Source organism: Cinclus cinclus, chromosome 2 (assembly GCF_963662255.1).
Source record: "Cinclus cinclus chromosome 2, bCinCin1.1, whole genome shotgun sequence".
NCBI classification, from domain to species: Eukaryota; Metazoa; Chordata; class Aves; order Passeriformes; family Cinclidae; genus Cinclus; species Cinclus cinclus.
The window spans coordinates 21,834,220-21,905,420 of NC_085047.1; the positions used below are offsets into that span (position 1 = coordinate 21,834,220).

The window sequence follows — 71,201 nt, forward strand, 5'->3', positions numbered from 1 at the left end:
TCCTTTGTTACCAGAAAGCCCAAAACATCTTTGAAATTAGTCTCATAGGCAAATTCCTATGGCATGACTCAGTGGATGTGGTTAAGTTTTTAACAGGTTTCAGCCAGCATTACTCCTCACTTACATAGACATTGCTTAAGATACTGTCCAAAAAAAGAGGAAGTGAAGACACATATCAAGAGGAAAGTAATTTTTAGCATAGAACACAGAACCTAATTACATGTTCCCATGTAAGTAAGAGCATGATACACAGGACAGACAAAACAGGGATCAGCTCTGCCAGGACTGGGACCAATCTTCCTACCCAACAGTAAATTCAGTCCATTGCAGACACCCAACTACTGATTACCTTGCAGAATGCAAGATGGAAATTTGGGAGACAAAAGTGCTTTCCTGAAAGCCAGTTTAAGTGAACCTAATGACTACAAATATATGCACAACTATACATACAGAGAGAGGTATGATGGTCCTTTACTCCAACCTTCATTAATAAAATCCTTACATTTTACAGGGCAGAAAGTGGCTGCTGAAGCCTGGATACCTCAGCAATATCTTAACACACAAACAACTCTATGTGTGTTCATCCCAAGGAGGAAACCATGCTATTAGACTGGCAATTAGTGTAGCTGAGTCAGACAAATAATCAAGATTGAACCTTGCTCTGCCACAGCAATCTTTTCCCTTTACCCTCAAGCTGCATTTTTGTCAATAAGACTGTTCTTTATTACAAGACAGACTACATCATCAATATTCCTCCTTTGTCTCCCCAGATATTCCATCTTTAGTCTTGCCCAAGTATAAATCACCTTTCAAAGACTGGTTAGTTACAGTTGCTTGTTTCAGCTGTAGTCATACTTTCCTAACAAGAAAATTGCTTATTTTTTTCATCTCTTAAAATCTTCCTCCAGCTACAGGAAATACAACCATTCATAGATGGAAAAAAACCCTCCACAAAGCTCTCAAGTGAATTTAAATGGGAGGGGAAAATAAAAAATGCACACTTTTAGGAATCAGCAATGAAGCCAAAACTATTAGGCTTCTACTACAAAAGTAGATTTCAGTTTCTTACATACATGAAAATATCATGGAAGGAAATTAGAGGAATCATGGAGAAAAAAAATCCCACCTCTTAGTGCAGCCTCTGTACTGGAATGAAAGTGATTTATTTATATTACACAAAGAGATTTTTATTAAAAAGGCTGGCAATGGAGCATTTTATTTTAATACATCAAGTCAATAAAAGATAAGTTACAGAAACTGTGTATAATGTTGTATAAGTCACATGGATGGGTTATTTAAAAAAAGAATTGATTACTGGAGGAACACATCTCTTATTTTAGTTACATCGTAAAGTGCCTTGTGTAGTCATACTCTATTGTTGGAATGACCGCCTGTACAAATTTCAAGAAAATAAGGAGATACCTGAGTTTCTTATTAAGGAAAGTGTACAATAGCTAGAAATCCTGCAAAACAAAGTAGAAGTCACATTCAATGGTCTGCACAGCAGTATTTCTTGCTAACAGGAAAATAATACCTAGGTACTTCAGAGTTAAGAGACTGGGAGAATAGTATTGCAGAATTCCAGTAATGACATCCAATGCTTTAGCAAAAATAGACCTTCCTGGTTTGAGTTAATGCAGGAAACCAGGAGTTATTTTCAATATATCTTGCAGACACCACAGAAACATTACCAACTCCATTTACATTCCTAATATTTGTTATTAACAAATGTCAAGGTGAACTGTACCCAGTAAGGCTAAACCCTAGATAGCTTCCTGTAGTTGCAGGGAAAGCAGGCTCCTCTCCTCACTGTTTCAGTGGCTCAGAAGAAGAAATCAGCTCCTATTCTGAGCCCTCCTTTGAAAGAGCTCCTGCATGTTCATGAGGGAAAGTACAGAGATTAGCTGTACCAAGCTGAACAGTCTGCCTTTGCAGAGAAGAGTTCCCTTATATATATCACCCGCAAATGCATGTTGGCCCTCAATTTGCAGTCTGGAGTATATTGAATAATAACAATCTAAAGTTTCTGTCCATGTGGGAAAGAGCCAGACAGGCAACTGAAAAATTAATAGAAATCATTACTTTCAACTGACTATGAAGTTACACTGGTACTTAATGTAAGTAAACACAACTGTTTCAACATAACAGTCTCATGGGCCATTTCTTCATAAATGGAAGATAAATGAAAATAAGTAAAGAAATGTTAAAAATGTCCCAATTTGTTAAATGATTTTAGAAAAGAGAAAAAAAAAAGAAGAAAAAAAACTATTTGCAACTATTGAGGACTAGGAGGCTTGAAGAACCGCAACAGACAATTTATTTTCCAGTTCAGTTCCAGCTGTTTGTTGCACAAATTGAGCGAGTCTCAACTTACACATTACATGAGGATTTTACTGATTCAGGACCTTTAGCTGCTCAGTAATTCCTGCTTATTTGCCTTACAGCAGCAAAGAAAACTATTCTGAAAGGACTTGCTTTTATCATGGAGGTTGCTCTAGTCAGAAAGTATACTATTCATTACTAGACAGTGTAACAACAATCACTCAGCTTCCTGAAAGAAAATTATAACTGTGGGTATGTCAGAGTGGTTTAAGTGATTTTCATTGCCTTTTGTCAGCAATGTTGTTTTATCAAGATACTGCTCAAATGCAGAATCGAGAATAGTGGGACCTCTACACCTTTCAGAAATTAATTTCAGATTAAAATCTAATACAAAAGCTGCTCTGCTAAGCAGTGATTACACTCTGGATGGAGCCTGTGAAGCTCCAGTTTCACCCTCAGACACTGCCATCTCTGTTTCATGCTCACAGCTACCTCCTTCACACCATTACAAAGGCTTGATCCTGTCCTTTCAAACCTACCTGCTTTCCCCATTGCTCTTGCTGTACACCACCTCATGTTCTCCCAGAAGCTTAATGGAGTCTGTTTGCACAAAGGAGCTCATCCCAGAACTCCAACAAGTGCTACTCCAAGCAGCTGTTCACTGCTTTCACACACAGTTGTGTTTCAGCTTACGAATCTTGACGTAATAGACCTTACATTGCAAGAAGTCTCTAAGAATCTGTGTAGTAATGAAAAAGGATACATGTGAACTCCAAGTTCTCCTCCACCTTCTGCAACAGTCTCAATTATTTTCTTCATTACTTCTGCATGCCTGAAAAATAGATCAGAAATAAAATATTTTAAGGAAGAGGCAATTCCCTCTTCATCAGTAAGAAGAGGTTTTCTGCAAATTAACTAATTTTGGACCATTAGCTTCAGAAGCAGCAAGAGGAAATTTCAGTTTACTTCTCAGTTTACTGAGAAGTAAAAGCAACAGTAGCTGAAAATTAACCCTAAGTGATGAATGTAACATTATTTAATAGCTCCTTACATTCCCACTGAAAGCAAAAAATGTTGTGTGCTACAATATAGACTGAGTGCCATGAGACTGAATGCATACTGCTTGATACCAATATAACTTCCAATTGCTAAATGCCAAGAAAGCCCTCAGGTATGTCCCAAGAAGGCAATACCGTCCAGCACACCAGACACCAGCAGCTCCCAGATGCCCCCTGAAGATGATGTCTAGAAACTGCTGTAACATTTTTAGCTGCCTCTGACTTGTAAAGCTTGCAGAGGTTTAAAACACTAAAACAATTCACAGTTTCCCAGTAAAGGCAGATTAAATCAACCCCGCATAAATTCAGAACTATTGCTCCAGGACTGGTTTAGGGTATAGAAACTTTCTCTGTTGGTAACTTGGGTTCTATGGTAAATCAACTGTTTCTAAGCTAGTTTCTTCTTTCTTGTAACTCGGTTATTGTAAAGCACTACAGAGAAGGATAAACATTTCCTCAAGTCACTGAGTTTTTACATTCTCATCAGTGACATCCAGACTTACTATGAACCACACAACATTTGTGTACAAAGCTGGCCCTGGGAATGCAACACAAAATTACAGAATAGCCAGGGCTGGAGGAGACTGGTCATCATCTGGTCTAAAACCCTCCTCGCTCAATGAGCAGTCCAGCTAGAACAGATCAGTCAGGACATTGTCTGCTGTAGTCTGGAATAACCTTAATGATAAAGACTTCAAATCTTTTACTGACCACTAACAATTTGGAAGTAATGTTCTTGTGTTCAAAGCAGTTCTCTTGTCCCATAAACTAAGGTGTGAAGAACATATCAAATCAGAGGGGAGAACTACTGTATGTTAAATTATATTTTATTTATGTACCTTTAACACAAACTCCCAGGTTGTATAATTATCTTTTATTTATACTTCTATCTTGTTTTAAATAGATGATTCTGTAGGTAATTTTCACCAGAGACATAATACAGGGTTATGGGCATCTGTCTACACAGCACTGCAGATTAGAGAGCAGCAGTAGTTTAAAATACCCATCCCAAAACAACCAAAATGCCAACTGAGAACAAGGATGAGTGGAAAGCAGACTTTGCATAACTTTATGACCATGCCTTGATACCAGTACGTCAGTCTAAATAAGTGACTAACAACTGGCATTTAGTTGTTACCTCCCAAGTTAATCATGCTGCCAGCGACTGCAAATAAGGAAGGAAGCTGTTACAAAGTTACCAAGACACAATGTAAACACGAACATGCAAGTCCGGGGAAATATTAAAGGTCAGCAGTTGTCATTTACGGTTGGTCTTTGCAAGTCAACTAATCCTCAGAGCTGGTTCCAATTCTGGAACCCCCATGATGGCCTGCAAACACATGCCATTACAGGTGCCAAGGCCAGCTGCTTCTCTGTAGGAACCTGGCCACTGCCAAAACTTAAGTTTTGACCTTATGCATAACTGTGGACTACTTTTTTTACTGGTACAAAATACAGGTCACCATGCAGGCATTAGAAGTCCTTAATATCATACTGGCTCAACTTCACACATCTCAATGACATTTATTCTTTTCTGTATTCTAAGAACTACTCAGGTGCCTCAAATTCTATAATGGCCACAGGGTAATAAATGGTCATTCCTGCGGTTAGTCAGTTACTCATGAAAAGCTTTGCAGGTGCTTTATAAACTTTGCAAAGTTTGTTTCTCTATTTTCAGTCTCCTTCTGTAAGAAAACTTGGAGGAATGAATATAAAATATATAAATACACTACAATGGAAAGAAATAACTTTTGAAGAAATATAAGCTAAAATATCCTACTATCTAGAAATCTTTCCCTGCAGATATTTAGAGCACATTAGAAGCAAAAAGTGTTCGGAAGCCTATCACTATTTATTCTGAAATGGAGAAAACTAAGTCCTTGGAATCAGTGCAAATAATTGTAACTTAATTGTATATGTGTTTAGTAGTTAACTTGTTTGATAGTCCCTTCATAACACCCACAGAAAAAGCTGAGAATCATGATTAAAGTAGTTTACAGCAATTAATGAGGAAGTTGACTATGTTCCTTCCAGTACTATAAAAACGCTGACAAGAACTACAACTTACAGAAGAGCTGTAAGATGAACATTTTCACTAACTACTCAAAACAGAAGCCATCTCAAGCAGCTGACAATGGAATCTGACTGCCATTTCTTTCCTTTCTCTAATGCCTGACACAAGGATATGTTACAAGAAAAATGTTTGGAATCATACAAATATCCTACATTACACAATTTCTGTAACATGATGGGAAGCAACAGACATAACACTCCAAAGGACAAAAGGAACTCGTAGTTCCTAGGTGAATTAAAAACAAAGCAACAGTTTGGCTATTAGTTTTCACTCAGAAGTGCTTAGCTGTTAGCCTTACCAATTTGAAAACACAGAATAGCAGAGAGTAAGAAAATGTACTTAAAACCTCCATTTTAGATATGCTGTTAGCCTCCTTCTTCACAACCTCAACACTACCTTTTAAACTCTTTCCAGTGTTAAGCAGTTGCAGATCCATGACATCACTTTTTGAGAAGGGCTACAGTTTTCCCCACTTCTAAGACTAGCAACAAACCTGTCTCACTTCACTATTAATCATCTCTTTCATGCTTAAAGCTGAAATAAGTCTCATGGTGCAAACCATTCCTTCAAGCTTAAGTGTAGACTACATAACAAAGGAACAGGCACTTCACTGGCTTCAGAGAAAGAAGTGCAAACATGACCACAGGGCTCTCACCTGTGAAGAGACTCAACCCAAATTCACAGATTAGTAGTGCACTGCTAACACCTCTGCAAAGTAGTAACTAAAATTAGCCAGATACCATTGCAGCCACAGACTACAGTATATACCCCACAGTTCTACCTAGTCAGTGAGGCCTGTCATGCCCAAATATCTCTGCACCTTCATTTGTTCTGAGAGTACCCTCCAAATATTCATCAACAGGAGCTTTTTCCCAACTTACTAGCAAGGCTTCCAGCAAACACAAAATAAATTAAATTTTGGCTTCAGGATTTTTTTCCCTCCTTTTCTCCTATTAATCATATTTCCAGTCAGTCTGTTAAGACCTCCTACATTACTTCCACTTGACATTCCTTCAAAAACACTAGCTGCACAAAAAAGCTGAATCAATTTTTTTGTAAAAATCCTTCAGACAGCAAACAGTAGGACAGCCAAAGTCACTAACAGGTTGAGATTAAGACCAATACATTCACACAAAGTACAAGAACACCTTACTGGATCAAACCAAAGATCTACCTGGTTCTGCTTCCTATCTTATAGTACATGCTCAATAAAGAGGCTGGTAAAAGCACCTCATAAATGCTGTCCAAAACACTACTAATTTCCAGCAGTATGCTGGAAATTACACAGGGACTTTCTTATTGTGAACCCTTCCAGTAACTACGCTTTTAATAACCTTGATGAATTTTTATTTCATTAATGTACTATTGCATAAATAAATAATTTAGTCAGGTGGTGTGTGCAGAAATTAATATGACACTCAGCTAGTGACATGGATATCCAAAGTGTTTAAGTCAAAGGAAATTAAATGGGCAATCTGAACTCTGAATTTTTTCTATTAAACATATGCAGTCATACAAAGAGTATCTTTTCTCAAAAGATGAAAGACCAAACTTGTATGTCCAGGAACTTTCAAGCTTTTAAGAGGAATTACTCTGCTTCAGATACTATCTGTGTATCACTGAGACATCTAAAAGGATATTAGGGTGTACATGTAAGACATGATGAACCTTTCAAAGACCTAGAAAAAATAACTGTAGCAAGTCAAATTACTGGCTCCCTATATCTTGGGTGAGAAACGTGGAAAATGGAACAGAAAATACCAAAAAAAACCAAGTGTGCTTTTCAGTTGTGTTCAACAAATATTTTGGTGTGACAATCACAGGATCTCTATTTATCAGTGCAAAATTTAAAGGTGAGCAGGAGGCAGTTAACATAAAATAAGTAACTGCTATTTAATGTTCAAACAGCTTTTTCTGCTGTCAAAGTATACCCTGTACTTCTATACTGCCCAATAAAGTAGACAAAAGGATAAAATTTTATTTCATGGAATTCTGGTAGTCTGCCATCTTCTGGAGCAAAAACAGCACAAGAGAGAAGCTGAGTTTAAAAAGCAAGTTGATCAGAGAAGACAGTGCTAACTGCAGAACACACTGCAGTGAGCACTGGAATGAACTTAGAGAATTGTTGATTCCTTCCTTTCATACTGCCTCAGAAGCTAACAGACCACTACAGCAGTCAATTGTAGAAATACGTCCAGAAAACCTGAACAAAATTCTTAACAAGAGCAGTGAAGCATCTTGTATCTGCAGGCTGTATCAGACCAAAGACTTACCTGCACGGATGAACTGAGCACATGGGAGGTGGAGGAAGATGAGGATGGTTTTCAAGGGTTACTGTTTTCTTGACATGATCTTGACTAATATCTTCATACATATGCTCTACTGTTAAAGGCTGCCGCTGCTATAGAGGAACAAGGAACATGAGAACAAAAGTGTTACTAACGAAGACTCCTGCTTCTTTCTAACATCAGTGACAGATCATGCCCCAAGAATTACAGGCATCTAAAATAAAGAAGTTCTGAAGGTACAGTGAAAGAACTGAGTGTGTTAAAATCCATATGATATAGAAATAGTACTGCACAGATTTTCCTTTGAGTGGTGAAGTGAATATATTTCACAACCAACTAGGTTCCCACCTTGGTATTTGAGCAGTGGGCCCTACCCAACTTTAACTCAAGAAACCTAGTGATTAAAGAGAAGAACTATTTATACATTCCTTTCCTTCTGAAGGTGATGAAAACACATACCTGCTTACTTGACTGAGTTTACTGGGGTAATTACCTGTTCTACAGTGCTAACAAAAACACCAGTGACTTCCTTCAAAATGCACTCAGTTTTCATCTGCAGTTTTCAGTGAAATTGTTCCAACTTGCTCCAAGTACAGTAACAGTTCTGTCTACAAGCCTATTCTGCTTAAGCGTTTTCTCAGCATTTTTTCCTTTAAATTTCTAATGTGAATAAGCAACAAAATAGCCTTTCTATTTGACACAGTGAGTCTAATTTCACAGAAGTAGAAAAAAAACCCAACATAGATATACCTCATCATACCCAAATAACCAGAGCCTTGGAGTTTGGTAATATTTGTCGTAAGTGATGTAGAGGTCATAGGTTCTAGTCTGTAGAATAGCATCTTCCCCTCCAACATCAACTTTAGTTTTGTTAGCTTCTACAATCTGTCTTGTGTCAAGCGTTGCCTGATTCAAGGTAAAAATAACAAGTTTAGTATAGTATTTATTGGGTTTCCTCCTTTCCCATCCTAAGTAGTTATGCAAAACTGAAAAACTTCTAATAATGTTCTTAAATGGGCACAAAAAACTCCCAACATATGGTTTGTTTTTATTTCTAATATCAGTTTCTCCCCCAACTTTCTGGGGTTTTTTTGGTGGTTTTCTTTACTTTTCAAAAAAGGTCCGATTTATTAAGGAAGTAGGCAGCAATGTCATTACACCCCCTACCTTCTTTCACAAATAACAGACAATTCCAATGAAATTCAGAAGGGCTAAGGTCTCAGTTTGTGCAGGTTCATTAAGAGCTTGGCATAGTACGACATACTGAGGCCATCTGTTTTCGCTCATAAAATTAAGATGGATTGGTGTAATCTACTGAACCTACAGGCCACTCATCTGCCCTGTGTAAGGCCCAAGAACCACCACTGCATTTTTAAACTTTTCATAAATACAGTGCTGTGTGTACAAGCAGAGCAGAAAAGATTACCAAAACCAAGGAAAATTCCATGGGCAAAAACTTTGAGGACTCAGGGGTTCAAGTTAGTGCAGTAGATTGGTAGGAGACAAATCCATAGAAGCCCAAGCTCTGTAACCCTACTACTCATATGTTTGCTATTTCAGCCATTTGTTATCATTATTTTTACTTTGCTTGTGCTTATATTGTAACAGGCAAGATAGAGAACTGTTCACTCACATCATCTGTCTCCAATAGCCCACTTTCTTCATATTCTGAAAAGAAGACCCATAAAATTCTGTGTTCAGCTTGTGGCCAGTCATTAAATTTGTCATTCATAAACAACTACTTTAAAAAACCCTATATGTATCTAAAGAAGTTTTATTCAGGTAAACTTCCCAATCCCAAAAACAGACTATCCCTTTTTAAACATAAATTTGACCAAGACTACAGTTAGTAGGTGAGGAACAATATTTCAGTGATTTTATATAGGCAGACAGAGGTTAAGCGTAGGTACAAAGCTGGAAGGAAGCTGTGCTAATTCCCTAATTTATACTTTCTTAGATCTGTTCTGCTATACAATTTTCCAATTGCTAACATTCACTCAGGCTTTTGGCACACAAGTTAAACGTGCAACAATAAAACCATATAAAAGATGCTAAAGAGCACAGGCCTACTGAAAGATTTCAGCATGAATTCCTTGCAAAGAATAAGTGATGTTTTACAGTGTACTGCTTTAGCTGAAGACCTGAAATAAAATATGTCTCGCCCAATTTAAGGAAATACCTTCCATGTCTGCAGCTTCTCCTTCATCTTCCTCATCATCATCTTCACAAGATGCTGAACACTCTTGTACTTTTATATTATCCTTTGAAGTTAAAATTAAAATACTGCTTTAATGACTGTTACATCTACATAGCCTAACAGCCCCCCAAAAAATTAAGGTGTTAAATCCAGCCAACACATTCAGTGAGCCAGAAAAATAATTTCTGAAATATTAAGGACTATACTGGACACAAATATTTGCTTAACAACTCATCCTAGTTTCAATGCCCTAGTATGATATTAAAAATCCATTTAAAAAGTTTTCCTTTGACTTGGAAATCTGGAATGATTCAATTCCTAAACAAAGAAAAGCGACCATGTTAAACAATCAAAAGAACCACCTATCTCAAATGAAAGGCAATGACTAAACAGCTAAGACTAACCATGTAGGTTAACATTTTAATATTTTTAAGTTCTAACCCACAGCCAACTGTGCAGCAGTCATAAAATATCTCAAGGAAGGGACCCATAAGGATGATTGAGCCCAACACCCTCTTCTTTGTGGGACTACATAAAACTCCATCATATGACTAAAAGTGTCACCCAGTTTCACATGCTATGAGCCCTGCCCAGTTCCATTAATTGTTTTATAACACAAGAGAGTCACAAGAGATATCACATTTTGATGTAATTCTGCAAGAAAACATAGTCCAACAGAAACAAATACAGCACAAGCTGACAGTCTTGCAAAGCTTTCTAGCCTTGCGTAGCTTTAGAATCCAATGGACAACTGCAATGAAATTCCAAGAAAGTAAAGGTCTCAATTTGCAGAAATTTCATAAAAGATTTTAGGAGAGTAATCCAAATAACTACTACAGTTAGAAGCTCTTCTGAGCATCAGGTGGCTGATTTTTTCATTTAAAAACACCAAACCACTGAAACCAATAAGAAACTAAGTTACAAAGTGCATTGTCAAACAGAACATCAGCAGGAAAGCATTGTTCTCCTGGACTAGACCTGCAAGTTTTTATACATACAAATCCAATGCAAAACACACAACAGCAGTTACAAATCACAGTAACATTCTGCAAGTACTGCAGGAAAAGTGACCAACTTTAATTATTCCTTGAACATTTCTTCCATCCTCATGTTACTGACTTGTAAAAAAGCAGTATTTTTACTATATTTAGCAAAGTAATTTGAAATACCTGCACTTCACAGTTCATCAAATTGATAGCATTTTGAGCTGTTTATAATTATGCAATAGCATGGGACAGCCCATTTTCTTTCCCCCTAATTTTTAGAATCCAAAGCTTCTTGGATGGTTTAAACTCCCACAGCACACAGACAGAATTCCCCTTACAAACTCATATTTAAAAGAATTTTGTGTCTCTGACTTTCTCCACATTTCTTAAACATGTATACATTTAAACATATGAAGTTCTTCTAAACCAAAGGGCATAAACCTGATCTAAGTCTGCTTGCTGCTGTTAAAGATCACAATGAAATACTTCACATTCCCACATTACTTTTCCATATAAAAATTTCTTTATACTGAATTTCCAAACACTAATGTCTTGGAACACAAATGTGTGGCATCAGTGTAAACAGAACTTCATTTTCAGTTTGTAGAAGCCTAGCACAGGAGCACACTGGCTAAACACATTTCAAAAAGACAAATGCCTCAGTAAACACACCAAAAGGGAGATGCACATGCTTAGACTAATATCACGGGATCTGCAGGTCAATGTTTTACATCTGCAAAATAATTAGTGATGAAGTATAATTTAATCTTTCACAGGGAGTACTAGATTGCCACTGGTACAACTACTATTACCTTCAGGTCTGTAAAAAAAGTAACGGAAAAATTCAGAAGCAAGTACCTTACTGTCTAATGTGATCTCTTTAACTGCTTCTGTTGCACCCACTATACCTGTAAATTGAACAAGAAGTTTCTGTTAAAAAAGCTTGGTTCTTGGTAAGAAAATAGCATAGAAAGAGTTTGCAAGGATTTCAGAAAGCAGTGTCACATCTTCCCAAGTCACATATTACAACAACCTTGATATGTAAGAGGCTGTTCATTTGGTATTTGGTGACAAGATCAGTGCTGGACATCCCTAAACAAACCATATCAGTAACACAGAGCACCACAGCACACATATGCCGTATCTTAAAAAGTCCATGATGGACCTCTGCAAATTTGGACTTCTATTTTAAGGTATTTTTGCAAAAAAAGTGAGTTCAGAACAGGCACTCGCATCACAATAATGAAACCCAACTTCATGAAAAAGGCAAAAATTTTTGAGTATTTCTGAACTTCTTGAAAGCAATGATAAAGCAAAATGTATCAGAGCACTCAGTGCTTTTAGCAGAGGGGAAGTGGGGGTATATAAAACCACCCCAAATCATAGTAGTGTCCACTCTTGAGTTCCTCCCCATTAGCTTTCTAGTTTTATTTCAGTTCTCACACAGTACCTTTTGGGATATGTGCCAGGATTCTGCTTTGACAGAGTATATTTATCTGATTAATTCTTCAGCAGTGGACATAGATTTTATCTCATGTGACAGCATTTAGAAACCTGGCAAGGTTTAGTCAGGGTGTTACAGCTGTGCTGTACTGTATGGTGTCCAACTCAGTCAAATCTAACAGGAAAAACCTGGTAGAGGAGTCTATTCACAGCAGGGATTGATACTGCACACTTAATTCAAGGACATGACAAAGCTATTTCAAATTATTTCTTTGGTGCAGGGGCATTTGATTATGAACAATGATGCCTTTAAGAATTACCAATGATGAAAAATGTATCTCTACAGGAAAAAAAAAGGCATCATCTCCAACCCTTTTTCTTCCCACCGTGGCACACTATTCAGAGAACTTTCTCCACATTACAGAAAAAAAAAAAGTACACCAAAGAAAGTACAAACTGAAAAGAGTACTTTGTTGGAGAATACATCACTGAAGGACAGAACTGTATTAACACAATAGAACATCAAGAATCAGACGAAAACTAACATAATTGCCAAGGAGAAAAAAAAAGAAGTATTTATAAGACACTGTGCTAGAAAAGCCAGTGAGTTCACGTAAGCAGTATTTTTTAGATTTCTCTGTAAACACAAGCTCATTTAAGGGCTTATTGTAAAAAAAGGATCATCTCCTACACTCATCTCTGAACTTAACATCTTTCTTTTTAGTAGACCATCCATAATTTAAACTACAATCCTCTTCACAGGATTTCCTTACTAAGGAATGAGTCACTACACAGCTCATATTTTAAAACAACTTCCTAGAACTTTAGTAAGAGAATACTTAAATAATTGCCATCATCTCAGAAAAAGAGCCTGTTTCAAGCATATACAGCCATGAAGTTAAATATCATGTACCAATCAGGTGCGTAGCTGATAATGCAACTTATTTCCTCCAAACTACATGTTGGTACACTGACATGTATCTATGAGATTCTAAGAGTGGAAACTGAAAATCAGATTACCAAATGCAAAGCCTGAACCAAGACTTTGTATACCTGCATTGTGAAAAGTGTCTACCCATCCCCCATCACCATCATCTTCTTCTATAACTGCCTCCTGCTCATCTGAGTACTCCATCTGCTTACACCTTTTATAGCACGGCACTAAAAAAAATAGGAAAACAAAAAGAATACAGTCAGTCATTCTGATACAAAACCATGATACTGTCCTACAAGGCCTTCTAAAATGTGGCAGTCTTTCGTCTATCCCTATTTAAGGAATCCTAAGGCTGTATTTCAAATGTAAAAGTATGAACTTACAAAAATATATTGATGTGCTCTACCAGATATTTTACTTCATGCAAAATATGACTGCTGTAGCCTTAAAAATTCATCTTTCTGTTAAACATTAGAGCAGCTTCATCCAATCTCTTAAGGATCAGAAAAGAATTAATTTCTCATTTGCTAACAACTGGAGACAACCTATAAGTTTTTTCACATTGGTAAACAACTAAGAACAACTTTGCCTGGATTTTCATCAGTTTTTCAAACTCATTTGACTTCAGAATTCTGCTAGAAGTTTGCATCAGCTATTTATGCAATACATTAGGTATGTTTAATTAAAATTTAACATCTAGAAGTCTAGAAGGTCAGAATTCATGTGATATTAAGAATAACTTCTGTCATATGCATTACAGAGCCATTCAAATAGAGATTTAGATTATGTTTTCAGAAAATAGTCAAATAAAGACCACATATCTGATTAAGGCAAAGCAGGCATTTTTCAACAGCGTAAACAAGGACTCCATACAAAATGCTCCTTCCTTTTCTATTAACGTGGAGAAAAACAAATCTGCTGCATGAAGTAGAGCATTTGAAAACTGCTCTTTAACTTTTCAGAAAGCAACAAAAGAGGTGTGAAAGTCAAAGTGAAGTCATCCAAAGACTTCAAAATTGAGGTCTGAAGGATGGCTCCCAGTCTCAACTGCAGCCCACAACTTTTACTCAGGTGGGAGGCCAATGTGACACCAGGAGCAGGAAACATTTTGGAATGTGATCAGGAAGGATCAGAGCAACGAAGAACCTCAGTAGTGGCAGGAAAAGAAACAAAGCAGATCAGCTGGCCATCAAACCATGAGGCCCATCTCAGGAAAATGTCCAAGGCTACTGCAGTAATTTTCACATGCTAGTGCACTGCAAGACTCCAAAAGCTCGCAAGGAAAATCCAAGCATATAATACAACCCTCTGCAGGCAAAAATCTCCTCAGGTTTTCTTAGTGGTAATGCTTTGACATCTAATAGCATTGACACATTTTGATACAAGATCTTTTGGATTTCCCCACAGCTGTGCCAAAATGTTATCGTTCTTATCCATTAAAACGTAGTCACTACATGTTATATAAACACAACTGTGAAGCTGAAAAAAAGTTAATTCAATATTGTATTTATATGATTCTAATTGACCCAGATATTGACATTAGTTATATATTTGAATTAGAAGTATCAGTGTCACTATGAAAAACATTTGAGAAGTCTTCAATAGCCTAAGTTTCCAAATGAAAGAGGAAAATAAGTATGTTTTCATTTTAGACACTGAACATGAGTTGAAGCACAGACAGACAAAGAGGTTAATAATGTTTAAAGTTCATTTATACTTCATGAAGACAAGTTTTATATCTCATATACAGCTCTACTATAAAGTGGTCTAAGAAAAAGAATTTAGGAGTGCAGGAAAAACTTCTTTAATATTGCAAAGCCAGAGCATCCAAAGTATGAGGTATTTGCTTCCCCTATCAATACAGACCATCAGTAGAGTCGACAGCATAGTCAACCAGGCTGTCAATTCTAAGAACTTATATTTAAATTACAGCCTTACCATTTTTAGTCACCAAAAACTGTTTGTCTGTTGGCAGGTAAGCTTTGACTTTTAATTCTTCTCCTGAAGCCCTGTAAAATGAAGTGCAGCATTTGAAAATCTGATAATCTGCAAACAAAAGAAACCTTCTATTTTCACACTGTGTCAGGAACATTTTATAGAATCCTCTTGGCCTGTTCTCAGAACTGGCTTGCTATGACTTTACTCTTCCCTACATAGATTTGGTGTGGTGTTGGAAAGCTTGGCCACCACTAACTGTTTTGAGATCGAAACCATTTTATGCCTCAAAACCTACTTTCACCTTGAGATGGTCAAGCAAAGATGAAAGAATAATCTATTCTATAAAAAATTTTCTAGGATCAGCAACAACAAAGTAGCAAATGTCCAAAGAAAGCAACTTCAGAAAAGAAAGAAATAGACCTCTATAAACACAAAATCTGTCCATAGTCACTAGTGCTTAAGTACTCTTAATTTCACATTACTCAAGTATTTGCTTCAACTTTAGTGGTTTTTGGTTTAAAATAAGAGTAATATTCTAAATAGCCCATTCCAAACTGCTGCCAGACTCAACATCATGTCTCCTCTCAGGGAGGCAGCAAAGGGGCAGGGAAACTGATTCAAGCATAATAATTTTTCCTTTAGCAATTCAAGGCACAATACAGAGCCAAGACCCTGATGATACTAACTGTACAGATGATGCTCATTTAGGAGCAGATTAGTTTCATAATGCAAGACACCAGTAAAACATAAGGAAGCACCTTATTTGCACCCTTACTGTACATGAAACAGAAGGGATTTCCAAGGGCAATCACTGCACAAAGTGAACTGCTGTGGGCTAACTTGAATACATTTATTAACAAATGCTTGTCAAAATACACCATTTACAACTACTGCCTAGCAATTCCAGTTGCACATGACCTTTGCTTTATTAATCACCAAGACATACCCAGGGAGACATGCTGCTACTGCAGCTAAGCACTAAAAAGCATTCACAGTATCTAACAGATTATTTCCCCTAAAACCTTAGAAAAACAAAACAAAAAAAATTCCCAAGCAAATTCTCATCTCAACTACTGTTATAGAGCAATTAGTAAGCCCTACCTGACTTAAATAATAGAGCCATCATAAAAGTTTTACTGGAAAAGTCCATTTACTGCTCTGAAATTAAACAACTATATGGCTAAATCCAATGGAAACACACCAAAGCATAGGTAGGAATGCTAGCTTTCTACAGTTCTTTCAATTTTACTTACCATTGCCAAGTAGGACAGTGGTGAACTAAGTGATCTCCAGCTGCAACAAACTGTTAAGGCAGGAAAAAAAAATACTGTTAAATATGGCCAAAGGAAACAATCTCCAATTTTTTCTCAGCATTAGTATTTCAGTTTCACATTCCTCAGATCAATTAACTGTGCAATTAACAAATGCTTCAATCAGCTGGGTGCTTTATTTTAACCCCATTTCTCAGTTAACCATGAAAGTGCAAAGATTAAATCAACTTGACCCAAAATGCTTACTACACACCATAGCAAATTCAGCTTTTCAAAAGCTGTGATACTACCTGCCAGTCTAGTAAGAACCAAAAAAGTATCTGGACCTAGTAAGACTGTTTACTTTGTAATAAAGAAATTATTTTTATTTGCCACTATTCAAACTTTTACAATGACAACAAAGAGCTTAATGTAAAAAAATATGTTTAATTCTCTTTTCTTGTTCAAAACAATTTTGCAGTAAGAAAAGCAAGACCATCAATCCACTGAATCACTGAGAGAACTACAACAAAGAAATAAACAGCACAGATTTTATATAATGACCATCACTATAATAGTTGATCACTGAAGTTAATTAAAAATGGATTACCACTTAGTATGCTAAAAATAAGTATAAATATAAGTAACTTTGTTCTGAAGAAATAGTTTTTAAAAATATTCACTCTGCTTGCTCTTACTATCAAAGATGAAGCTTTTACAAAATCGCATTACTATTTCAAAGTGATACTGTCATGTTAAACTTGCCAGCAACGTCACACTGTACTTGTGTACAAACTCAAAATGCACACAGCAAAGTCTAACCCTCTAGGCTTGTCTTCTTACACATACATTGAGGAAGGCAAGCCTGTATGCAAGTGATTTTTGTGCAGCAGCTTTTGTGGGCTTTTACATCCTTTGGAATATGAGGTGAACAGCTATTGCTACAGCTGCTTTCTTGTCTTGAAGTGACAGTTTATAATAGCACCCTCTCCAGCTGCCCAGAAGCTGCTGCAGTGTGACATAAAAGGCTCACAGCGAGTCACAGCCATTTCCTTACTGCATCCTCCAAAGGGAGGCAGATCAGCACAGCAGAAAACACCACAGTGCACACTGCACATGGATTAACAGGCTTGATCTCTGCAAAAGTGCTTCCCTTTCACCTATTTTCAACAGAAGCCTCTAGCAAAACTGAATCCTTTAAAAAAACCCAGCAAACTCTCCCAATACACAGGGAAAATTTAAAACTGATTATCTCTTACACAGTGAACATAAATGAATCTCCAGAGTTATTTGAAATTCCCTGCTCAAGGAATTGGAACTTTGTGGCAGCAGTGTTGAAATATGTTACTAAAGATGAAAAAACAGTGCAGTTTGTGAGCCCAACAGATACAAAACCCTAAAACAGCATTTGAAATTTCATCTACTTCTTTTTCACCTTGGCAGCAAAATTGTCTGGCTGGTTTCACTTTCTATTTCTCAAGCACTGATGCTACCTCATATCTGAATCAGTACTAGAAAGGGGAAGGAGATCAATCTCAGGACATCTTATTTCTAGTCCTGAAGAGAATAATTTTAAGAATGTCCCTGTATTTACATACATAATTAAAAGAGGTGTCATCTTTTGGAGGTATTAACAAGTAAGAAGAACTCATGACAGGCAAGAGTTTTTAAAAATTAAATCAATTACACAGATAAGTGAAAAGAGGGAGTACGCGTTGAGTTTGATTAATGAATCATCTTTAGTCTTAATTTACTCATCCTCAGAGGCAAGCCACCGGACCCCACAAAAATTATATACCGATTAGTGTCTCAGACTAAAATACAGCTTAAATTACTTTAGCAAACATTCTTATATAAAGACTGACAAAGGGCCAATCAGCAGAGCCATACTCCAGCTTCATTTAAATTTACCAAAAATTTAATCTTGCCATATAACTGAATCCCTTGACTACTGTTTTGAAGGATCCAGTTTATTCATCCCAGCAGCATCTAACCTGACAGAGAACACAATTACTCACATTCATAGTGTTTAAATGCTGCAAACTGTTTAATGTAATACAGTGTAGTTCTTCCTATGTTCTATAGAAGGTGCCTTTTCTCACAATATGTGCTGGTTTTACCTTGAAAGCACCTGAAGGGATACTAGGAAGTTTTTCTCCATGAGAACTTCCTCTGTGAAAGTTGGAAGCTGGTTGAGTTGTTGACAGCCTGAGAACTAATTGGTCGGTTCACTCTGTGAATCACATTTGAAGCAAGTAAACCCCGGGAAAGCTCTTTTGCATTTCCAGCCTTTCACAAGGTAACGCCGGCCTGGCCCGGGCCCCTTTCATGCCAGGCAGGGGTGGGCTCAGGAGGCTGCTGGGCCCCGTTTCCAACCAGGGGCCCCAGTAGCCAAAAAGAAGAAAAGCCCATTGCCAAGATCCTAGCCCTCCCCAAGTGTGGCCTTGGCTCGGCGGGGCCCTGCCCTGCCTCCAGCTCGGAGCATCCGCGGGGGGGGCCAAGCCTGCCCAGCCGCCCTCACGGCCTGGGGAGAGGCAGCTGGGCCCGGTTCGGGAGAGCCCCCCACGGCTTTGTGTGCTGGGCAGGGCAGAGGGAGAACCCCCGGAGGGAGAACCCCCGACCTGCACCTGGAGCTGGGTGCAGTCAGCGTCAAAGGGCAGCTATGGAGCCAGAGGCTTGTCACCAATTTCTCCTCTGACTGGACTTTGCAGTTTTTGCCTGGCACCGCCCCCCAGCGTGGCCTGGGCGGCCTGAGATCCTGACACAGCTCCAGCATGGCCTGGCCCAGCCCCTGCAAGTTCTTTGTGAGATTTTAACTTTTCCAATACTCAGGTAAGACTTACAGACTTCCCACCTTTCCTTGGGTGAGAGGAAGAACAGAAAGGATACACCAAAGTCAATGAAGCAAAAGCTAAATTTCTAGATGGAAGGACAATGAGGAGACACCCTTAAGGTTGGCTGAAATATCTTCTTGTAAGTTATAGGGGTGGACTGTATTATACGAAAATTCCTTTAAACCATGAAAAAAGACATTGGAGGGGTGAAGTGTAAAGTGTTCAGAAAACCCTTAGCCCTGAGGGAAAAAGGGGATCTCTTGTTCCTGGGAATGAAGTATGAACAGAGAGAAATGAGCTGAAGGGAACTTTTACCTTTAAGTAGCTCATCCTTAAGAGTAATACACCGTGACTTTTTACCGTGGCCCACAGGCCCACAGTTTTAGGAAGACTGTGAAAGTGGGAGGAGTTTCATGATGGCAGATCCCTGGCAGCTGTTATTCATGAAAAAAGTGGAGTCAGGAGAGAACTGGTTATTTCCTCTCTTGAAAAAGATCCTTATAGCTTGAAAAAAGAAACTCCTCTACTTAAAGTGAACTGAAAAAGATTATTTAAGTAAGGAATTGGCTGAAGTGTCTCTGTATGTTGTTAAGATATGAAAAAGAAGGAAGTGGTCTGAAGATCTGCTCTGAATTTATTATTATTTTTTCTTTGTGTTACTAATAAAGTTATTCTTTATCCCCTGTTAAGTTTTAAGCCTGCTTTACTTTTATTCCTAATTCTATTTCACAACAAAAGGTAAATATACTTAAAATTGGCAAACCGAAACTATAACACAATACTACTGCAAAGTCTTCTCTGATAAATCACAAAGGGATTAAGTATTGCTAGAACATTTGTCTGGATATTCTCTGTTATTCTAGTTTATATACAATTAAGATCATGTATTATTGCTTAATATATATGAATATTTATACACACACATACATACACAGTTATCAGAACAGAACACCATGTTGCTAAGACTGTCTTTCTGTGTGGTACTTCTCTGTCAGAGGGAGAGAATAAGTGTTTGCTTGCCAGTCAACACAGTAGAAAAATACAGGCAACAATATTGGGAAAAATACTTCAGTCCACATTATTCACCTGCATCAGTCATCATTTGTTCCATGTTTTTCCCATCTCATAGTTACATTTTTTCACTATTTTTCTTTCACTCTACCTAACAGTCTTAACATTGTTTTATTATGCCTCTGTAAAGACAAAATATTTACAGATCAGTAGCACTTCAGTATGAGAAAAAGTGTAACAGAGAAAATAGCACAATACAGTCAGTGTTCTTACTATTCCAGGAAAAAAATCCTGTCTGTTGCTCTTTGCACTGGAGTTCTAACAAAACAATACCTCTGCTTGGCAGCAATCCAAAACACAACCAGCCTAAAACAGCCTATAGAGAAGAAGAGGGAAAAACAGTAATCATTGGATACTTGGTGTGGACATTTATATGTAATGATCTTCACAGAGCCTTGGAAGGAACCAAAACAGAGGCAAGCAAAGACTGTTCCAAAGACAAAAGCTCCCCTTTGAGTTGATCAGAGGAAAGACTTTAAAAATCAATACATTCCTGCTCCAGTCCTCAACTCCCATGACAAATGGAGTGGTTGACCCAGCTTCTTTACAATCTTTTCACAGCATAACAGAGGAAAGAGGTATCCCACATTCAGATGCCTAATGCCATCTCAGGAGAAATTATGTTGATCTACTTAAATCTGTAGAGTACAAAAGACCACTTAGAAATTTCACTTTGTGAAATTTCAAGAAGAAATAATTGACAAAGATATGATCTGTTTAACATGGTTTTCTTGCATTAAAAAAATGCATCATTACTTTTAAAATAAATTTAAGTTTCTAAATACTTACTTCTTCAGGTGTAATTACTCCAGTTTCTTTAAACTTGGACTCCTGCAAGAAATAAAAAGTATAGAAATTTTGAGAATTGCTGAGAAATCAACATATTTCACTTTACTGGAAAAACAAACATCTCTACTTTTGTTTCACAACTAGTTTTGTCCAGAGATCCAAGTATCGGCCTGGAGGCAACTTCTGCCATGACTGATGGGCATCTTACATTAGAAAATAAGGAAGTAAGGTTGCCCAAAATTACTTCTTGCAAAATATGAGGTATTATGAAAAATGATCATCTATACAAAAAAATTTTTTTGCTACTGCCAATTATAGCTATAATGACGAAAAGATGACTGGCACTCAGGATGGAGTTTGCCAGCAAGAAACACAAAATCAGTTGGAATTAGTGATTCTAACTGTCAAGGACTAGGAGTATTAGGCATTGAACAGCACTGTATTGCATCAATATGAGGTTCTGTAGTTAAGAAAAGTCATGAACAAAAGAGCAAATCAAGTCTTCTCTGGGGTAGAAAAAGTTGAATACAAACACTTAGTAATACTCTTTTTAGTAATACTTAATAGTATTGCTTTAGTAATACTCTTCTTAGTAATACTCTACTCAAGTCTCAAAGACTCTTTTAATGCCCATTTCTGTGCCACCATCTTGCACCCCACAGAAACAGCTTCAGTTTTTGCATATTGTAGTGGGGAGTTTTGTGGATGAAATAACAGATGACAAGCAGACACCAAACTTATTCTGCATGGAGAAATTAAGTACTTTGGCATTAAAGGCAACATTTATGAAGCTTAAGGATAACATGTCGTGTATTATACTCAAATCTAGACTAAGTGTATTATGTTTTGACTTCTGGTTGTTTATTTAGAAAAGCCTCAAGTACCAAGATATTCTACTGTTCCCCAGCATCAGAACTATCCAAAACTGGCTTTTGAAAAAGAACACAATTTCAACCATAGCATAGCTGGTTTCTTGCCCTAAGGAACCTATTTTTTTCCTATCAAGACCAAAAGCATCAACTGAAAATGTCTTGCTTCCAGCCACAACTTCACTGTAGTCAATCAATCATAAAACACTGAAGAAAAGCAGCCGCAGGTAAACTTGGTTGCTCTTGTTCCTTCCCCCAATGTGTGCTATCACCTGTGCTACAGAAAATGAAAGGAACACACCTGCTTCATATGGTACTGATTACTGCCTTTCTGCCTCAGTTCTAAGGACTATAAAGAACAAGATAAAGATAGGAAAAACAGCAGCTGTACAAACATTGTAACATTATTATATGCTAGCTGACTAAAATAAAAGTAATTTTAATTGCTATAAAACTCAGAATCCTCAATAAGACATTGTGCAACACCACAGTGGAGACAGCTTACTGGTTCCCCTTAAAATGAACCGTAAGCAGTAGGGAACATGCACAAACTTGTGTCTCTGAAATTACAGAAAGAAAACATGTAAAATATCCATCCTCTGTTCCCTGAGGGTAAACAGTTCATTTTTCCTTCCAAGTAAATCCTTCAACTGTGAGAGACACAGGTCTAGTTTCTTTCAAAAGTTACCAAGCTGGAGCATTTATCTCCCCCTTGTAAAGGGAACATATACACATAATATCAACACCTTCCATGTCTGGAAGGTTCTACTCCTGCCTCCTCCCAATAATCCATCTGGACACAAATAGTGAATTTGTCCACTATTAGACCAGCTGTGCAACAACAACTGTACTATCCTAAACAACACACTTCGCCTTCCCATGCAACTTCACTGCAACCCATACATTTCACATTGGTGGGCAAGCCTAGGAAGGTCCACTATCCAGAAAAGAGCATCCCACATATCACAGAGAGGTAAGTTGAATTAATAATTGACTGTCACTGCAGTCCAGCCAGAGATGTAAGCTGCAGGGTGCAAATCACATCAAAGGTCAAACCACAAAGCCACAGGCAAGAGAGACTTGTCATGAACAAGTGCTTTTTTGAAAGCATGCAGAAGTATCAAAATCAGTAGTGGAAAAATTGCTGCCAAGTTAAGCACTCGCATACGAAGTTGGAGTTTACATAAAAAATTGTTTGCAAATAAGAGGAAAGAATGGGATGTAGTCTAACAACTGCTGAAAACTCTGATTTGTTTCTACCTAAATATGCAGTAACAGGAACTATAATAGATGTGCTGCCTACCTTTATAACAACCCAGCAGCTCATTTCTGCTATTCTCAGCTACTTTGGTGCACAGAGGCTTGTATTAATACTATAATTTTGACACAGGAATAAGATGTGCCATGTAAAACCTGCCCACATAATGAAGGTGTGGCTAATTTTGTTGTTTGGGTTTGGATTTTTTTATGTCAGCTGAAAAAGTTGCCCTTTACCCAGAATAACCATGGCAACGCAATTCTTGAAACCAGGCTCAAGCCTGTCTGTACATTCGAATTTCAATTCCTGTACACACAACCAGGTAAAAGTTTCGTGACTTTAAAAGAAAACGACAACACTTAAGTCGTTCCTCGAGAAGCAGGAGCAGAAACACTTGTTCTTCGAAGGGCCCGCCTTCTCCCCCAACCCCAGGTGGATGCTTCCCCCTCCCAGCGGAATATGAGCGCCAGCTGGAGCTCCCCCATCCCCTCCGGCCCGGGGCGGGACGAGGGCCGATGGCTGTGCCGGCACCGCCCAGCACCGCGCTCTTCGAGACCCGCAGCCACTCAGCTCCTTAGGCCCGGCCGGCAACAACAGCCGGGGCTCGGGCAGGGAAGCGCGCCCGCAAGCGGGGGCCATGGGTGTCCCTCCTCCCATCTCGGCTCCGACACAGGACCGGCACCTTGAGCACAGGCGTGAGGTACTCGGCCACCTCCAGGGCCTTCCCCTTCACCGTGTTGATGACGTTCTGCATTGCGGCGGCCGAGCGGACAGACGGACAGCGGCCACGCTCCCGCGGCCGCCCCTCACGCTCCCCCCGCCCCACCGTCGCACACGCGTGACGACACATGGTGCGGGCGCGCAAGGCGGGAAGGGGCGTAGCCATAGCTCACGTGGCCGCCGGGGCGCGCGTGCGAGCTGAGGGGGCGGAGCTCCCGGGTTATCCGAAGTCAGGAGGCGGGGCCGGGAAGGTGCTGCCGACGTAGGGCAGGAGAGCGCGCGCGTGTCTGCGCGGGGTAAGGCGGGGGGTGCGCGTGTGCGGCCCCGCCCCTCTCCGCCCCGCCCCGCCCCGCTCCGCTCTGCTCTGCCCTGCCCCGCCCCGCCCCGCCCCGCCCCGCCCTGCCCTGCCCCGCCCTGCCCTGCCAGGCCGGGGAGGGGAAGGTGGGGGTGAAAGTTGGAGGGCCTGCGTGCGGGACTCCGGGCGGAGCCCGGGGAAAGCCCAGCCCTGGGCGGCAGGAATGAGTGAAGGGGACCGTGCTGCCGCAGCCTCCTGGGACCTAGTGCGCCTGGCTGCGGCGTCCGAGCTCCGGGTGTTGCTGCCTCGGAGCCCCGCTCGCCCCGCCGGCCTGGCGCTCGCGGTTGCAGCTTGAAGCAGTGACGTGGCAGAGGTGGTCGGCAAAGCCGTGTTCCTCCTCCGCTGCGGAAGAGGTGGCGAGGTGGGTGTACCCCCGATCCGGTTCGCTTGCTCCGGCTGCCCTGCCGTCATGGGACGCGGCAGAGTCCGCAGCTGGCCCGGAGGGGCTCTCCCTCCTCGCTCCTCACTCGGCCGGCTGTTGGGGCCCCGGGGCCCGTTAACGGGTCGGGCGAGTAACGGCGGCGCTGGAGGCGGAGGACGCGGCTCAGGTGCTCGGCTCCGGCTGCCCTGTGCCTCCCCCGCCGCTGGGAACGAGCCGGCGCCAGGTCAGCTCTAAGGTGTAGGTTTCGCTCCGTTGGTGTAGCGGTTCTCCTTGCTGGGGTTGGGAGCGAGAGCACTTAAAAATATTAAAGAAAAATAAATGTGTGAAATATTTAATCCTTTTACCTAATCTGTATGCCGTAGTTGCAGACTTCTCAGGCTCCAGCCTCCTTGTGCCACCTTCAGAGTCTCTGTGTATACATCGTTTATCCCCCTTTGACGGCCCTTCTAACATATTCTTCTCTTGGGGGATGACCTTATTGCTCTCTACCTGAAAGAAGCCTGTAGCCAGGTGGCTGTCCACTTCTTCTCCCAGGCAACCGGCAACGGGAAAAGAAGACATAGTCTAAAGCTGTGCCACGGGAAGTTTAGGTTGGACATCAGGAAGAATTTCTTCACAGAAAGGATTATTATACATTGGAATTAGAGGTGATGGAGTCACCATCCTTGGAGGTGTTTAAAAGAAAGACTGGACGTGGCACTTTGTGCCATAGTCTAATCAGCATGGCAGTGTTCAGTCATAGGTTGAACTCTATTTTTGGGTTTTTTCATAAGAAAACAGTTCATGTCTTATTCTACAATATAAGCATCTTTATGTAACACAAAGCAGTAAAATACACTTATTGTCTTGTGTAACCAGTTTCTGGAAGTGCTGTTTATAATGTTTTTTTTTTATCCTGCCATCCAAAGGCACTGACAGTGAGGCAGCAGAATGAAGTTGGAGTGGTGTAGTCGATTTGCCCTTTGCTCCAAGACAACCAGCCAGACCTTTCTGCTTGCAGGAGTGTTCATTGCGTTGGGATCGAGTCGAATCCTCCTGATGAAGTATTCTGCTAATGAAGGTACTGTTGGGCAATACCCATGATGTGCCTTGAAGAAGAAAGTGTTGATGTTTGGGCTAAAACATATAAAAAAATCCCACTTCTTCACCTTCAGAGTTCTTTGCGTAAACATCCTATTATCTTTATAGGGATGTGTTCTGCACTGGAAAAGTTCTGTCTAGCCAGTGGTCTACCATAAAGGTATAACTTGCATTGCAAGCTGTGTGATGTACCTTTAAAAGATGAGCGAGGTGATTTATTTTATAGCTAACTCTTAACAGACAAGATTGTTGTGTAAGCACTATTGGTGGTACATTATTTGATCAAAATGTTTTTCTTGCAACAGGCTTAAGAGAGAAATGGTGTCCTAGTGGGTGTGCTAAAAAGGGCTGGTATTGCCAGTCCTAAAAGAAGATTATGTCATCCTGGAAGCCATTTTTTTGTGAGGGTTAAAAAATATCATATTGGTCTTTGGGGAAAACCTTCCAAACCTTCCTTCAGCCATGTTCTGAAGTTCTTCCAAAAAAGTTCTGCTGTAAGCTGGGACCAAATGAGGAAATGTTTCAACTCAGAAAAGGGGCTATTCAGGAAGTTTTATATGATAAACTTTGAAATGTTTATAACAGAAGTTCTGACAAAGCCTTTTGTGACTAAAATTTTGATTGGAATGATTAAAATAGATTCTTTCTCTAATTATGAATGCAGGAGACAAACTGATTGTGTACTCTCTGATTTGCTGGATCCCACAGATAACAAGTATGATTATCTTCCTACAACAGTGAACATGTGTTCTGAAGTAGTAAAACTGGTCCTATGTGTAGTGTTGGCCCTCTGGAATAGGAAAAAAGGTAAGTACCTATGTTTTAAATAACTAAAATGGGTTGACTTTCTAAGATTTGCTGTCCTACAAGCACTTTAACAGCAGATGACAACACCACTTGCCACAGGTTTTGCATTGCAGGTGACTTTTGTTTTTCCTTTACTGTCCCAGTGTAAGAACTGTAAGAGGTTAAATTCTTTGCATTTCAAAATGGTACAGAACAAATATTTAAATAGGAAGTGGGTGTCAGGCACTGTAGGTTCATATTAAATTGAACTGTTGGTTTTGTCTTGCTTCTTCAGGAAACAGTCATGGCTCTGGCAAGCTAGTAAAATTTTCACCTTGATTCACCATTTAGTACAGACTTACTTAATACAGCAGTTTCAATCAGTGTTTCCCACCATTGCCTACTGCTGATTGTATGATATCTGATTTTTTTTTTTTTTTTTAAATTTTTTTATCCAGACATCTGAGTTTTGCTGAACTCAGTGTGTTGGTGCTTCAGGAGAGGATTAGCTGTCATTGGGTAGTTTAAAATTTGTGCTAATAAAGCACTTTTGCCACCAGGTCTGGAGCAGTCTAAAGTTTATTACAGTCTTCCTCCTAAAGTTTGTGTCCTGAATACCTAAGTAAATGTCATTCTTTGTGCTTTGTTCTTTCTTTCTTCTTGTCTTCCTGTATGTTCTCTTTATACCCACCTCATGTGCTGTGGCCTCCAAATAACTGAGTTCTGGTTTATTTTGTACTTCTGACTTTACTGGCTGACCTTTGGGTACTCTGTGAAGGAATCCACTGTCTGTGTCATTGTTCCTGTTGGAGATTTGATCAGTAAGCAATGGGAAGTTACACCCAGTAAGGATGTCACTACTGTGTAGGGAATCTAGGGTGCTTTTTGGCCCTCAAAGAATGGTTGACAATGGAATTTTTGTTCTCAGTGGTCAAATGCTGTGATGGATGTAACAGGTTCTGTGACATTTTCTCTGCTGAAGCAAGGAGGTGAATACCACACTGCTCTAGCTCTGTGTTCTGCCCTGAAACACAGGTTCCTGTGTTGCCAGGGAACTGTGAAACCCAAGTGTTTTCAGTCAAATGGTGCTACTCAGAAGAGAACAGTGATACCTATTCTGTTACAAGGGAATGGGCTTTCAATAATGGGATGTCTTTCTTACTGATTTATTTTCCTTTCAGAAAAGGGTTGTATGGATCATCTCTCTGAATGTTTTTCCTGGAAGAATGTATGTAATTCCATGAAGTGGTCAGTTCCTGCCTTTCTTTACTTTTTGGATAACTTGATTGTCTTCTATGTACTGTCTTACCTTCAGCCAGTAAGTATACTGTATAAGGTGACTTCTAATATCTTAGCCTAAGAGCAGCATTGTCCTCTATCTGCCATGGTTAATACTGGGAAGGCAAGATTGTAACTGAGGCTGTCTGCTGTTTTAACACTGACAAGTGAAAGAATAATCTGTTAGCTTCCCATTCTCTTGCTCACTGGTCAGTGTTATACAGCTTTCAGCAAACAAGAGTCTATATTTTCTCAATCTAAAGTGATTTAGAAATAGGGTGAAGTGCTTAAGAAGCTGGGAGGGTTTTTGGTTCTTTTCCTCCTTTGCCTTCTTCAACTCTGTATTTCTCTTGCTATTATTTGAGCTGCACTTTTCTATGGGGCTTTTGCCACTCCATGTATGTGACATAAAATGAGTAAACATAATCTCACAAAGGGAGTAAGTGTAACAGAAACTGAGGAGGGGACAAAGAAAACTGACTTAATTTTTGCATTTTTTAATTTAGGTACGTTTAGGTACAAAATTTAGTTGGTACTTTCTTCTAGCTATCTTCATCCTTTTGGATGAACTTATATATGCTCAGAAAATTGTACAGGTTTTGTGTTTGCATTTATTTTCGTATCATGATACTTTTTGGTTCAGAATCTATGTTTGCAGTAAGATGGAAACACATGGTTTGTGCTTGCTATAAAATACTGTGGCTGCCCCTGTTGAACATGAAAAATAAACAGTTTTCTATCTTCTATATCAGAATTTATCCTCAAAATATTGTTCTTTTAGGTGTATATTTCTACCAGGGCCAGACCAGTCCAGAGTCTAGAACAGGACTCAGATGAAAAAACCTGATAAAATCAAGAGTCATATTATCTTAAAATAACCTGCACAGCTGCTTGGTTTTGTAGCTTGTTGTATGAGGGATTTTTTGTTGATGGGGTTTTTTTGGTGATGGTGGCAGGGTGATTTTTGGTTGGTTGGGGTTGGGTTTGGTTTTGTTTTGTTTTTTGTTTTTGTGGGTTGTTTCAGTTTGTTTTGGTTTTTAGTTTTAGGAGGGAAATTCAGCTATAATATTAGTAGAAGCAAAGCCTGATGCATAGAGTTATGTAAATGCTATTTTTGTCTTAAGCAATTTCATTAGGTTCAGTTAAGGTAATCATTTGTAATACACACAGTTTTTGTTTTGCATGCACACACAGATATACCTTGTCTCTCTACCCTCAGAACATGTGCTCTCAGATTCCTCTTTTTAGAACTTTTAGCATCTTTCAATAAGAAAAAATCTATGATTATCAGTTGAAATTGTAATATTATTATGATAAAGAAGATACGATAAGAGATAACGATATATCTCTAAGACAGAATAACTTGGTTGTGTACAAGACCATGAATGTGAAATGTGAAGATTCTTAAAAGGAAGATGGCCATACCTGACTGAACCTGGTCATGTGACTTTAAATGCAAAGTAGTTTTGGGAAGTAGTACCTGGGTGAGCAGTTGCTGGTATTAGAGTTCCTTTGCTGAGATTTTTTTTTTTTTTTTTGCTTAAAACGTCAGCTACAACTGTGGATGCTTTTTAGTGGCTGAATTTCCTAGGTTCTTATCTTTGAGATTTTGCTTGTGATGTGCAGATCAGTAGCACGGGGAACTTTGATATTCATATTCCTTTTCATCTAGAACAGAGGTCTCTTGAGGTTTCAGAGAACAGAGTTACTCAAAATTAATTTTTTAGCTATCCTTCTGTAGATTTTGCTCATAATGTTACCAGAGGTGTTGGATGGGGGGCATTGACTGTAAAGCAAAACCAGAGTGTTCATGGAACACTTCTACATTTTGCTTAAAGGCTCCTTTTTTTCCACAATGATTTCTGCCAGATTTCCTTGTTTATTCTCTTTTTTTTCTCCTTCCACAGTGTTCACCTAACATGAATATTTACTGAGTTTTAATTTTGCAAAGTGGAAAATGGAGATGTGTTTTCTTAGGCACATGTCTCGTAGTCAGTAAGTCTTCGGCTTACTTAAGAGCCTGTGTTGTGGTGTTTTATTAGAATTATTGTTCAGCAGACAGTATATTGGGATAAAGTGGAATGAAGATAAGAACAAAAGAGTCTGTGCTTTTCCCTCTGGTGAATGAAAAAGACACTCTATAGCAGAATTTGGAATGTAGAAATAATGAGAAAATTCAAGAAAATGTCTGTGTTTTGTACTCCTAAATCCCATATATGCTTTTGTGTAAAATGGTCTAAAAAGGTGAGTTCACTCTGAGGTTCAACTGGACCAAAAACTTCAGATACCTGGATCTTTTGTCTGGAATAGCAGCCAGGTTGCAAAACACCCCCACCCTCAAAAAGAGGATTTTTTTTTTCCTACTGGTGCTGATGGATTCTGATACTTATGGGTAACTGGAGTGCTTAAAAGAGCCTCTTCTTTGTCAGATGTCCCAGTATACAGTGTCTAATACAGAGACAAAACAGACAGTCCTTGCCTCAAGGAGTTTGTGGCTTGGGATCAGGCCATGGATTAGAGCACTGAAGTTATTATATAGTTATTACCAAATTAAACAGAAGCCTTAGGGTTGTCTTTGTCAAAGTTGTACTTTGAAATAGATGACTTTTTAAAATTACAGTTGCAGTCTTGAGAATTCAAGCCAAGTACCTCTTTATCTTTGAAAAACTACAGCAAAAGCGCTTGGCATACAAGAAGTTTGTCTTCTGCAAGTGCCTTGTCCAAGGCTGGAATTTCATAAACACTGCAAATGGCACTGCAGCTAGGAGTATCCTCACCTTGCTTTATTCTTTGCTTATTCTCATTTTGGAGCCATCTGCTCCTTTGTGCAAACACATCTGTTTTTGCAGCTGACTGGTCAGCCCAGATGGGGAACTGATCTGACTGAAAACTAAACTGTTCTCTGTTAAGTAAGTTTTCTGTTTCATTGGTTTCCTCACATCTGTATTTCAGTATAGCTTTCCCCTTTGCAGTGGAGCTTGAGCTCTGTGGTTTCCCTGAGATTTTGAAATGGAATTTGAATATCATTTTACGGGTGTGTTACTGTACCATTTGGGTGAGGAAGAAAATTCAGTACCAGTGCCTTCACTCTGACACCTTGCAGGAAGATGAACACTTGAAGTCTGTAGGGTTTTGGTGTCCACAGTGTGTCTAGAGTATAACTTTGTTCCTCTCCTTCTCTTTCAAGGCAATGGCTGTACTCTTCTCAAATTTTGTCATTATAACAACAGCTCTTCTCTTCAGGATAGTGCTAAAGTAAGTGGTATTTGCTAAAGTAAATGAAATATAAGTCTTCCTAGTTTTGATGAAGTTAAGCTACATTTTTTTCTCTTTGTCTGATGGGAACAATAATTCTCTTTTCTTGCGGCTACACCAGCTTGGAGAAGTGGTTTTGTTTTCTACATGTGAAGGTGTAGGAAATATGTTATTGGGAGTCCCTTCATATGTCTACACATTTGGCCAACTCTAGTAGAAAATAGTTGAAATCGTGATTATATAGTCATCGAATGGTAAGAAGAAAGCTTTCATTTATACATTAAATATTTTATTTCGTGATTGCCAGTACTTCTTACCAGTCTGTTGCAGTTCTTGATTGAGTGTAAACATGGTGTAGTAAGAGGAAATGAGATACAGAAAAGTGAAAGATAGAGGTGTGTTTGGGTCATTATTCATGTGACAAAAACCATAATATGTGTTTCACTTGCGGAATTTGTGCTCTTTATGATATGATTTAGATTCAAAAAAGGCTGTCAGGGAAATGGATATTAACTTTACCCTCTAAGAGTTGCTTGTGTTAAATACGGCACAAATAAACCTTTCCTATAGGTGTTTATATGCCGAAACAATGCCTAATAGTCTGACTAGAAATGCTTTTTCTCATTTTAGTTGTGATGTCACAGTTCACTTAATCTTCCAAATTTTTAATTTTTACCAAGATGAACAGGCTTTGAGTGGAAAAACGGTATTAATTATTCTAATAGTCTTATGAATTAAATTTGTAGATTTATAAGAGCTACCATGATAAAATACTAGAAAAGGGCTCCAAATCATGGGGTAAAAGAGCAGTATAGTGACTGTTTTCCAAAGAAAGATGGTAATTATTTGGATGGCTGTGATTTTTTTTTTTTACTTTGTTCATAATTTTTACTTTTTTTTTTTTTACTTTTTATGTTTTTTACTTTGTTGCCATGGAGACAAGAGTTGCTTTTAAGTTGTTAGGCAATCAGTATCTAGAAATAACATGATCTTGAAAGGCCTTCCTTTACCTTATTTCTTCAGAATTCTTAATTTTGTACATCTTTGATTGCCAGACTCAGGCCCCTTTGCCCTAGAAAAGTGTGTTGCATTTTAGCATTTTACTGTATTCTGAAAAGACTTTCCTTTACACCTATCGCCTTATCTCTGGCATGATGTCTTTTATATGTTTTATAGATCTGGATGTTCTGTCATTTAATTTATGCCACTGTGTTTCTAAATTTAGTGGCTTTTTTGTGTACCAGGCGAAGACTCTCTTGGGTACAGTGGGCGTCTCTGGTGATTTTATTCCTGTCCATCGTTGCCCTGACTCGAGGAACTGGAGGCCATCAGCACAGTTTGGCTGCACATGGATTTCATCACAATATGTTTTTTAGGCCATCTAACCACTGCCTTCTTGCTACTGGACCTGAGGAAGCATGTGTGAAAAAGGGCAACTGTGCAGCACCAAGTTTCCTTCAAAGCTTCCAGTGGAATGTGACCAGTACCATGGCAGGAGCATTGAAGCCTCTCCGCCTCAGCCTGGGCCATCTGCTTATTCTAGTGCAGTGTTTTGTGTCTGCCCTGGCTAACATCTACAATGAAAAGATGCTGAAAGATGTGGATCAACTTGGGGAAAGCATCTTCACACAGAACAGCAAACTCTATGCCTTTGGGGTGCTTTTCAATGGGCTCATGCTAGCATTGCAGGCTAAGGACCGGAGGCAGATAGGGAACTGTGGCTTCTTTTATGGGCACAACATCTTCTCCGTGGCTCTTATATTTGTCACAGCTTTCCTGGGGCTGTCTGTAGCCTTCATCTTGAAGTTCCGAGACAACATGTTCCATGTAATGACTGCTCAGATCAACACTGTCATCATCACCACTGTGTCTTTTGTCATCTTTGACTTCAGGCCTTCTCTAGAGTTCTTTCTGGAAGCTCCTGTAGTGCTTCTCTCAATATTCATTTATAATGCCAGTAAAGCAAGAGGTCTGGAATATGCCACTCTTCAGGAAAGGGGAAAACTCATCAAAGGAGATGCATGGGAGAGGTCAAGTGGGGTAAGGCTTTTCAGTACTTGTCTCCTTTGGTTTCGCTTTTGTTTTACCTCACTTTATGCTATAAGATGTTTGAAATAATCAACTTGAGTGTGATTGGACTCATCCCTCAACACCAAAGTTCTGCAGTATTTCTTGAAATATTGGGTATTGCTTTCCATATGCCACTTTTTGAAATCATGAAACCTAGGTAAGCCTTGCTTTATTGCTGCGACTGCAGACAGTCCTGTGAGCAACTTCAGCTTTGTACAAATCTCTTCTTGAAAGCTTTATAATCAAGACAATTTACTTACCCAAGGCATTCAGAAATTGGAATTGATGCCTGGGAAATTTTACCTAAGTAGAACTAGTAAGTCTGTGTAGCTTAGGCCACATAATGAGGAAGTTAACACATCTGGTGTTAAAGTTCTTTCTACAATAGCAGTAAAAGATAGATGAAGACAAAAAGGCAATGTTTAAACAGAGAGTTTTAACACAATTTGGGGTTTTTCTTCTTGCTCTGTATTTCTTCCAGGCCTGCTAATGTTGTTTGTTCTGATTGAACAGTAATCTAGTTACCTAGAAGGTGTTGGGGATGGCTTGCTCTTAGAGCTGTCATTTAGCTGAGCTGAGCAGTTGCCTGATGGGAAGGTTCATGCTTGTGTACATCAGCCCGCAGATATGGATGGGCCGTGGATGCACATTGGAACCAGCAGAGAGCACTGTCCCCACTGTGTTCCAGCTAATAAACTTTGGAGATGTTTTTCAGAAATTCCACGTGGTGCCTTTTTAGGTTGTTGTTTAATGAGCAATAAATAACACAAATTAATGTATTTGTGGTATGCCAGGTGTCATCTATTTTAGCACTTTCAGCTAAGAAGCTGTTCTAGAAACAAATAGAGCTAGCTATGTGAGCATGCAAAGCTAGCTATATCTTGGACTGCATCAAAAGCACTGTGACCAACAGGTCAAGGTAGGTGATTCTTCCCCTCTGCTCCTGTGAGAACCCACCTCTAGTACTGGTCTAGCTCTGGGCACTTAGATCTGCTGGAGCGAGTCCAGGGAAAGATAAGAGGACTGGAGTACCTTTCCAGTGAAGACAGGCTGAGAGAGCTGGGGATGTTCATCCTGGAGAAGAGAAGGCTCCAGGGAGACCTTCTAGCATCCTTCCAGTACCTTCCAACCCAAATCATTTTATGGTTGTATGGAAGAATGGGCTACAAGCTGTTTTAGGCAGTGAATCACTGAAAACTGTTAAAGATGTGGGAATGGTTTTTATAAGTATGTATTTTCTAAACCTTACACTAGTAAAATATTTAAATTACAGGGTCTTGTTTTTGCTTTAAGTAATACCTTCAGAATAAGCCTTACTTTTTTTTTTTTTTTTTTTTTTTTTTTGTCCCATGGTATTAATTACAAGATGACTTTTGCTTTTTTACTTCTGCTCCTTGTAGGATGGAGAAGAATTTGAGAGGTTGAATAAACCAAGCAGTGACATCGATACAGATGAAGATTCCCTCTAGCATGAGGCTGGCTTGGAGTGCTATTACTCACAGTGAGAGAGAGTTAAACTTTTAGTTACATAGGGAAGGATTGTTTTTCCCACTGACAGACTATTTGGAACTGGTTTGGGGCTGGATGTCAAATGTGGATGAGGACAATATTCAAGCTGGAGAATATATGGAGAGTTGTATTCCTTTGTGCCTGTCTCCCAGTGTCTGGGGAAATGGAAATCTGGAATGCCATTGTAGCAGCTGGTGAATTTTACATGAAGCTTACGTGGCTTAACTTTGAAAGAACTTGAATAAAACACAAGTTTGCTGAACAAGTATGAATGCTTCATCTTTTTTGTGTGTGTTTAGAAAGGCTTTATGTAGAGGCTTAGTTTGCACTGAGCCCACTACTGAAAACAAATACTATGCAGCTACAGTAATGCCCTTCAACATCTGGAGCACTGAATAACAGAGTGTAGGTGGCAATACCATCTGGTGGTGTTCTACTCTGGCAGACTGATAGGGCCTTGCATTCATTTTGGAGAGGGAGAAGTTATTCTGCAGAGTACCAGATACAGTGATCTCAGAATTTCTGTTGACACATCTGCTGGGTTTTGACTCAGATGAAAAATAGGTTCCAAATTACTCAGAGAATTTAGTAACAGTCAAGGGAACAGGGATGCCGATAAGGGATTCCTGATATGTTTCTAAAGCCTCTTCTCTCAGAGTAGTGGAAAAGCTCATGGTTTATTATTTCCTCCCTTCAAAAATGTGTCTTTCATAGTTGAAAGATAGTGTCAGAAGAATTCTTAAGATAAGCAATGAGTTCAGTGTGAGAGCCTCATTCCAGAGTGCGTAGTAAGCAGAAAGTGATGCGTTTCTCTGGACTAAAGACAGTTCTGCTTTTTTTCCCCTCTGCCATCCTGTCCAGGCTCTGTGTATAAAGCTGATGTGTACTGTATTTATGGCCTAACACTATATTAACATACCTCCTGTCATTTGATCCATCAAGAGGGGCAGCCTGTTTTCATATGTGGCCCATGGTTTATAGCTATCAACTTATAAACTATGAACCTAAAATTTCTATTTTTTCCCCGTATTTTTAGTGTATATATTAAGAATAACTGTACAAAATTAATGTTGTTGCTGAGAAGTTTTTTGTATCTAATTTCATTGTGCTTGTATAGCAGGCCACTTCAACATAAGGAATCCTAGTTGTTTGCATCTGTACAGAATTAATAGAAGAAGTATTTCAGCATAAATTCCAGAAACTTCATTGCTGTCATTGGTTTATGGTGTTGTATTTTGGCAAGTGAAACTTAAAAATCCTCAAACTGTTATGCTTTATGCCACTGCTAGTGGCAATAAGACCTTTTTTTCATTGCATACAGCTTTGCAGTGTATACCTGAGTTTGTTGCCTTTTTCAGTCACAGCTACCAACTTCAGCAGGTATTTTCAAAAAGACTGAAAATACTGTGAACTTTAGATTGCTTTGCATTTATGTGAGCAGTAACTTTTTACATGAAGTTCCAAGACCTTTGCCTTGCATCAAGTCAGAACATAGAAATCAGCCATGATTGTTCTTTTAATGACAGAGCATCAAACCAAAGATGAATGTCTTAAAAAACGTTTTTGACCTTTGTGCCTGAAATACCTGCATTAAGAGACAGGAAATATGGAAATTATTGTTCTTCAGCTATTATAAAGTGCATTTAGTTCTTGCTTTCAACTCCTGTCCTGCATAATGATTTTCCTTTCTGTAAATTTCTCCAGTACCATCATGCTTGACTTATTTTCCAAAGTCTAGATTGCACAAAGGTGTTGGCTATATAATTGTTGATCCAAGTTTTTACTCATGCTGTGGATTTGGTGCTGTCTAACCCGTAGAAATCTTCCTGTTGGCTTCAGGTTGGAGGTCTCAGAGATTATGTTGGATGGCCAGGCAGGTTTCATGTTATAATGGAGAACTGTATATCCCCTTTGCAGTAACAAGAATGCTAACTGATGTCTAAAAATGGGTAAGGATTTGCATCCACTTAGCAGTAACATAGGAGAAATAGTAACCCAAGGTGTAAGGTGCAAATCTTTGCAGCTGTGCTATCCATGGCAATGGTAAAATGTGTGTGAGATTTGTTAGAGGAAGTGACTGTGAACAATTGTCAGCTGGAGAACAGCCCTGGTGAGGAAGGGGGAGCAATTTTATAGTTACATGTTTCAAATAGATCATGTGAAATCCCACTTGATTAAGTATTTCCACTATATGGAAGCTACTCCACTTTGGAAAGCTTAACTTACATTCACTCAAAATTGCAATAGATACACAAACGTTTGAACTTAATTGCTGCTGAGGGTGTTATGTTCCTCCCTTCAGGTTTGAGGAAAAAGTTCACAAAATGTCTCAGGAAGAGAGATTTGTTCATCTTTTTCTTGCTTGTAACAAGTCAGTTAAAGAAGTATTTATTGTGGTTCATTTCATCTATTTTGTGAATGCCATACTATGGATTAAAACAGCTGTCTTGGAGCTAAATCAAATGTCATAAATATGTCTAAGAAAAAAGTTTTTATTTATTATGTAGAAGCTTCCCACTAAGGTATTTGAAATAGGACCTTAATCTCAGTAAGTCTGTCCTCAGAGTGTTGCTGCAGGGACAGATCCAGTGATTTGGATTTGATTTGTTTTGCCAAATGAAGTCTTCATTAGGAGAAATGTAACTCCTGAATGCTTATAGCCTGCAAGATAACTACGTGTTTCGATTGAAATAATATTTTGGCTTGATGTTCCTTCTGGCTTTGCTTTTAGTTTTCCATAGGGAAAAGTAGGTTGCAAAATCAGGATTTTAAATAGTAGCTAAACGTTTTTGATGATTTAGAGTCATTTTATAATGAAGGCAGAAATAGATACCAGAATGTAGAATACAGAATCTTCTACAAATTCCGTGTATAGTTGGATGTGTAGTTTTGGTTAAGAGCCTATCCCCACCTCCCTTGATAAGCGGACAACTTGTTTGGAGTTTTCTTTTTAATGTAACTCCCACTGAATGCCTAGGCTGGGTACTTGCACAATTTGACTTTGAATTTCAGACAGGGATATTTAAAAAAAGGCTGTTTGGATCAGGTGCTGTATTTTTTGTTGTAAGTTTACCCTTCCCAGCACAGGATGTTTAATTTATGTGACTTGTGGTGTGAGTTAAAAGGGCTTTCATTTAAAGCCTTTACATGAAAACAAGATTACAGGGAAGTTTAAATTAACACCTGGAAGAAAATGCCCCGAGGGCATTTTTCTTTCTGTCTACAGGAGGTGCCTGTTAGGCCTCTGGTATACTTTCCTCTGCTTTTGCTTTAGGCAAGGAAAGTTAGGCAGCTGACCTTGATACAGTGATGCAATGGGCTCTTGTTTTCTAGAAGTGAGCTACAGGACAGTCCATTTTCTTCTAGAAACCCATCCTGTGATTCTTTTTTTTTTTTTTAATTGCTCTGTCCACTGCTTTCAGCTGTGGAAGTGCTACTGTCACTGAGAACTCAGAAGCTCTCTACAGGCAGCAGTCCTCTCAAAATCATTCTGTCAAATGCCTTCCCCCAGTTATCTCCAATCACCTGAGAAAGGTAAGTCAGAGCTGTATCCTGCACAGCTACCTTGTGATAGGGAGGGCAGCCTGCGTTAGAGAGTGACCAAGTTTGCAAAGCTAAGGCCTTGTGAGCATCTATCTGCCTTTCTGACATTCAGAAGGGCAAGTAATGCCTGACCTTTTGTGACTTTTGTTTCTAAAGAAAGCATCTGTTTTTGAGTGGACATGTTGCTTTAGCCAGTTTTGTTTTCATGTGGGGGAAAAAAAAAATCAGGAAAATGCCAGAAATCAAAATGCAGAGCATAATCTGGCCATCTTAGAGCTCTAACTTCTCTCTGTTCCTGTGCTACTTCTGTAATGGCAATATCCCATTTGAGTGTCTTGTGTGCATCTATATGTGATGTGCACCCACAACATGGCTTATAAAAAGGAATGTGGCTGGTTAGGCACACCTTCAATATCAGAAGTGACCTATCTGCCATTATAAAGGCTGACATGGCATCTTCACTTAAAGATACTCTGCAATCTTTCTGCTGCATCTTTAATATTTAGAAATCTAACCCAAATGGTATTGAAACCATGGCTGTCCATGCAGCTCTGCCACTGGTTTCAGTAGGGTAGTGTGATGCTACAGCTCAAATGTCCACTTCTGAAAGTGTGGCAGAAATAGAGATGGTTTAGCATATCTCAAATACTTTTATAAACATTTAATCCAGATCATTTTTATAGGGGAGGGTATGAAAAGAGGTAAAATAAAATTTGAAATTTGGAGTAACAGTTTAATTAAAATCATTATTATAGACAGCTAGTCACAACTCATTGAAAGTATATTTAAATGAGATCTTTTTCTGATAAAAAGAATGCTTTTCAGATTTCTGTATTTCAGACAGTGCTAACCCTGGCTGGTGTTTCCGCTTAGCTCTCATTAACTTGGATTTAACAGTGAGGTGGGCAGGCCCTAAGAGGACAGGGACCCCAACTGAAAGAATAAATAGCCACGCAGTAAGCTTTGTAGTTAATAACTTCACTTTGTATTGTATTGGAATGAGTTCTGCCATAGCCATAAATTTTATTTTCATTCATAAAGTCAGCTAATTGCAATGTTAATGCACTACAGAAGGGATGCTATCTTTTTAAACATGGTGTTTCAAAAGGATTTTTTTACTGTTGTTATTATTTAAGAGCATGCCCTGTGCTTATTTCTTAAAATTTTCCCGTTCTGGGAGAGACCCAAAATGTGGTTCTTTTTCTGTTCATAAGCATAATGAGATCTCACTTTCCAATAATTTTTTTTTTCTCCTCTACCTATAAAAAGTAGCAAAAAGCACATTGTTGGATAGAGTTTTTCCTGCCCTACTGTAGTGCCCATGGGCTGGGGCTGTGGGGTTTTTTTTGTTTGGTTTTAATACAGCAGCTGCTGACAGCCTTTTGTTTATAAAGGTTTAAAAATATAAAGGAGTCTTTATTGTTTAAAGCTTCGATACTACTGGTTTGAATTGCTTCACTGTAAAGGCTTCTGCATTTTTTGAGAAGGCAAATTGACTGAACGGTAGAACAAGGCATGGATATCTAGGTGGCCTGGGAAGATTTTCTGCAACTGGCCATCTATTGCTTGGATAGCTATTGGAAGACAGACACGGGGCAGCCAGAGGCTAAGTCACTCTGTTCAGTATGGATATCCATGGTGGTAACTTCCGTGGTGACGGTAGTCATCTTGGTAACCTTCCTGGTAGCCCTGGTGGTAGCTGTGGTAGCCATACCCACCATACTCATCATCAGGGCAGTGCATGCCCAGCGACTGCTGAATTGTCATTTCCTGGCGCCGGAGCTGCATGGAATCAATCAGGTCATACACAATTGCCATAGACCACATTGGAGAAGGATACCAGGATTTGACATTGCCGTCTTTCCCCACTAGAAGCATGGAGAAATACTCCGGGCTAATTTGGAAGTAATTCCGAATGTCTTTCACCAAATTAGCCGGGATGTCTTCTCGGTCTACAGTTGAGCTTCCTAGAAAGTAATCACATAAAACCAGCATTAATGTTTTGTTTAGGCAATGATGAGGGTTACTAGGTAAAAAAAATAGCAACAGGAGATAGGGTATAGCCCAAGAGTTGGCAATACAAGATTCTTATAATTTGCAAGTTCAGATCCATTTCCTGGATCTGAAATGAAATTACTGTGATCTCAGGATGTATTTTTAACATCTTTTTCAAGTTAGTAAACTTGTTCTTTTTCTCTAGCCTGAAGCTACTATAGTGTGGTACATCTTTTTGTCACCCCAAATCCCTTAACTTCTTTGATGTCTTTGCAGCTTGGGTCACCAGTTTAGGTATTGCAGAAGGCATATGTGAAAAACAGTAACAGTGAAAGAAATTAAAAGAATTGAAGTGTGACAGAAGAATTGCAGGATATAGAGCCTATAGAGCCTCACTCTTGAACTGTAATGATATGTGAGGTATGGGATGTGGTAGATGTCGTTTCCTCTTCAATGCATATGTTCTGTGGTAAATCTGGTGAATTCCAGGCTTATAAGTCTGAAGTCTGTGTTGGGAAATGAGTAGAAACTGTATGACAACTGAGATCAGTGGGCACATATATACATAGTTGGCTTGGCAACAGGACTCTTACAAGGTGGCACCCTGCCTTACAGATGTGAGGTTCTCTGAAAGAGGTCAGCAAGTAGGTGGTTAAGGGTGTCCTGGCTGATAAAGGCTATGTGAATTTTCATAAGGCTTCAAAAGGTCCTTTGATGGCATGGTTAAAGCAGAAGCAAGGTGGGTGTGAACATCAGTTTTACTGCAGGGATGGATAGGGATTAAATGTTCACCTTTTTCCCCCCACACAAGAAATTAGGGGAATAAAACAAAGGTATAGGGGCCAAATAAAAGGTACTTCTAGAGAAGTTCTCACAGTAGAACACATGCTAGAGGTTCAAGGGGAGATCAGACAAAGATCTGTTGATCTTAACAAACAGGATCTATAAACAAGTTCATGAAGCCTCCAGTGAAAAATCAGTGGAGGCTGCAAGAGTGTTAATGGAATAAGTCTGACATCAACTTCCTCTGTTTATTTTCACTCATTCACAGGGACTTAATGTTCCCATGCTGTAGAAGGACTAGAATGCTTTCATGCACAAAGCAGTTGAAGCACAGATGGGATTAATAATCTTCTTTCTGTCTTTGTTCCTCCACCGATGGAGGCAGTTGTTTGGATTATGTAGTAGAGGAACCTGCAGCATTTGACAATGGGACTCTCTTAAGGATCTACCTGGAAGAGCTTGCTGGGATGCAAGTGGAATACTGAAGAGAGCTCATAAGAAAGATGGAGAAAGACTTTTTACCAGGGCCCAGAAACAGAACAAGGGTTATTAATTTTACATAGAAAGAGGGTAAATTTAAATTAGATATAAGGAAGAGGTTTTTTAGGATACAGGTGGTATGGCCCAGAAGTAGGTTGCCCATACGGATGCTCTGTCTCTGGAAGTGTTCAAAGTTAGATGGGGCTTTGAGCAACCTGATGAAGTGAAAGATGTCCCAGCCCATGGCAGGGGGTTGGAAAAAGATGATCTTTAAGAGGTCCTATTCACTCCAAGCCATTCTATGAATGTAAGTGTATTAATGAGGGATCCATAGATGAGAATCTGCTGAGTGTGTGTTCAATTAGCCCTGCAGGCTATTGAGCATGTAAAAAGGCAGACATCCCTGTCTTTGACAGCAAGGCTGGCAGAAGAGTGTACTGAGGGGACTGTAAGCTTAGGCAGGAAATCAAAATACGAGATGGATTTCAGGATTTCAGGTATTTGTCCTTTTCTGTCCTTAAGAACCTATATAATATTTAGCACAGAAACACCAATAAAGCTTTTTGCTTGCTTTTGTGTCATCTTATTTCTTAAAAAACAAAGGAGGAAAAGAGTCATGTTCATCCCTCTAAATAAATGACAGCAAATAAATACTCAGCACTGTATAATGCCCTTCATGGGAAGTACTGAAGACACTGGAAATGGTCACTTACCATTAATTGGATACAATTCTAAGACACCTCCAATATCTTCTCCAACGCCAAGCAATTTGAGGATAGTTATGTGGCGTAGACCTGTGGAAGAAATGAAGGAAGTTTTGGGTCAGCCCAGGTCTTTCTGCTTGTCTTTTGGGCAGATTTCAGTTTAAACAGACAGGTCTCTGCTTGTTAAATTAGGTCCCAGTCTCAGCCAGCCCTCCAGAAGAGTTGCTGATTTCTGTGGAATCCCTGCCAGTCACATCACCTGTCCCAAACATAAGGAAAAGCTGATGTATTGAGTAAATGTGATATCAGTTGCATAAAGTTGTTCCAAGATGTGGTTCTGTAGCATAGGGATACAAGCATCAAATATGCCAGTAAATTGTAGAGGCCATTCTTCTACTCCAGAATCTTTCTGCTCTGTGTTCTTCACTGGTAAAGCTTTTACTTACTGTACACACAGCTAAAAATTATTTAGTGGCAATATCACCTATGCCAGTTAAACTCTGAATAACTAGGGAATAGTTTATGACAGATAGCCACTTCTTCCATTTGTTGTGTGCAGAGGCTTGGACTGTTGCCTCTGCTTTGAAGATAGATCTTAGGGACAGCAGAAACAGTTCATGTAACATGAGTCAGTACAATCTACAAAATTGTTGATGTAACTGCTTTTATAATTTGGAGGTAAGATGCTTGGAAACATACAATTTAGTTCAAGCACCCATTGACAAATGCTTTAGAAACTCACTGGATCATGTTCAAGCTGTCCCTACCAAAGGGTGGGGATACTCAACTGTTTTTACTACATTTTATTCTTTAGAAAGCATTCTGTAGTGGCACACGTCACAGTTTACTTTGGTGCTTTCCAAATGAGGTGATGTTGATGCTCCGAATGAAAGCCAGGTGATTATGAATAAACAATCATACTGTGCAGATCTCCCTCCTGGTGCAATTAACATGCATTGAAATAGCAGCTGTTGAAAGGGGCCTGTTTCATTCTGTTGCAGGAGTCAATTCTAGACCCTGTATGGTGTGTGCAGTGCTAGGAACTTAAGGAATAAGTCTCTCTGCACTTCATGACAAGAAGGCAGAAGAGTGCCTCTGGGTCTTGCCCTTAGTTGTCTCCTGGAGGAGCCCTCTCTCCACTGACTATGTAGGTGGATCTTGAAGTACATAGTTATGGGTCTGGGAGGGCCTTTATTGGATTGAAATGGCTTTCATTAATATTTTTACAGATTTTAGAAATGAAGAAATAAGGGAAAAAAAAAATCCAAACCCTGATGTCCATGCATCTCCCTGATGCCTGGCCCAGTTCTCAGTTGGATCTTAAAGGATCTGCCCTTACCAAAGCTTTTACCTTGTGTTAAGTTGTGCAGTAGAAAAAAGTCCCCAAAACAAGTATTACTATCCCTAAGACAAGATTTGGAATGCTAGCGTTTTCTGCTACATTAGTGTAATGCTTCAAAAATTATTCCAGGGAACACTGTTTAGCTGTCGTAGCTGCCAGTGTGCTGTATTACCTGCTTAGCACAATCTTCCATCTGGAGGAAAGTTTTCATTTGTAAGCCTTCTCAGACTGTCCAGGTTCAAACTTGAGCAAAGAAATCTATCATATTACTAGGAAGGATGTGGTTTGGGGGAGAAAGAATATAATTCCTTTTGACTCACCAAAATTGCAGGCTTGTCCACTGAGAGCAGCAAGCTGCTGGGAATAAGCCCAATCTTCATCACTGGGAGCAGAGATCACCACCAGCCGCCTTCTCCATCGGAACCTGAAAAGGGAGTGTGGCCAGGCATGGTCATGACATGTGACTCAAACCCTCCCAGCATTTCTGTTCTCTGTAGGCTGAGATATATCATATCTCTCATAACTTCTAAGTAACAGCTGGATGGGAAATCTTCCCAGTTCTGTCTGTCACTGGGAGAGGAAAAAGCTTGTTTTGAATTTTACAGCTCCAAAACTTTCAAAGAAACACCTGCAGTGCTGCTGCTTCACCAAACAAACACTGCAAAGTTTATGACCTTTGCTCAAAGCCCCTTCAGTAGTTACACCAGTGCTGAGAAGTGTATATTCAAGAGAGAAGGATTCCTGCGGAATTCCTCACTAAGCATTTAGCTTTTACGTCATTCACCACTGCTGGAACTGCACAGTTATTTTGCAGTCCAAGGACTGTCTGAGAATTAGGGTGTCTCTTCATTTCAGACATAACTCATACTTCTATTTAAATAATCACTGACCTCTTTTTTCTTTCCTGCACCACTTTTGCTCAAAATACCTTCAACATGGCTTTAAATGTGAGCTTGTTTGTAAGTATGTGGTTGTGTTAGCCTGTGGCTGTATAAGGCATGCATGGGGCAATAAGATAAATCTTGGACTCTTTCTTTAATAGGGACTACACCACCTACCCAAGATTTTGCATAAGGATCTCCTTCCTTTTCTGTCAAGGAAAGGCAGTGCCAATAAGGACACTTGACATCTCTAAAAATTCTAACTCTAGAGGTTTTTAATACTCGCTGAACCAATTGGTTTTTGAATATAGGTACTTCTCCACTTAACCTAAATAAATCAGATTTATAGGAATTTGCAAAGCTGCAGAGATATTTTTACAGCAGGAAATTATCTTTTAAATGGATGCAGATGTTACAGGCTAGAATAATAATAGCCTGCTTTTCTGCTGTACCATGTGGAAATCTCAAAATTAAGGCTAATGCAAAGGGTCAATTCTTCTTCACTTAAGAGAAGCTGAAGATATGGCGGGACTTGCTCAAAGTCAGAAGAGAAATTTTTAGAAGAGCAGGGCATGCTGATGTCTTTGCTTGTTGATTGATACAGATTTTTTTTTATACAATTAGAGAAGTAAATCTTTGAAAAGCAAACCTCCTCAAGTTCACCTTTCTCAGGAAGAACAACAAAGAGACATGAATGTGTGTGTGCAGTTAAGTGAATGGGAATGAGAAGCATTGAGGATCACATATGTGATGTGAAGAAAAGGAGTAAAATTTTGTGTCATTATTCTGAAAATGGGGAAAAGTGATCTTTGTGATATTTTGTTTAGAAAAGCACCTGGTTACCTATGAACAATGAGTGAGAATGTGGCCATATTTTGCCTAGGGAAAAAAACTGTGAGTCACTTTAAGATACTTTTATATTTCTTTCTGGTTTTTTTTTTTATTATTATTATTTATATCTCTTTTGGAGTTACACAGAGCTGAAAAGTGTTGAAAGCCATTGAAGCTGTTTATTCCCCTGCCCCAGGAGCACTTGGTGCACTTCTCTGGGACTGCATCTTAGAAGTTAATTCAGTTGGTCCGTCACAGCTGTTTCTTTGCCAACACTAATGTACAGATTTCTGCTTTATATCTGACATCAGAAGACATGGACCAATACTCTTGACACATCTGCCAGACCCTTCCCTATGTGGATCCTTTCTTCTTCCTCTACCTTTTTTACATCCTGTTCTGATGTGTGAGCCCAGAGAGCAGCACAACCACTATCTAGGTCTTAGAGGGGGACTCACCCCCAAACTCAAGGTTTTCTTCCTTCTGCATGTGGCTTTTAAGCATTACTCAAGCTGGCTCTGGCTCTCATGGTCTCCTTTCACACCACGCATTTAATAATTTAAATTTATAATTATTATAATATATGTTATTAAAATTTAATAATTTAAACTTAAATTAATAATATTTGCATTATTATAACTGAACTCTGCAAGGAGCAACACCAGGGAGATGACACCAGGCCTCTTGTTCAACTGAGAACAGGATACTGGACAAAGCTGGAATTCATTTTTCTGGGAATCTGACCAGTTAATGGGGCTAGAGAAGTCCACTCAGTATTTAAAGCCTGACGCTTGTTTCACAGACAACAAATGCATTCAGTGCAGCAGCAATTCTGTTTATAGATGCAACATTCTGCATTTTTCATGCCCAGTTTTCTAATGTGTGTTTATTACTAGAGCTGTTTCCAAGCAAAGAAGGATTTGTGGCCTGTCCCTTTCCAGTATACAAGCTCTTTCTTGTGCTGATAGCTGTTTACAAACTGTAGTTCTTCTTGGTGTTCTCAAGGATGAATCACTGGGTCCTAAACAGGAGATGGTGGGGTGGTTGGGGTGGATTTTGTTAAAGGTTCTGTTTCTGTTGAAGTGGCCATTGAATTTTATAATGTTTATGAACCAATAGCCTCTTCATTTACTTGATGCTCCTTTCTTCCTTGTCATAATCCATCATGCTGTCTCAGTTATTTTTAAAGCTGTCTGGCATTAACAGTGTATTTCCATGGATTTTCATAGTAGGTGAGGAGGATGCAGTTGTAACAGGTAAGGTGTAGAATCATGGGGTAGCCCTAATTTCATCTCAATTATCCTGTGATAATTGAGAGAGGGCTATAGCTGCACAGCTCTTCTGTGCCCACAGCCCAGACACATTTATTGCCTGGAATTAAGGTCTCACGGTAGAGTAATAACACAGCATGTAGAGATTGCATAAAGAAAATTTCTGCAGAAGGTCTCCCACATTTTGCAAAAGATATCTGCAAGACCTTTAATAAGATGCTTGACTAATACTGGCAAAGACAACTGTTATCTCAAGCAGGGTAAGAAAGAAGTCAGAGAGAATTAATTACTGATTTGAACTACATGGAAGGGATTAGAATGGGATTAATGAGATTGGGACGGCTGATGATCAAAACACATACACACTGTGATTCATACATTCAAACTTTGAACTAACATCTGTGAATTAAATCTTATTTACTCTTCTAATACAAATCAGTTTTATTATCTCCATGTCATGATGGGGAAACTGAGGTACTGAAAATCAGTGTATAAGAAAGGTTTAGTTATTCAGGAAACATGCTTCCTGTCTTCTGTACAAGACTATGCAAGGTTCTATACAAGCCTACATTCAGCTCTGACTGCATCTCTGTATTTGCTTGATATTGTAAATCCTGAGAAATCTGTATTTTAAAATCCCAGAAATAGTTGCATGAGTATTTTTCCAGAATAATGAAAATTAGTAGAACTAGCAGCAGATAAGAACAGAAAGTGATACCTGGATAAGAAGCTCTCAAGGGACTGCTTCTTATCTTCTTTGCAGACAATGCCCTCTTTTTTCTGTCTTTCCATGTCTTTAATTCGTGATTGGAAGGTGTCAATCAAATCGAACACAGACTTCATTGCTATGGGCACTTCATAGTATTGCTGTTAACAAAAACAAACAAGACAGGTGGGTATAAGGATGCTCATACTAGCAGCCTTTCTGCATGTATCACAGCACTGTGATACATGATACTGTGATATCTAGAGATCAAAGTATTATAATTTGTACACAAGCAGCAAGGCCTAAAATAGATCAGAAACAGTGGAAAATATAATTGTTTTCTCAATCAGACTGCCCTTTGGAAATGGCATATTTTCACTATTTGCCAAAAGTGATAAGGTCAGGACATTGCAGTTATTATGTTCTTATGTAAGGCCATTCAGTTAGAGGATTTGTCCTTATGCAATGTGATGTCATCCTGTTGAGCAGCCAAACTGTGTTTTAGTATGCCAGATACTACATTTAAATTCTGTCAGGTGTGGGGAGATTCTGTTCTACATCATTCCTGCAGAAACACACAATTCCTGAGATCACCTAAGTTCTGAAAATCTTGCTTACTGTTCTTTTGCTTGTCCTGCAGCAATGACCAGATCCTGCATCAATATCTTATGTGCCTCACGTGCAAGTGTGTAGTGTAATTTCCTAAATGTTTTAAATTTTTCCCCCTATTTTTCCAATGCATTTTCTTTCAAGAGAGCTGAGTTCAAAGAGTTGAAACCCTCACCTTGACCTTCATGTCAGTGTCTGTCAGCACCATGAAGAAATCATTGTAGGTCATCCCATATTCTTTCCTCAACTCACTGATGAGCTGTTGGTCCACAAGGTCTTCATCTTCTATCACTTTCATGGGCTTTTCATTATCTTAATGCCAGGCAAAGGAGAAATAAAAATAGTTATGGAGTCACACAGCCCTCTGCCTTTAATTTTGCCTCAAAAGAAAAGGGAAAATTCATTTCTCAGGAGTTCTCTTCCTGCTGCATATTCAATGTATTACAATTCAATGTATTGCATGTGTGTGAACTTTTCATTCATATGACTTTAACTGTCTAGTTTTTCCATCCCAATAGTCTTTGAAAATCAGTCGATCCTACGGCTCATGCACTTCAGTATTTATTTGTACATTCTTTAGAAAAATTTTGCTTTTTCCTGGAAAGATCTTTGAGATTTTATCAGCATGCTCATACATGAATATGCACGTACTAATCATTGCACCAGCTCCTGAAATATAGCCACTTCTGTAATTGGAAACAGATATTTTGACAATATGTTCCATGTGCAAATGAAACAGCATAGGTGATTTGGGTCAGTAAAATATAGCTAGAACAGCTTGAGGTTAGCCAGGACAGTAGAGTTAACCTTACCAGTCTTAAAAATTTACATGTAGTGACTATAAGAAACCAGTGACTATAGGAAACCGTGTTTAACATGTCTTGAATGCAGTGCTGGCAGCATACATCTCTAGATACCCCACTTTGGCACTCCCTTCTCCTGCTTGCTGATTCTAGCAGCCTGACAGGCGAAAACTTAGTTTTGAGTATGACTTGTACCTTCTCAGTGGTCCACTCCAAGAAAACATTCTGAAACAATGAGAAAAGGACTTGTGAAGACAGAGACTTTAAGACAAGCCTGTGGAGGTTCTTTACTGACATTCTTTACATCCTGTGGAACCAGGGTGCATTGCAGTCAAGTCCTGAAAGTCTTAATGACATCAGCACAGCCTCAGCTGTAGCATCCAACACACCCATACAACTACAACAGTGCTGAAACAAGGTTCCGTATGCAATTGTAGGCCTGGAAAGCTAAGGACAGGCTAAGCCACATACCAAGTGAAATGATACCTGGGCACCAACAGCTCCCTACAAACACTGCTTGCCTAAGCACTGTGACACCACTATGAATGTTATATTCACATTCTCACTTAGAAGTCCCAGCCATGGCTTAAGTGACCTGCCTGAAGTCAAAAGCATAGCAGGACATCAAGATGTAGAATACAACTACAACTTTTCAGTCCCTTGCTCCATAATTATTTATCAGCAAATAGAGACGTGATCCAAGTTAAGCACATAGCAACAGGAAAGATTTAAGTCATTATACAGCAAAGCATTTTAAATAATTTTCTAAATATATGTGGCTTTTAAGGAGCATACTGATTTGATTCAAATTTTGCAGTAGATTCATCCTGTTTTATAGACTGAATGAAACTTCTGAATTAAAATTTTGGGAAAATTTCTAAATTCAAATCTGATCTTTAGGTTTCCCACCTTGAACCCACTGCTTACAAAAAATAGCAAAGTCAGCAAGTATTAAAATTTGGTTATATTTATCATGCTAAATATCTAATTTATATGATTTTTCATTGTTATATGTACCTCAGTTGAAAATTTTATAAAGAATTAACAAGCAATGTTATTAATATTTGATTGGATGGATTGCTGGATGTGCTAATTCGTTATCCTTCATAAATATATGTAAATCCTGCATTGATTCTTGATGAGTGAGATTTATGTATTATTAGTGGCAAATATGACCATTAAAACATAGATCAAAAGTTCATATATAAAAGCAAAGACTATGTCATTGGCCTAGATGGACATAGAAAAATGCAAAGGTTGTTATTGTGAAATGTGTTGGAAAATAGCTAAGGTACAGGGGTACCTTAGACCAACTGACCTATGGCACCCTTCTGCTTTAAACTCTAGATATCAATATGAAATTTGCCCTTTAGAATTTCTTTTTTAAGATATTTTCTTTCAAAACTTACAATGAAAAGAAGAAAATTTTTCTTTTTTACAAAAGAGAATTTACAATTACAGAGTGATGCAGAAAAAAAACTGTATCAAGGAAAAATATGATGCCACAAAGGCTGACCTGCCTTTCAAACCTGGAAATTTTTTCTTTGAAGGAAAAAAAGAAGTTAATCTAATTGCCTGTTTCCAAGTCACTACATATCCTTGACCCCTGCCTCATAAAGAATATCTGGGGTCTGCATGAAGATCTACCAGAGCTGAGACTATGCTGCTACCTGAAAAGTTCTTGCTCTCTTTGCTTTTTCTCTGAAAGAATGGAGAAACATTTCTCCATACATCTTAGGCATCTAGACAGGCTGGGAAGATGAGTTATCTTGAGAAATAATGAGGTTACAAAGGCCAGCAGGTTGCTTTAGCAGTACAGTGGCCTAATAGATTAGGTACTTGTTTTGATTATAGGATGGATAGCCAGGGACTGATGTTTGGTTAATCAAAGTCCAGTTTCCCATGGGGAAAAGAGACCACATTTGCTAACTTGGGCTGAAGAGCAGACCTCTGCAGTGACACTCAGCTTTTGTGTCATTCCAGTTGGAAAGTAGGAAATACTCTCTGGTTTCACTATGAGCTTATCTTGACCAGTGTCACTGAGCTCTTTCATTCACCACTTCTAAATGTGTTTGAAATTTCAAGTGAAAAGTCTTCTGTTGACTTTTCTGCTGTTGTCTTTTGTATTTCAATCCCAAGATGCAGCAGTCCAATTAGACCTCATCATGCTGGGCGCTCAAGCTTCTCACTACAGAAACATACTGTGTGCAAAATGTTTCTTAGGAGCTTTTGTTGCTTCTGATGCTCACAGTGAGTGAGCCTTGAAGAGGCCATACAAACAAGAAAGGTGGAGGAGAAGGGGAGGTAGAACAGAAGGATACTTGTATTATTGATTTGTGTTGTGTGTATTTCTATAAAGCTCAGGATTTGGTGTTTTGGGCAAAATTATAAGGTAAATTTCATGTAAGGTTTAACCTATACCCTTCTAAATCTCCTGTTTTTGTTCAACAATTTAATTCCTCCTATGAGAACTCAGCTGTTATATACACTTTCGTGGTTTGGGAAATGTTTGGATGTAGGTTAAGTTTGGAACAGGCTGAAAGAGTATGGTCTATGTCAAAGTGAGTATCTGAATATTAGCCAGACTAGAGCTAAATATAATCCTAAACAGGATTTGCTGTTAGGCAAACTGACAGGCAGATGGATCTAGGTACACAAAAAGTGACCTTGAGTAACCTTGGCCTGATGTGGAAAAGCCTGTACTGTTCCAGATTTGTCAAGGAGGTGCCCAAGTGGACAGTCTGGCAGGATTTGTGACTCACAGTCATCCAGGGACACAAGGTTAGATCCCGTCCCTCTGAGAGCAGCATAGGCACAACTGGAAGCCAGATGTAAATCTGTGACCTTCTGGCCATTTATATGCCAGACCTGAAGAGCCCTGCAGCTGTTCAGGTCCTGAGCTTTCTGTTCCATCACCCATCTTTTCCCAAGGTTTGGTAAAACCAGATGAACTTCAATGAGAAAGATGTGGTGGATGTGTAACCAAAATTAGAAGCTTTTATTCTATTTGCAGTATAGAATTGTAAAACATTTGTATTTCTTTGGCTTCATCCACCAAAGCACTCACAGTCATGCTAACCTTTAGATGCAGACAGAAATGAGATAGTTCGGTGATTCAAGAGATAACTAAGCTTAAGTGCTTTGCTGGACTGCAACCTGAAGTCTTTGTCCAACCACTATTGTTACAGAAGGACAGGTTTTCACTGGCTTTAATGGGTGCTTCCCCAGGCCCTGAACACTGACAGTAGTTGTTTCAAAGCTACCTAAGAGAGATGGATGCCCAGTGTCACCTGTCTACATGGAAACTCTGAATGTGAAGAAGATGGCACTAAATATGTCTAAATTAGCTACTTTTCAGGCCCCGCATAGTCTTAGATTTTGACCCAAGTTGGGGTGATTTTTCCCTTTGCTGTCTGTATTGTGCCCAGGAGATGGAATGAGAGTATCAGAAGAAAAAGAACCTAGCTGGAAGTGGTCAATTTTCATGCTGCTGTTGTTCATGGTGCCGAAAATTGTGATGACTGAGATCTTCCTTGTTGCCATCTTGCAGAAGCTCTCAAGATACTCATCTCGCTGCTGTATGTACATGGTGTTGTCCGCCTTGGGGGTTGTGATCAGCTGGTTGGTGGCAGAGACAAAATAATTTGTTTAGTATAAGGAATGAAGCAGGTGATTATTTTATCAGAGGAGAACTAGTCACTCTCTGCAAACTGGGCTCTCTTTCCCATAAAGCTGTTATTTATTTCTGTTTGGAGTGTACCTTCATGCCCAGGCCTGACCCAAAGACTTTCAGGCAGCTAGAGGAAAACCTTCAGAAGCATGTACAGCTGGTTGTGCCAGCTGCTCTGCTGCTTCTACCACAATGCTGATAGAAGAAAGATCACTATATTTTACAGAAAGCCACATACTCCCCTTTTATCCCTTGTCCTGCCAGTCTCACCAGGTCTCAATGGTGCCTTCACAGCCTTCAGTGGTGCTGTAACTCACTCACAGGGGGAGCCCTGGGAACATGGCTGCTGCTCTGCCCTCATCCCATGGTCAGGCAGGGCTTCCATGGCTGTTTTGACTTCCAGGGGTGAGTGCAACTAGGTCTACATGAGTACTTATGTAACTGATGGCCAACTAAGAAGACCTTGAAGACTTGCTGAGGCCACTGTGACCTCATCTGAAAATGTCTGATTCTGCTTTTCTTTGTTCTAAGTCACTTCGATGTCTTATGGGACTTATACTTGCTCAAAAGCACAGTTGTGGGCAAAAAGGAAGAGGAAAATTACAACAGAAGTAGAAAAAGCTCTACATTCTACAGTAATTACTTCAAAGCCTTCTAAGGATTGCAAATATTTAATTTTTAAAAAGTTTAGAGCACACAATTCAGATCTTCATCAGTGACTGAGATTAAAAAATTCCAGGGAAGGGGTGTGTGTAACAACATTTAGTGATTCTCTAATTTTCCAGAGAAGATGCTGCAGTTTCCAGCAGAAGATGCTGCTTTAGCAATGTAATCATTCTAACTGGCAGCAGTGAACTGCAGTCAAGCACCTGCCACTGATCCCCTGAATGCAAAGGGAGCTGGAATATGGACTCAAGTTTTAGAATTTAAGGTCACAAATAATCACCAAAATCCTTCAGTTACAAATCTATGCTTTAATCTGTAAGAGGAGTAATAATTTTCTGAAGCCTGCCTTCTGAAGTTTGTGGGGCCTGAAGGCTAATTTTTGCTGTACACTCTTTATAAATCCAGTTCATTAATGTAAAAACATTTCCGGGCTTATAAAATCTGTCTCTCATTTATGCAAAGGCCCGTGGCATGACTACAGCTTTGGGATATGAAGGTGAATGAGAGTAACAGACGTCAAGAGGATTTGGTTTCTGGGTTACAGTATGTAACACATTGCATTTAAATTGTATATTAAAATGCTTCAAATTTAAAAAAAAAATCATGAGAAGGGTCTGAGGACTGAAATGAAAAACAGACCATTCGTTTACAGTCTCCTTCTAGTTTTGGAGTTTATAAGCTGGAAAGCAGAGTCAAGCCCAAATCTGATCTGTTTCATCAAACCTTGTAGAACAAAGCAAGTTTCCAATCAAAGCTTTGTGCCAGGTCTGTTTTAACCCAGGCTGTATATGCTCTGTCTCTATCAGTGTTTGCACCACAGAATCATAGGATGGTTTGGGTGAGAAGGGGCCTTCAAGATCACCTTGTTTCAACCCTTCTGCCAGGAGCAGAGACACCTTCCAACAGATAGGTTATTCAAAGCCCCATCCAGCCTGGCCTTGGACACCTACAGGGATAGAGCATCCACAGCTATAATTCTCCCTCCTCCTTATAATCTCTCTTTAGGTACTGGAAGGCTCCTGTAAGGTCCCCTTGAAGCCTTTTCTTCTCCAGAAGAACAACCCCAACTCTTTCACCCTGTTTCCATAGGAGAAGTACTCCAGTTCTCTGGTTATCTTCCTCATTTGCATGCATATGTGTGCATATGCATATATGTGCATGTAGGTATATATGGCGTGTTACAAATAAACTGTCAGTTGGCATTTCATCACCACAGAGAAATAAACAAAAAACCTAAAATCACAAGGCCAAAATTCCTCAACTTTTGTAAGACTGCAATAAAAGACCCACTATAGAGAGGTGAGACCACTGGAACTCAAAACCCATGTTATTTTCAGTTTCTGTATCTGGGATTTATATTTGCTATGAATTGAACTTAACCCAAAATAGACCTCAAGATTCCAGATTTTTGAAATTCACACTGAAATCTGAAATTGTTAATGATGTAGAATTTAAAACCCTATGTCCTTCTTAAAAGATGTTTGGAAAAGGACTGAAACTGTCCTTGGAAGCAAGTCTGAAAGACAATAGTACAAAAAAGCAATGGGAACAACTCTGAAGCAATATGGTATAATTCTCTAGAGATAGAGTTTCAAGATTAATGAATGACAGATTTAATTGTAAGGATTGTTCCCCTAAGGGAACTGAACAGTTTGATTGGAAGGAATGCAAATAGGCACGTGTGTGGATTCAAAGAGGCTTGAGAAGTTCTTTGTTTTCCACAATGTGTGGCAATGAAAAAATATAGAGTTCAGTCACTGCTTTTACTAATAACCAAACCAAACCAAACCAAACCAAACCAAACCAAACCAAACCTATACTTCAGGGACTTCAGAGTAAGCAGGCTGAGGATGTTATTAGATTCTAAAAAAGTGAGGTACAGCATGGCATAATCATTTGTATGCAGTGAGTTCTGGCCTGATGACCTGAGATTGTGCAACTCTTCTTAGAGATCCAGCTGGGAGGTGGCCCAGTATCAGAAGGTTCAAATATCAGACAATCCTTTAACTTGCCAAGACTGTGGTGGTGTAAAAAATTAGCAGCTTGACATCTGTGAGCTTTACTTTTGGCTCTTTTATTTTCAAGTTTGTTTGTATTTATCCTGATGCTACATATATTCCATAACATTGAGACCAAATTTCAAGGATCCCAGCTTCTGCATAGTTTCTCTCTCTGAGCATTTGTTTTGGCTAAATATTAGCTAACAATCAACTGATAGGCATTATTTGCAAAATTCAGTGAAGTTCAATTTTTTTCAAGTATATGGCTTTTTTCCACTTCTAGTGCTAGCTCTGCAAAGTCCCTACATCTTAAAGAACGGGGAGGGGGAGAAGAAAGTAGCCTTGTTTACAGGCCCATGAATCATGAGCAGAATGATTCATTACATTCCAATGGTAGAAATTTTAACTTGGCATCTTAGCATGGCACCTTAGCTATTTGTACTGGAATACGGAGTATGAAAGACAGAGGTGTTTGTAGCAATGACTATTGGACAATAACTGTGAAAAAGATCAGGATAATTGCAAGAAACCAGCTCCCACAATAATATTTTTAAAGAACTGTTTTCCAAAGTGTACCCTTCAGGATATGTGTCATCTGCCAGAAAAAACATTTGTACTACAACTAAAACTGTTTCCTGTCCCAGGTGAAGTGGTTTTCAGAAGTAGTTTGAAAAACATACAACCCTATAAAACCTGGGGACAAGTAACTCCAGACCATGCTGAAGTTCTCAGGCTTGAAAACTTATGGGAGTGTTACAGTTTAATACAAACAGCAGGAGAAAAATCCATACAAAAATAAATTTTGCACAGGATCTCTGAAGATGTCTAGGAGATCTTAATCCCAAATTCCCTATCCCTCAGGGCATCTGATCACAAGCCTTTGTGCATATCCTCAGTCAGATGTGCACTATTATTGCTAAGTCACCTGGCTTGCTTCCAGCTTTAGGACACCAGCACCAATATGAAGAAGGTGTGCCAGCTGGCAGGACATACCACTGAAAAGTGGTAACTTGGCAAGTACCCCAAGGTGACAAATGGATGTAATACACATTGGAACCTCATTTTATTGATCTTAATGATCCAGATCCCGACACCTATATATCCGCTGTAAGCAAGATAATCTGATGGCTATATGGTGTTTTATGGAAGTGGCTGTGAACAGGTGTTTATCCTAATCTCTGGATGACTGATTTTTATAGTTCATGTAAGATTTCCAATATGAGGCCATGAAACATGTTGGAAACAATCATTTGGGTCTATAACTTTTACCTCTTAAGATAAAAGCACCAAGAAAGAGTAATATAAACCCACTATAAGCATATAGTTCCACATATTCCTACTGTGAGGGAGATATTACTTCATTTGGTAATAAAATTCAGATGAATGAATTACTTACAATGAGCCTCCTCCTGCCTTCAAAATATTCCAGGAGGTTAGTTGCTGATTTCCTGGGAGCCTGTAGGAAGGTCTTCTTGTTGGACTTGGGAAAATCCTCATTCTCAATCCTGCTTCCCTTCTTCTTCTTACTGCGGTCTTTGTCCTGCTTGTTCTTTTTTTCAGCTTTGACCTTCTTGGACTGCTTCTCACTCTTCTGTTGCTTGTCAGGTCTGTCCTTCTTCTTCTTCTCAGGTTTATCCATTCGGTCATGCTTCTTTGATTCTTTTCCTTTCTTTGGGGGAATATTTTCCGCTGCAAACCGTTCCTCTAAATGGGAACTAGCAGGCTTGCTTGGGTCATATTTGTCTTCATACTCATTACTGAGTATCTTTTCTTGTGGTTTTTTTTTTGGTGGTTTAGTCTTATTTGGTTTGTGTTGTCCAGGTGTGACATTCAGGTCCCTGTGGCTAAAGTCCTTTCTGTCAGTTCTGTTATCTTTGAATCTACCCACATTTGCCTTTGTATAGTGTACTGAGGGAGCTGTTGGGAGTTCTGTGAAACTGTCATAATGAGCAGCTTTGTTTGGTTTCCGTGTGGCTGCCAGTTGTTTCTCTTGGTAGCTTTGCTGCTGGTCCCTGCGATTTGTTTTCCACACAGGAGAGTAGAAGTCCTCAGAGGCTGTGATTTGTAGCGCGGTGGCATCAGGGGCTACTGGCAGCCTGTGGTACTCTGGGGTGGAATGTGACTTCATGGTCCAGGTCCTCTGTGTGCCAGGGAGGGGTGTAATTATTGTAGACCAGCTGGCTGTTGTCACTGCATGGGTGGTGGCACGAGTAGTAGTGGTGGTGGGAGGGAGGGTAGTGGTCCTTACTGTGGGCAGAGGAGTGGCCATTGTGGTTGTCATTGGTTTCCTCATTGTTTTGGTCCTTGTTGGATGATTATTGCTCTTCCTTGGATCCTCCTTCCTTGCTGACACCTGGACATGTTCAGTGCCAGGGGTAGGCTGCGTGGCACCCCCATTATTGCCTTCCACAACCACTTGCCCCTCCACCCCAGCTGCTTTGCACATCTGGATGAAGCCTTTCTGTCTCATCTTCTCAATTTTTCTGATGGGGTTCTGATCAATGATTTCATACATGGCCTCTAGCCTGACTGGATAAGGATACCTTTCCTCCACTTGCAGGGTTTTCTTCAACAGTACCATGCCAAATTTCCCTTTCTCCAGTTTCAGAAAGCTCATGAGCTTAGGGATGAGGGCAGGATCTAGTGGCTGTTCCAGAATTTTTCCTTCATTGGTTATCCTTCTAACTTTTCCCCCTTCTTCCCCTTCTTCATGGAACAACACAATCTGCTGGATGTGCCTTTCAGCCAATTCACAATAAACGTCATTTTTCAGCAGGCTCATCATGAGCCGGTAGTAGCCCTCAGAGGCATAGGGGGCAGAAATTACCCACACCCGATTTTTCCCTGCAAAGCTGGCCAGGACATTGGGAGAACTTGACCCTGAAGAGAAACGTACCACTCGTGACTGGGTGGCAGAGGATATCCCTTCATCCTTTATCATCTCAGACTTGGGGTATTTGGCTGCAGCTGTGAGTCTCTGTACCAACCTCATTCTGGTCCCCGTGCCCCTGGCCTGGGAACGTGATTCCCCTTGCAGGAGATTGGCAGGTGGTTTTGGAGGTGCTGAAGGATCCCTCTTGGTGACAGGATGTTGAGGATTTGGGCTTGAATTCCTCAGGGATGCTCCAGACCTTCTCAGAAGGCTGCCTGAAGCCCCATAAGCCAGGGGCACTTTCTTAACTCCATGGCTCCCTCTTTCCACTAGCCTTTCTGTCTTCTCAGAGCCACACACTAACCATGCTGCCCATAGCAGGGCTAAGCTGAGAGCTGGCCTCCAGTTCATTGTGTAATCTGTGTTGGGGGGAGAGGACAAGCAAAATTAGATATTAAGAGTATGATGATATCTTGCACAAGTGACTAAAAATGCAAAGCACAGGCTGGCTATTTTGTGTGATTTATAAGTGCTTGATTACACCTCAGTCCTGCCCTAGGGGCTTTGTAAGTTTTACAGTCATTTTTGGAAAAACACAGAACGGATCACTTTATGAAAAAATGAGATCACCCTTCTGTAAGATGATACTGTCTTTCTAAAATGACATTGTGATCTGCACCCTTCTCTCTCTCTCTCACTCTCTCACTCTCTCACTCTCCCCCTCTCCCCCTCTCCCCCTCTCACCCTTTCCCCCTCTCCCTGTTTCTCTCCACGCTCTCACTATGCATACATGCAAAGACACACAGCGCAAGGGTCCTATACGTAGAACAGAAAGACAAGAATTGGACTTGAAACTTACACGCTCAGGGAAGCTCCCCTGCCAGAGACGAGTTTTCACGTCTTTTTCCTTTAAAAGGAGACCAATGCCATACAGCTTTACTGTTGTTCAGTGATTTATCTTTATGCAGCCCAACAGGTCGTAGAGCCTGTTGTGTGTCTCTTAACTTTCTTCTTCACCTTCTTGACAGGCAGGATGAGGTTAGCAGAAATTTCCTTTGTGATCTCTGCTTCTCCATTTACCTGCAGGTCTGGATTTTTGCTGTACCGATTACCCACACAGGCGGGGATTTCATTTAAGAAAAGGCAACTTCTGTCTGCTCCAAGTCTCTCTTTTAAACTTCCCAAAACTTCTTCCCTCTCTTTGCTTCCTCAGTCCCGTTTAGCTCCTTTGTTTCCAGAGAGGAAAGCACCAGCACTAATATATTTTCCAGGCTGAAGTAAAACACAGGAATGTGATGCTGGAAAAAAAAAGAAAGGACACTTCCCTTTCCCCTTTCTCCACACTTTGACAAAAGCAAATTATAAAACACTCTTCTTTTTTCCTTCTTGGCTGGCCGCGGTCCCAGAAATGTCAGGGCAACCCCAGCCCTGCTCCGAACCAGCCTCAGACAACAGTGACCACTGGAAATGGGGGAAACTTCACTCAGGATTTAACAGCTCAGCAGAACCCGCCTCCTCCCCACTCCGACACAGGGAGGGAGGAGGAGGAAGGCTCGGGGGGCTGAAACACTGCACAGCATCACAGAGCACTCCAGAGAGGGTGACTCCAGCCTTAACTCTTTCCTTCACTCATCCCAGCTCTCTGGTGTTCTCCGACTTCAGCTTTTTTTTTTTCCTCTCACCAAACAGACATTGTCTGGGTAAAAAAGTATGTTTCTCCATCAGTCTCAATAGCAGCTCTGGTGTTTAAGAATTATTATTTTAAACCTCATTATTTCTGCCTTGTCTTTGCGCTTTCTTTTTTTTATTATTATTGTTTTCTGGGAATTCCTCAGTGAAATCCAATTTTTCTTCATTTTCCAACCAGTTTCTTTTTCTCGTCCTCATGTATATCAGTATATTCTTTCCTCAAACATCATATGGGCATGACTTCGTTAATTTGTAGTTTTTAAAGAGATTGGGTTGTTTATTATTGTACTAAAATTAGAGTCATATCTATTTCCCATTAATGTGCACCAGCAACGTTAAAAAAAACAGAAAAGGTACAAGAATACCTATAGAGACAAGGATAAAGACAGGGTCGTGTCCTTTGCTCTCCCTTCATGGTATAAATTACACCATTCTATTGAGCTGACATAAATTGGAACAGCTTTGCTGGCAATACCTGGTCTTTAGCTGATTCACACTGGCTTCAGTGTGCCAAGCACCTTCAGTGTAAAACACCACTGAATTGTAGGTGATGGGTAACACCTGAAAATATCCAAGACCTTAGTACTACTTTAACTGTTTTCCAAGATTTTGCTCACTGACAGGGATGTCTGTGATAACACACTGGATTTGTTCTCAGTTATATTGTCTGGAGGTGAAGGTGTACCTTCCACTTTCCTTGATATTTATGTTTCAAAAAAACCCCAAAAACCTTTCTTTTCCTTCTATCTTATTTTCTTAGTTTTTACTTAAGTTTTCAAATACTGATAAACATTAGTAGTGATTTTGCTAATATGCATTCAGTTTGTGTTTTATGGCCAGTGGTTTGCCCAGGACATATGAGAGAATGCTGAATGCCTGTGCTCATATTAACATGAGGGCAGAAATACTCAGCCTTTCCCAATATATCACGTCCTACATTCACTGGGAGATAAGGGAACTGTACCTCTAACAAGAATCACAAAACTGGCATTCTGTGGTGTAAGGGTGGGTAACATTTCCCACTTAAATTAGCATCAAGCCTACTGGTTTATTTATCTTGACAAGGAAAAAATGTCATTAAAATTTACTTCATTTCATGATGACATTTTAAATAGACTGTAAATAAAAATGAGGTTTTCATTACAATGTTTCATCCAGTTTCATTACAAAGATTTTAAAGAGAAGTGACCCTACAGTGCTGAAGACAAGTATTTGATTTGGGGTAAATCAGTTTAAAAATGTAAACTTCCTCAATTTGCTTGGTTTGATAATAATTTGAAACCACACAGAGGCAAAACATCACTCATCTGCACATGCCTAATGCTGTCAAGGAAAATATGCTCAGTATATGACAGCAGAGGAAAGAAACAGATTTCCATATTAGCTTTGCTGTCTATCCTATCCAATTATAGATATGCTGAAGAACTTCTGTGAGGACTTTGCTTTCCCAACTTGATTGAAGAAGTAGCATGCTACAGAATCTGCCATAAGTGTATTAAAGGGTGGAGATCAGTGAAGATGATAGGTTGTAATGCAGGTATAGGGAGGATCTAGCACACAAGAAAGTATGCAACCATGGGAATTATTCTCAAGGCTGATGTTTGAGAGTACCTTTGTCCAAGGCGAGGAATAAACTTGAAATGGCTGCTGGAAATATTTGACATCAAAATTTCTTAGAAAGTAAATAATTTATAGGCAAACAGGGGACTCCTAGTTAAGTGAACATATATTTTAAAGGGCCAGTGCAAGGTTTTACATCAAGAAGAAAAAATAAAGACATAAAACGTTCATAACATACAGAACAATATACTTGAAGGTAGCTATTCAGGAGAAGACTTAAAGGTCATTATGTATAAGCCCCTGAAAATAGGCTTTCAAGGAGAAAGCCTGCCAACAGCCCAGTGAAAAGTTGGAAATTCATATAGAGTGTCAATAACATGATTTAAGCTTTACACATCAGGATTTTCAAAAGGACTGCAAAGGGTTCAAAAAGTGATGTGATAGCCGGATATGATCTTACTGAAAGGGAGGTGGGAAATTAACTATGTGGAAGGCACAGCCACACATTGTTCATGATCCTGTCATGCATACACAGACAAGAGATATCTGCAAATAAATTGCTTTTTAATCCAGCAGAGGAAGGCAGAAGGATAACCAATGATTAGGAATTAAATCTTGCTAGATGCAGACTTGAAGTAATTGCAATTACTTGAAATTTTTACTAATTATCTTAGTTAATCTTGGGATAATTTTCTCAAGAATGTAGCTGTTTTCTCTGTCTTAGTCTTCAAATCAAGGCTTTAGGAGACCTTCTTGGCTAGACTGGAAGCAATCACAAAAGGATGGAATGAAATCCCCTGGGCCACTTCTATATGGAAAATCTAAGATCAAAATGACTCCCGCCCCTGAAAAGTGCAGCTCCTTAGAGGCTTATGGAAATGAATTCTGTAGCCCACTGAACTGAAATGAGCAGTCTGAGAAAGGTGGAATGCAATATGTAAAACCAGTATCCCTTGGACTGCTTTTATAAGGAACTGAATGTTAATGCTAAGTCCACAAAGTGAAATTATATATCTGTTTAAGGGTGAGAGTACTGTGAGTCTTTTTATACTTTAGGTATCAGACTCAAATATATCAAATGTGTCAAGGGGTGTGCACACAACTACACTATTTCAGCTGCTAAAGAATTAATAGGAAAGTCAACTATCCCATGAACTAGGATTCTTTCTCAGTCCTTCAAAATCTGGAGATATAATGTAGCAGCAAGAAGGAGGCAGAGGGCCAACTTTCCTCTAAGTAGACTTCAAGGCAATCCTCCAGAGAGTGTGGGAGAAACTGCTCCCAAGGAAGGTGAAAGGAGGCAAGGGGCTTAGGAAAACAGGCATCATCTGCTTTATGCAGTGCTAGGAAGCTGGGAGCCAGATAAGCAGGTGTAGGTTCCCCTGCTGATGCCAGTGGGGGGTTATTAGAGTGGAGAGCACCAGGGCCTGAATCCTGTGAAGTCAGACATCATTGATGCTCCAAGAAGGGGTAGGTTTCTTGAACCCTGCTGAATCCTCACTTTCCTGAGGGGGAAAGAGGCTATTATTATTAGTAATCCGACTGGGGTCATAACCCAGCCAGCAGTTAGAGAAATAACAACTGTAGTATAAACAGGGGAACTGCACTTCACCCCCCTGTATATGAGCAGGAAAAGGAGTCAGTACAGGGAGGTTTGCAAATCCAGTGACCCGTGATAAAGCGAACAGTGCCTGGTTAGTTGGATCAAGCTCCTAATATAGAAAGGAGCTTTTGATAAATAGGTTGGCTGGCCTCATTTGAATCTTCACTTTTTAAATATACATTTTTCTGTGGGGTCCTCAAGAATCTTGTTTAGAAACTGGTGATGCAATATGACACTCAAACATTAAAAATAAATATTACAAACTATAGCATTAAATGTTTTGAGCTGAGGCTAAGCTTCCTAGGCACTGATAAGGTTGAAGCCCCTAAAGTTCAGGCTGAGATTGAGATTCAGGGAAGTTCTGATGCCTGGATGCTATTACTGGCCTGTGCTAAAGCTGACCTTGACTTTAGCACCTCTGCTTGTCCACTTCACAGAGCTTCCTGGCGAGAGGAAGGCTCTCACATAGACCTGTTTCTTGTTCTACATCTGGTTGACATCTGGGATGGAAACATCAGCCAGGGAGAACAAAATATCTTCTGGACAGGACTGACACAAGTTCTACACCAAACTGACAGATGCAACTGGTGTTATGTTCAGTAAGATGAAAGTGTTATACAGAGAGAAAATGAATACAAAGATTGCCATCTGCCAGCCTTGCAACTGGTGCTACCCAGCCACAGGCTGGGGGGAGTGGTAAAGCCACTGCAACATGCTGCAAGTGGTCTCTCGATGATACATCTGCTGAGGTGAAGCATTCAGGAAATCACAGAAGCAGTCTCAGAATAGTTACAGACAGATAGTCATAGGAATAGTTCTTGAGATTATAAGGAAAATGAGGCTTAAATTAGCTTCAGTTGTCAGTGGGTGGGGCCAGCATCCCTCTCTTACAGTGACATAACCCCACTGTGAAGCTGTGCTGCAGGGCATCTCATAATGCTGATGTTGAAGACTCTCCCATGAAGTGCTATTAGTTACAACTCCCAAGTCACATGTCTGAACAACTAAATGAAGTTTGGCCACAACAGTGAAGTCACAAGCTGCAGGGGCTTGGATTCCCATCTCAATTTCAAGCCCTGTAGCACAGGGCTTTATGCTAACACAGGTCTGAACACTGATCCATGCCACATCCTTTGGTGTGCTTCCTTTGTCCTTCTCCCTTTGTCTGGGGGACTGCCAGCTCATGTTGAGCCTTTCTGAACAAAAGAGGAAATTGCCTCATACTCTCACAGCCCCACTTCATGGTACAAAGCAGATTCAAGCAGGATAGAAGCTGGTGCTTATGCAACTTCTCTCTGCATAAATACTTGGTTTCTTAATGCAGAGCTCCCAGGCCTGATCTATTTGACAGCTGTTTTGCTCAAATACAATCACTTATGGCTTTGCACACTTGGAATAAGATCAAGTAGAAATTGTCCTGCAATACAATCAGCTCATTCACATATCAGGAAATACTCAGTTCTCCTCTCCACTGGTAGAGGAACTTCAAGGAGATTCTGCCAGAAAACAGAGCCTACTGATTCAGGAGGGATTACTTATGTACTGTGGGAGTCATTTTCTATCCTAAAATATCCCGCCTTAACAATTTTTTTCTTGCACCCTTTAATTTAAATTTTTTAAATTTTGGTTTGTTTGTTTGTTTGGGTTTTATTAAAGACTTGTTTCCATTATGAAATTGAAGGGGTAGGAATGGAAGAGTATCATGTTTGGAAAACAGACTGTGCCACAGTTCATCTGTAAAAGAGTCTTCCAAAACATGGCTGTGCACAGTGATTACTCTCAAAGACTACATGTCAGAATGCCTTGGGGATGAATATAAAAAATTACTAGTTACACGGCTGCACACATTCTTGACTAACATTCATTGGTAGTCAATGGAGAAGATTCAAATTCTCTGATGGATTTAAGACGGAAAAGCAATTAAGCATACACTGAAGTACCACCTCACTTTGCTGCTTGCATGGCTCAGTAGAGGGAAGTGAAGGGAAGGCAAGGCAAGGCAAAAGACTGAGATAGAATGAGAAGTTAACATTTATATCCAGTTACTTCAGGTCAGACTGAAGAGAGTTCAAGCCTGAAAGTGACAGCAGGAAATATCACGTGTGGATAATGTACCATTCTTCTTTTCGGGCTGCTTATGCTCACTTGCAAGCACTCATGGCCCTTGTATTTATAAGTTCTCAGGTACATCATGGCACTTAATCTTCATTGGAGCCACACTTTTCTCCTTCCTTCATGTAAATAAGCATTTCTGTGTCTCACTCAGAGGTAAGCTTTGGCTCTTCTTCATCTCCTCTGGCTGGAACCAGATCATCTCTGACAGACATTTTTGGAATCTTTCCTTGATGGAAGGAAGAGGAGGGGGGCACCCACTGCAGGGGATGCTCTGTCAAGTGCTCCACAGGCCAGGTGTCTTTAGGTGGAATTAAAAATTGGGGAAAAGGAGTACAAGAAGTTGGAAAATCAGGAGCTCTTCAGTTCTTTTCTTGAAGTAAATTTCAGCAGAAGTGTCTTCTATCCACCGTCCACTGGGAGACAGAGAGGAAGGGGACAGGTACCGCCTCAAACATGAGTATTTAGAAAATTAAGTCTGAAAGAGTGAGAAAAAGATCCATGTCCTCCTTTCAGGGGTTTTATATGCTTCCAGAAGGCCCATGCCAGCCTCCTGAATACTCTCTTTGGTTGGTGAATACAGTTATTCCTATTTCCTTACAGATTTTATTTTCCTTTCTGTGGGTATGTAGGGGCAGAACCAACTCACCTGGGGGAGGGGGAGAATGGCTAACCTGGTTAGTGTCATCATTCTGCAGACAGGGACATGAATCCTGTGACCTCCCTGTGTTACTTCCGGAAGTGGAAATATACACAGAACAATGTTGGTAGCTGGTTCTTAAACTATCATTCATGTCAATTTAACAGTTCTGACTACTCTGGTGCTTTCAGTTGATAACACAGGAAGAGAGTGAAAAATAATGTGAGAAGTGTACTGGTTATGTCTTGAAGGCACCTGGGAGGAGGGCATACTAGGAAGTTTTTCTCCATGAGAACTTCCTCTATGAATTGATGGGACCAGTTGGGGAGGTTGGTTTAGTTGTTGACAGCCTGAGAAACCAACTGGAGAAGTTAGTTCGCTCCATGAATCGCATTTGAAGCAAGTAAACCCCAGGGAAAGCACTCTCCTTCATTTCTGGCCTCTCACAAGGTAACGCTGACCCGGCCCGGGCCCCCCTCCAGTGCGGCCCGGGCCAAGCAGGGCTGGGCTCGGGAGGCTGCTGGGCTCCGTTTTTAACCAGGAGCCCAATAGCCAAATGTCCTGGTTTGAAGGACAGGTGTTTGCCAAAGAAAGTAGAAGCTTCCCCTTGGACTGAAAGAAAATGTGATTCTTCCGATTATTATAATTTTGGAATTAAGAGAGCTCTCAGGCAAAGATATGGGGGTAGGAATAACAGTTCTTTACTAGTATATCTAACAAGACAAACAAGAACAACAACAGCTATGAAATTACCCACAAACAGAACAGTAACTCAGTCCCAGTGTTTTTTGGCTGCAGGCACCTTTTCCCTGAGCTGCAGTTCCCGGTGCTGGGGGCGGGCGGGTCCCGCAGAGCCGCAGGAGGGCTGGGGGTGATGGCAGCACTGTCCCAGGGGGAGAGAGAGATGGAGAGAGAGCTCTCCGCTCACGGTGTTGGTCCTGGTGCTCAGTAGAATGCTGGATGGTGGTAGTTCACAGTGAGAAGACAGCCGGGCAGGGTCCGATGGTGGTTTCCCGACGCTGGGATGGGACACCGGCGGCGATCGTCCTTCTCGTCCGAACTCCGCGGGGGGAAATGGGCGAGACCCAGCCTTCTGCTTCCTCTTCTGGCTGTTTGAATCTCGCGGGGCTTGCTTCTTCCCTCCTGTCCCCTCCCCTTTGTCACCAGGGCCCAGTCAACAGGTATCTTAGCATGACAATGGGGAAAATTCCACAGAGGGAAAAAAAAAAGAAAGAACTAACCCTCAACATTATCCACCCCGAATTTTCCCCTACCATCATGCCAAATCAAATTAAAAATCTTCAAATTATAGACATCCATACAGTTACAGATACAGGCACAGTATTGTAGGTAGTTCACCCTAAAACAAGGTCTCCTTGGGGTATGCATCTGGTCTTTCCATCCCTTTGCATGATCCACCAGGTACACCCTGGCCCTTGAGCAAAAACCACCCCCGGAATTGGATTGTCTTTGCTGGAGGCAGAGTTCACCCAAACAGTTTTTCCTAGCATACCTCTCATATGCACCACTGGAACCTTGTCCCCATCTGGTGTTCTCAAGGGCTCAGACTGGGCAGGGCCTGCTCGATTAATGGAACCTCGGGTGTTCACTAACCATGTGGCCTTTGGTAGATTCATCTCCCAGTTTTTGAAAGTCCCCCCACCCAGTGCCTTCAAGGTGGTTTTAAGCAGCCCATTGCACCGTTCCACTTTCCCAGCCGCTGGTGCGTGATAAGGAATGTGGTACACCCACTCGATGCCGTGTTCTCTGGCCCAGGTGCTTATGAGGCTGTTCTTGAAATGAGTCCCATTGTCTGACTCAATTCTCTCAGGGGTACCATGTCTCCAAAGGACTTGTTTTTCCAGGCCCAGGATGGTGTTGCGGGCAGTGGCATGAGGCACAGGGTAGGTCTCCAACCATCCAGTGGTGGCTTCTACCATGGTCAGCACGTAGCGCTTGCCTTGGCGTGTCTGAGGCAGTGTGATGTAGTCAATCTGCCAGGCCTCCCCATACTTATATTTAGACCACCGCCCCCCATACCAGAGGGGCTTCACTCGCTTGGCTTGCTTGATGGCAGCACACGTCTCACACTCATGGATAACCTGGGAAATACTGTCCATGGTGAGATCCACCCCTCGGTCTCGTGCCCACTTATAGGTAGCATCTCTGCCTTGGTGACCTGAGGCATCGTGGGCCCATCGAGCCAGAAACAACTCTCCCTTGTGTTGCCAGTCTAAGTCTATCTGTGACACCTCTATCCTTGCAGCCTGATCTACTTGCTCATTGTGTTGGTGCTCCTCATTAGCCCGACTCTTGGGGACATGGGCATCTACATGACGGACCTTTACGGGTAGCTTCTCTACCCGACTGGCAATGTCTTTCCACTCATCAGCAGCCCAGATTGGTTTTCCCCTACGTTGCCAGTTAGCTTTTTTCCATCTTTCCAGCCAGCCCCACAGAGCATTGGCTACCATCCATGAATCAGTGTAAAGGTAAAGCTTTGGCCACTTCTCTCTTTCAGCAATGTCCAGGGCCAGCTGAACGGCTTTGAGTTCAGCAAGTTGACTTGATCCACCTTCTCCTTCAGTAGCTTGTGCAACCTGTCGTGTGGGGCTCCATACGGCTGCTTTCCACTTGCGGTTCATCCCCACGATGCGACAGGAACCATCAGTGAAAAGAGCGTAGCGAGTTTCATCTGCTGGCAGTTGGTTGTATGGCGGGGCTTCATCAGCCCGGGTCACTTGTTCTTGCTCCTCTTCATTGGCAAGACCAAAATTTTCACCTTCTGGCCAGTTTGTAATTATTTCCAAAATCCCACGGCGATTTGGGTTTCCGATACGGGCGCGCTGTGTGATGAGGGCAATCCACTTGCTCCATGTGGCATCGGTGGCGTGGTGGGTAGAGGGGACCTTCCCTTTAAACATCCACCCCAGCACTGGTAGTCGGGGTGCCAGGAGGAGCTGTGCTTCTGTGCCAATCACTTCTGAGGCAGCTTGAACTCCTTCATAAGCAGCCAAGATCTCCTTCTCTGTTGGGGTGTAGTTGGCTTCAGACCCTCTGTAACTTCGACTCCAGAATCCCAGAGGTCGGCCTCGGGTCTCACCAGGTACCTTCTGCCAAAGGCTCCAGGACAAGCCCTTGTTCCCGGCTGCAGAGTAGAGCACATTCTTCACCTCTGGTCCCGTCCTGACTGGGCCGAGGGCTACAGCATGAGCGATCTCCTGCTTGATCTGGGCAAAGGCTTGCTGCTGCTCAGGGCCCCAGTGGAATTCATTCTTCTTCCGGGTGACCAGGTAGAGAGGGCTCACGATCTGGCTGTACTCAGGAATGTGCATTCTCCAAAAGCCTATGGCACCTAGGAAAGCTTGTGTTTCCTTCTTGTTGGTTGGTGGAGACATCGCGGTGATCTTATTGATGACCTCAGTGGGGATTTGGCGCCGCCTGTCTTGCCACTTTACTCCCAGGAACTGGATCTCTTGGGCAGGACCTTTGACTTTGCTCCTCTTGATGGCAAAACCGGCTCCCAGGAGAATCTGGATGATCTTTTCTCCTTTCTCAAATACTTCCATTGCCGTGTTCCCCCACACAATGATGTCACCAATGTATTGCAGATGTTCTGGAGCTTCACCCTTTTCCAGTGCAGCCTGGATCAGTCCATGGCAGATGGTGGGGCTGTGTTTCCACCCCTGGGGCAGTCGGTTCCAGGTGTACTGCATGCCCCTCCAGGTGAAAGCAAACTGAGGCCTGCACTCTGCTGCCAGAGGAATGGAGAAAAATGCATTGGCAATGTCAATGGTGGCGTACCACTTTGCTGCCTTGCACTCCAGCTCGTACTGGAGTTCCAGCATGTCCGGCACGGCCGCGCTCAGCGGTGGAGTCACTTCATTGAATGCATGATAGTCCACAGTCAATCTCCATTCTCCGTCAGACTTGCGCACAGGCCAGATGGGGCTGTTGAAGGGTGAGTGGGTTTTGCTGACCACCCCTTGGCCCTCCAGCTCACGGATCATCTTGTGGATGGGGATCACAGCATCTCGATTTGTCCTGTACTGCCTGTGGTTCACTGTGGAGGTGGCAATTGGCACTTGCTGCTCCTCCACCTTCAGGAGTCCCACTACAGATGGGTTCTCTGACAGTCCAAGCAAGGTGTTCAATTGCTTAATGTTTTCTGCCTCTACAGCAGCTATTCCAAAAGCCCACCTGAGTCCCTTTGGGTCTTTGTAATAGCCATTCCTCAGGAAGTCTATGCCTAGAATACACGGTGCCTCTGGGCCAGTCACAATTGGATGCTTCTGCCACTCTTTCCCAGTCAGGCTCACCTCAGCCTCCAGCAAAGTCAATTCCTGTGATCCCCCTGTCACCCCAGCAATAGAAACAGGCTCTTCCCCCACATGTTCTGATGGTATTAGGGTGACCTGTGAACCAGTGTCAACTAATGCCCTATGTTTTTGTGGCTCTGATGTGCCAGGCCATCGGATCCACACCGTCCAAAAGACCCGGTTTTCCCGTGCCTCTCCCTGGCTAGAGGCAGGGCCCCTCTAGCACTGGTTATAATTTCCTTCCTGGGCATACATGTTGGAGGTTCCCTCAAGGGGATCTGACAAATCATCCTCCCTTTTGTAGTACCCTGCATCTTGGTTATGGGAAGTTGAGGCTACCTTCACTTTAGTGGACCTCCCTTGGTTAGTGTTTCCCTCCCTGAGTTGACGCACCCGCGCTGCCAGGGCAGAAGTGGGTTTCCCATCCCACCTCCTCATGTCTTCCCCATGGTCACGCAGAAAGAACCACAGGTCAGCTCATGGGGTGTATCCTCTCTCCTTAGCTGGGGGGTGTTGGGCTCTAACTCTGGTATCTGTGACTCGCACTGGTGCTGTACTGACCTTCATCTCCTCCCTCATCTCTCTCATCTCCTCTTTGAGTTCCCGAATCACAGCAGAGACCTGAGCCTGCATTGGGCCATTCATTATACTCTCAAAATTCCTGAGCCTATTGGCAACAGAACCCACTGTCTCGTGGTTGGTGTCAGCATTAATGGCTGCAATGAATGTGGTGTATTGAGATGGCCCCAGGTGTGCCAGATTCCACAACATCTGCTCTGTGCACCTGACCTTGTTGGGGTCATTGTCATGTTGTCCACCCCTCCCAAAGAGTATCTCCAGTACTGCCACTTCTCTCAGCTGTTGGATCCCCTCCTCAGCGGTCTTCCAGCGCATTCTATGGTGGTGCTCCTGCATTCTCTCTCTATGGACAAACCTCTCTCTTACACTCATTAAAAGCCGCTCCCAGAGGGAAAGGGGGCCTGGTTCCCTTACGAATATGTGATCCACACCTGAGTCCTGGGTCAGGGGTCCCAAATTCCTTGCCTCAGTACCATCCAGCTGCACACCGGTACCCATAAGGTCCCAGACCCGCAGTAACCACGTTGTAAAAGCCTCACGGCCCCTTCGTACAACATCTTTACGAAGATTATGGAGACTCTCGTATGACAGGGACTCTGTGACGATCTCAACCTCTGGCTCCCCTGCTGGTTGTGAGGGCCCTGCTTTCTGATCCTTATTATCCAGGTGCTTTGTTTTCACCTTAGACTTTCTAGTTTCCACAGGGGCAACTACTGCTGGCTGTGAGTTCCCTTGCAGTTCAACTGGAACCTGGTGAGATGTAACATCTGTGGGTTCCACTGCTGCACCATCAGGTT

At 40.6% G+C, this 71,201-nt stretch overlaps 3 protein-coding genes across 4 annotated transcripts; 1 reads left to right on the forward strand and 2 right to left on the reverse strand.

The window, feature by feature from the left end:
• Nucleotides 1-1,152: 1,152 nt before the first annotated feature.
• ATG3 (autophagy related 3) lies at nt 1,153-24,127 on the reverse strand. The gene is made up of 12 exons (XM_062512448.1): nt 23,994-24,127; nt 21,185-21,226; nt 16,494-16,543; nt 15,241-15,311; nt 13,422-13,529; nt 11,784-11,833; nt 9,922-10,003; nt 9,376-9,410; nt 8,493-8,648; nt 7,728-7,855; nt 3,086-3,154; nt 1,153-1,422 (listed from the first exon to the last, which is right to left on the reverse strand). The coding sequence occupies exons 1-12, from the start codon at nt 24,063-24,065 to the stop codon at nt 1,341-1,343; spliced, it is 945 nt and encodes a 314-aa protein (XP_062368432.1). The 5' UTR covers nt 24,066-24,127; the 3' UTR covers nt 1,153-1,340.
• A 387-nt stretch (nt 24,128-24,514) lies between these two features.
• On the forward strand, nt 24,515-35,076 carry SLC35A5 (solute carrier family 35 member A5). Of its 2 annotated transcripts, XM_062515487.1 has the most exons (7): nt 24,515-24,747; nt 25,677-25,828; nt 26,557-26,655; nt 27,816-27,952; nt 31,100-31,167; nt 32,412-33,207; nt 34,638-35,076. In XM_062515487.1, the coding sequence occupies exons 2-7, from the start codon at nt 25,699-25,701 to the stop codon at nt 34,704-34,706; spliced, it is 1,299 nt and encodes a 432-aa protein (XP_062371471.1). In that variant the 5' UTR covers nt 24,515-24,747; nt 25,677-25,698; the 3' UTR covers nt 34,707-35,076. The 2 variants fall into 2 exon arrangements, with proteins under 2 accessions (XP_062371471.1, XP_062371472.1); XM_062515488.1 differs by lacking the exon at nt 24,515-24,747 and having other exon boundaries at nt 25,718-25,828; nt 26,513-26,655.
• A 4,833-nt stretch (nt 35,077-39,909) lies between these two features.
• Nucleotides 39,910-58,313, reverse strand: CCDC80 (coiled-coil domain containing 80). The gene is made up of 7 exons (XM_062512459.1): nt 56,427-58,313; nt 52,156-52,312; nt 48,067-48,203; nt 47,295-47,443; nt 43,914-44,017; nt 42,261-42,341; nt 39,910-40,256 (listed from the first exon to the last, which is right to left on the reverse strand). The coding sequence occupies exons 1-7, from the start codon at nt 58,311-58,313 to the stop codon at nt 39,910-39,912; spliced, it is 2,862 nt and encodes a 953-aa protein (XP_062368443.1).
• Nucleotides 58,314-71,201: the final 12,888 nt, after the last annotated feature.

Bases quoted from the DNA above. Each gene is read 5' to 3' on its own strand.
- ATG3 (XM_062512448.1), bottom strand. From the start codon at position 24,065: ATGCAGAACGTCATCAACACGGTGAAGGGGAAGGCCCTGGAGGTGGCC. The intron at 8,649-9,375 runs GTGAGTGAACAG...ACCTTGAATCAG, and splicing joins GGCTATTGGAGACAGATGAT to GCAACGCTTGACACAAGACA. The intron at 3,155-7,727 runs GTAAGTCTTTGG...TCTATTTTTCAG, and splicing joins TGCTCAGTTCATCCGTGCAG to GCATGCAGAAGTAATGAAGA.
- CCDC80 (XM_062512459.1), bottom strand. From the start codon at position 58,313: ATGAACTGGAGGCCAGCTCTCAGCTTAGCCCTGCTATGGGCAGCATGG. The intron at 48,204-52,155 runs GTTCTTTTTCTT...CCTGGCATTAAG, and splicing joins AATTGACCACTTCCAGCTAG to ATAATGAAAAGCCCATGAAA. The intron at 40,257-42,260 runs GTAAGTGACCAT...ATTACTTTCTAG, and splicing joins AGAATTGTATCCAATTAATG to GAAGCTCAACTGTAGACCGA.
- SLC35A5 (XM_062515487.1), top strand. From the start codon at position 25,699: ATGAAGTTGGAGTGGTGTAGTCGATTTGCCCTTTGCTCCAAGACAACC. The intron at 27,953-31,099 runs GTAAGTATACTG...TTCTCTTTCAAG, and splicing joins TACTGTCTTACCTTCAGCCA to GCAATGGCTGTACTCTTCTC. The intron at 33,208-34,637 runs GTAAGGCTTTTC...TGCTCCTTGTAG, and splicing joins CATGGGAGAGGTCAAGTGGG to GATGGAGAAGAATTTGAGAG.